The 51,706-nt window shown below is 49.2% G+C and overlaps 1 protein-coding gene across 2 annotated transcripts; it reads left to right on the plus strand.

Annotated features, from left to right (window-relative positions):
* Window positions 1–5,703: 5,703 nt before the first annotated feature.
* PLA2G3 (phospholipase A2 group III) lies at window positions 5,704–33,412 on the plus strand. 2 transcript variants are annotated; one of them, XM_078620866.1, is made up of 6 exons: window positions 5,704–7,954; window positions 10,341–10,473; window positions 21,321–21,455; window positions 23,713–24,002; window positions 29,204–29,386; window positions 30,998–33,412. In XM_078620866.1, the coding sequence occupies exons 1-6, from the start codon at window positions 6,427–6,429 to the stop codon at window positions 31,849–31,851; spliced, it is 3,123 nt and encodes a 1,040-aa protein (XP_078476992.1). In that variant the 5' UTR covers window positions 5,704–6,426; the 3' UTR covers window positions 31,852–33,412. The 2 variants fall into 2 exon arrangements, with proteins under 2 accessions (XP_078476992.1, XP_078476993.1); XM_078620867.1 differs by lacking the exon at window positions 30,998–33,412 and having other exon boundaries at window positions 29,204–30,983.
* The last annotated feature ends 18,294 nt before the right edge of the window (window positions 33,413–51,706 follow it).

The following is a 51,706-nucleotide window of genomic DNA, read 5'->3' on the forward strand; positions in this document are numbered from 1 at the left end:
GAAAGCCACGACCACCACTCCTTGCCTTTGGTTGATGGGAAGGCGAGCCCAAAATAGCCTAGGGCTTACAGCTTTCCACACCTCACCGCCACGCTCCCATGCCCCCTTCATTCTTTTGTTCAGAAGAAGAGCCACTCCCTGTTATTTGGCAGTCTCCTGCCCCAAGAAGAGGACTGTCCACCCCTCATGGTGGCAGGAGCCAGAGCCGGTCCACCGGACCTTCTGAATATCACAGAGATCCAGGCAGCACCAATCTAGCTCCTGACAGAGCAGTGGCAGCCTCTCCTCCGCAGTGAGCCTTCGACCATTGCATGTGGCCACACGTAGTGGTTTTTTGTTGTTTCTGGAGGAGCCCCGAGGGTAAGGATTCAGTCTCCTGGCTCCACCAAATGGGGTTTGGCGATGAGACATCATAAACGCCTGTCCCCCCGGGGCCTCCGGCAAGAGCTTATTAATTTTTGTTGTGGTTTTGTGGTAATTAATTGAAGATGCAGAGGTTACCAGCCCCTCGCACCCGTCCAGAGCCCCCATTTGGCTGCTGTTGTGGGTACAAACGCCATGAGGGGAAAGGCCAATCTAAATTGGCCCTCCCCCAACTGCACTGCCTACCACAGCGTTGCCGCTCGGTACCACGAGGAGGTAGGGGGTTGTTTTTGCCCACTCACACCCACCCACTCACACTCAACCACCCACCTACTATCACTCACCCACCTACTCACCCACCCACCCACTCACCCACACTCGTGCACTCTCATTCACCCAGCCACCCGCCCACTCACACTCGCTTATCCACCCACTCACACCCACCCACCCACCCACTCACATTCAACCACTCTCACTCACCCACCTGCTCACTCACACTCACCCACCCACTCACACTCACCCACCCACCCACCCACTCACACCCACCTATTCCCACTCAACCATCCACCCACTCACACTCACCCAGCCACCCACTCACCCACACTCACCCACCCACTCACACTCACCCACCTACACTCACTTACCCACTCACACTCACCCACCCACTCACACTCATCCACCCACCCACTCACACTCATCCACCCACTCAAACTCACCCACCCACCCACCCACTCACACTCACCCACCCACTCACACTCATCCACCCACTCAAACTCACCCACCCACCCACTCACACTCACCCACCCACTCACACTCACCCACCCACTCACACTCGCCCACTCTCACTCACCCACCCACTCAAACTCACCCACCCACTCACACTCACCCACCCACTCACACTCACCCACCCACCCACTCACACTCGCCCACTCTCACTCACCCACCCACTCAAACTCACCCACCAACTCACCCACTCGCCCACTCTCACTCACCCACCCACGCACACTCACCCACCCACGCACACTCACCCACCCACCCACTCACACCCACCTATTCACACTCAACCACCCACCCACGCACACTCACCCACCCACCCACTCACACCCACCTATTCACACTCAACCACCCACCCACTCACACTCACTCACCCAGCCACCCACTCACCCACACTCACCCACCCACCCACTCACACTCACCCACCCACCTACACTCACTTGCCCACTCACACTCACCCACCCACTCACACTCACCCACCCACTCACACTCACCCATCCACTCACACTCATCCACCCACCCACTCACACTCATCCACCCACTCAAACTCACCCACCCACCCACCCACTCACACTCACCCACCCACTCACACTCACCCACCCACTCAAACTCACCCACCCACTCACACTAACCCACCCACTCACCCACCCACCCACTCAAACTCACCCACCAACTCACCCACTCGCCCACTCTCACTAACCCACCCACGCACACTCACCCACCCACTCACACTCGCCCACTCTAACTCACACACCCACTCACCCACCCACTCAAACTCACCCACCCACGCAAACTCACCCACCCACCCACTCACACTCGCCCACTCTCACTCACCCACCCACTCACCCACCCACTCTCACTCAGCCACCCATTCAAACTCACCCACCCACTCACACTAACCCACCCACTCACCCACCCACTCACACTCAACCACCCACCCACCCACTCACACTCACCCTCACCCACCCACCCACACCCACCCATTCACACTCAACCACCCACCCACACTCACCCAGCCACCCACTCAACCACACTCACCCACCCACTAACACTCACCCACCCACCCACACTCACCCACCCACTCACACTCACCCATCCACTCACACTCACCCACCCACTCTCACTCACCTACTCACTCTCACTCAGCCACTCATACTCACCCACCCACTCACACTCAACCACCCACCCACTCACACTCACCCACCCACTCACCCACTCGCCCACTCTCACTCACACACCCACTCACCCACACCCACCCACTCACCCACACCCACCCATTCACACTCAACCACCCACCCAATCACACTCACCCAGCCACCCACTCAGCCACCCACACTCACCCACCCACTCACACTCACCCACCCACCCACCCACACTCACTCACAGGTCACGTTCATGGCGCAATCACCCCTTCTTCTCTATTCACGTTCTATTCGAAAGAGCTATTGCCCAAAAGGTCACCTGTCACATGTTTCATCTGAGGGCTACACAGCGTGTGCACTGATGAGCGGGGACACCACACAGCAATGGGATCACCTCGCAGTGAGCGTTAGGCTTTGGAAAGCCCACCCACTTATACACCAACTCTCTCTGTCTCTGTGACCGGGCTGCCTGGCTGTCTGGTTACTTAGTTCAGCGTCAGAATCTTTATTTATCCTGGAGGAATCCGATGAGCTATGAAGCACTTTTTCACAGACGTCCGGTAAGGGGCACGAGGTTAGAACGTTACAACAACACAATACACAAACACGTTGGAGTGCAAAGGTAAGAAAAACACTTCAGCAAAATATAAAAATGTAAGTATAACCTATTTTTTTTATCTTACCAGGACAAGACCACTGAGCTATTCGCTCGTTCAGAAGCGACCTGGCAATCACAAATGATAGCAATAATAATAATAGTTTCACTTTATATAGCAGTTTCATCATGTCAATAGCACCCTGCAACGCTCGACGTTAATTATATATACAAGGGCCACAAGCCATATACGCAGTTGGCTACGAAAACACACGTAGAATCTGTATTGATACTAGAGGAATCAGATGAGCTATGAAACTCTTTTTCACAGATGGACATACCGACAACTACGACTACCAAGCAAAAACTACAAAAAAATAATAAACAAATTAAGAAATGGGCCCCATAACAAAAATGCAGCACAAACAGCAACAACAAGAAAAAGTTATCACGACAAAATTGGCTCGACGAAGCGACCACCGTGACAGGAATGTAACCACGCTGCCATCATCATCATCATCCTCCGCAGCCCTTCACATCGCTGATGGAGCGCAAGGTCGCGGCCTTGAGAGGCAGGGAGGGAGGGATCCACAAACAGCAGCGGCGGGACATGGCGGTGATGCTCCCGGCCGCGGCGCCACGGTCACAGCAGGGGCACCTCGACCTACCGGAGAGGCACTTACATCAGCTGTGCGCATTTCTTGCATTCAGCTCTGGCCACCTCCCCCCCTCCTCCACCCTCCCTCGTCACCCCTCCCTCCTCCTCCCTTCTCCCCCTGCCCCCTCCCTCATCTACCCATCCCTCCTCCCCACGCCCTCCTGGCAGGTCTGGTGTAGTGGGATAAAGTGTGGGAATTCCAACACTCTACAGAACGGGGAGAGAACATACAGACTCCACACACTCACTCACACACTCACACTGACACACTGTCTCACCCACTCTCACTCACACACTCACCCACGCACTCACGCAGGGAGACAACACACAGACTCCACACACACACTCTCACTCACTCACACTCTCACATTCACTCACACTCTCACTCACACTGACACACACACTCTCACTCACTCTCACTCACTCACACTCTCATATTCACTCACACACTCACTCCCACTCCCACTCACTCACACTGACACTCACACTCTCACTCACTCACACTCTCACATTCACTCATACTCTCACTCACTCACACTGATACACACACTCACTCGCACTCGCTCACACTCTCATATTCACTCACACTCTCACGCTCACTCACACACACTGAAACACACACTGAGAAACTCTCACTCACTCACACTCTCACATTCACTCACACTCTCACACTCACTCCACACACTGAAACATATACTGACACACTCTCACTCACACTCACTCACACTCCACTCACATTGGCACACTCTCACACACTCAATGACTCACTGACACACTCACTGACACTCTCACGTGCCCGGCATCACCACACTTTCTCAGCCACCCGCACGGTTGCTCCTCAGAGGTGGAATACAATATAGCACCCACCTCCACGGACATAAAGCGAGAGACCCAGGGCTCAAACCCAGGGTATCTACCGTGTCGGGTCAGTGTCTCTGACACGGCCATTATGAACCCCCTTAGTAATACTCAGAGAGACCCAGACCCAGGGCTCGAACCCAGGATATCCACCGTGTCGAGTCAGTGTCTCTGATACGGCCATTATGAACCCCCTGAGTAATACTCAGAGAGACCCAGACCCAGGGCTCGAACCCAGGGTCTCCACCGTGTCGGGTCAGTGTCTCTGACACTACCATTATGAACCCCCTGGGTAATACTCAGAGAGACCCAGACCCAGGGCTCGAACCCAGGGTCTCCACCGTGTCGGGTCAGTGTCTCTGACACTACCATTATGAACCCCCTGAGTAATACTCAGAGAGACCCAGACCCAGAGATCGAATTCAGGATATCCACCGTGTCGGGTCAGTGTCTCTGACACGGCTATTATGAACCCACCGGGTTATACTCAGAGAGACCCAGAGCCAGGGCTCGAACCCAGGATATATCCACAGTGTCAGATCAATGTCTCTGACACGGCCATTATGAACGCCCTGAGTAATACTCAGAGAGACCCAGACCCAGGTCTCGAACCCAGGCTATCCACCGTGTCGGGTCAGTGTCTTTGACACGGCCATTATGAACCCCTCTGGGTCACCCGTGCACCTCCACTCTGATTGCGTCTCGCTCATTCATTATCAGGGGGATGGAGGAAGCGGGGGGAGGGGGGGGTTTGCGGGGAGGGGGCTGGTGGGGGGCTTGGTGAATGTTTCGTAACAAATGGGAGGACTTAATTATGAATTTGCTATCACTTTAAAGGGGCTGCGTGGCCATACAAAAACACAAGAGACAAAGATGCCGCGTAGAGCCTTCAACAGGCTGCTGGGGCAAGTTCTGTTAGCGAGCTCACACAAGACCGGCACTGTGGCATACGAAAGAGTGGGTGACCAGCACCATGCCCGGCAATAGTGATGTTTACACATTGCACCAAGTATTCATTTGAGGCTGAGTCGACCTAGGGGAGGCCCAGGACCGGTTCAGATAATCGTCACTGGTGGTGGCCGTGAGCGGGAATCGAAGTCGGGTCGCCGGGCTCGTAGCACAGTGCACTAACCACTACCCTACCGCGCACGCACACACACACACAAAGACGGGCACGCGTACACACACAGGCAGACACAAAAGTGACGCACACAGACGCACACACACATAAACACCCAGCCTCGCTCGCCCATAAATAGGAGCGCAGATCGCTTTGGCGCATTCGTAGTCTCCATCACCAGCGACGTGGCCGGTCCCCTTGGCTCCAGCCTCATCTCACACCCACAGAGGGAGTGGATACATCATATTGACCAGCTAGTGAGACGGACTCCTCACAACGCGTGGGGCTACAGGGACTCACAACACGTGGGTCACACGGACTCGTGTAGAGGCATCGACTGCCCAGGCACACAGGTGGAGGGTTAGGGCTCTACACGCACAGGTAGGATCACTCAGTCAGTGAAACACTCTCTCCCGGTCTAACACTCTCTCCCAGGCTCACACTCTCTCCCAGGCTCAGTCTTACACCCTCACACACACATTATCTTTGACACTCGTTCACACCTATTCATACACACTCTCTCGTTCACACGCACTCTCTTACCCACTCACCCGCAATCACACAGTCTCTCTCACATGCACTCTGTCAAACACTCACCCACACACACACTCGTTCACACACTCTCAAAGCATCACACGCTCTCTCACACACACACTCAAAAACACACGCTCCCTCACACTCACTTTCTCACACACTCACACTCTCTCACGCATCCTCGCACACACACTGACACCCTCCCACACATAATATATACAAAATATATTGATAACCAAGGGAACTATTATCGATATACATTGAGAACTGCATATATACACACAGAATAGGCACACGAATAAATATTCTACTGGGCATACATAGTGAGAGTATAGACGGGCACAGAGAGTGACGCACAAAGCTACTGCACAGGAGAGTGGCCATGTGGCTAACACTCGCATTCACCACGCTCTCCTTGTGCCTCTGTATCGGGAGCGAACCCTCACACAAACCCGTGTCCAACCATGACCCTGGCGTAGTCCTGGGCGGTGGCGGCAATGTGGGCGGAAACACATCCGACCGAGTATCATGTGACCGGGCGCCACGTGGCCAGAGGGAGGAAGTAGAATCTGATGGGAAAAGTTTAAATGGCGGCGAGCACATGAGAGAGAGGAGGCGGGGGGATCAACTCGTAGTGGTTGGGGAGTCGTCTCGCTACCGGTCAAGTGCGGTCGAGGTTGGCGCAGGGGCGTCGGAGCTGGTTAAGAGAGTGTCAGAAGTCGAGCGGAAAATATCGCAGCTAGGAAATGTGGTCTCAGACTTAACGTTGGGAGCGTTTGCGCTGGGCACAGAATTTCCGGGCATCGAAAGCGAAACGTACAGGTTTTGTGCAAAAGTGTTTCGTTTTGGCATGGAATCGGGCATTGGAAAGGAAAACTCAGCTTTTTTTAAGAACTTGTTAGTGCTTGGATTAGAGTCATTGGATCTTGGAATGGACAGTTCCGACGGTGAGAGAAAGGCAGTCAAATTGGTCATGAATTCAGGCTTTTCAACAGAGCAGCTGAATCATCGCATGGAAGCATTCAAGTTTGCATCAAAACCATCTAATTTAGGGATAGAGAAGTCTGCCTTTGACTCAAAAGAATTCCACTTTGGCACCGAATCAAATTTCGGACCAGAGTCCAATTTTCAGAAGCAGGCATTCGAGTCTGGAACAGAGCCGTCAGATTATAGAGCCAGATCAATTGATTTCGGAACAGAGTCGTTGGATCTCGGAGCCGAAGTCTTTGAGCTGGGTGCAGATGCATTGGACTTTGGAGCTTGGGCCCTGCGTCTAGGGGCTGGGGCACTCGTCCACGCAGCGTTGAGCGTCGTGTCCGAGAGCGAGGCCTTTGGCAGCCTGAGAACAGCGTGCAGCGCGGCGCTGTCGAGCCACAACGCCAGGGGCTCTGGATACGCGCAGCAGATGTCCCACAGTGGCTCAGGTGAGAGCACCAGTGAGAAGATGCCACGGGCAGTCCTCACCGGAAGGTCGTCGAAACGAAAATCACCCGACAGCTCCATCACCAATCGGTTGTGGACTTTTGTCAGGCGGCAAGTCACTGACTTACCTTGGGAGAGAACGAATGAGTCAGACCAGACTCGTGTCGCGAGATTGCTGCTGAGCAAATGGATTCCGCTGCCGCTGAGGAAATCAGCCCTCGAAGAGAGCTCCATAGAAGCAACCTCGGGGAAAGACCACGGGGTGAGCAAGGAAGGACCAGAGGGTGCATCGTCACAAGGGGCAGCATCGACTGGAGGATACGTGGCGATTGGGGAAGGTGAGGATGGAGAGGTGGAAACGGAGGAGAAAGTTGGGGCATCGACGGCGATCGTCGCTGGGGCAAAGCGTCGGGTGAGGAGGGGCTTCACATACCCCGGCACGCTGTGGTGCGGGGCCGGGAACAGCGCAGACAACTTCGATCACCTTGGTGAGTTGGAGGTGGCACGGCCGTTGCTTACTTCACAATGGACATGGGAGATCCCGTGAAGCGATTCGCCAAAAAAACACAGGAGGCCACGTGCGCCATAAACCACGGGGCCAACATTTAGCACAATTGGAAAATTACTCGCGAAATTAATTCAATGGGTATAAAAATAGAGTGATATCGCCCCCTCCCCCCACGCTGGAATACTAAATACAATAGCCACCTGTGAAACATAGCACCTTGGTAATAGCCATGACGCTGTCAAAATGATGCAAACAAAGCAAATGTGCAAAATCATTTGTAAGTATTATGGGAGACTGGTCTTCAGATCGACCACACTCAGAAAAATTGTAGCAGATTTTAAAGATTGTCCACCTTCCAATCAGATTGAGCACCCTTTGTCAACTCCCCCCCTTGTGTAGCTCCTCGCCAATTGAAGTTGAGAACGCTATTTGAACTCATACAACCTTTAGACCAGGTAAGCATGTGTTTACTTAATTAATAAGAGAGTTCGCCCTCTCGGTGTCCCTTACAAAAGGAATCGTTGCCACTCTTCAGAAGCACGTAGTTTTCACCGCTACTTTTCAAAAGCATTTATGAACTTAGGGTCCATTATTAAGGCCACATTCCAACTGAGATAAAATATATATAGTTACCTGTTTTCAATTTGTTAAATAAATAGGATGCCTTTCACGGCATAATTTACTATTGGGCATGAATTTACACTGAACAATAAGAGAGTATTAATCTGACTCTGAGACTAAATAATTCACACTAAACTCTATGGTAGCCTTAGTCTGGCTTTGTGAGCCTCAGTGATTAGCACTGAACACTATGAGAGCCCTAGCCTTGCTCTGTGAGCCTTAGTGATTAACAAGTAATGGTGAGAATGGCATTGCGAAAATGCACGTAGATTTCCTAATATGGATTAACAACACTCCCACTTCATGTTATATATCTTACCCTAGATAAGCAACATACAAGGCAGTTGCCTAGATTCATAATATATAAGCGCCATTCCTTTAGATTTCCTACTATAATTTAGCAACATTCCCGCCACAGTCCAATCATAAAGGCTCAGTATTTGTGATGTGTGCATGTCTTTTTTAATTGTGGGGAGCGGCAGTGTAGCGGTTTGCGTTACGGACCCGGTGACCAGAGTTCAATTCCCGCTTACAGCCAACACCAGTGACGATTATCTAACCCGGACCTGGGCCTCCCTTAGGTCGACTCAGCCTCAAATTAGTACCTGGAGTGGTGTGAAAACATCACCATTGGGAAGGCAAAATAGGCCGGGCGTGGTGCTGGCCACTCGCCCCCACGTGTCGGTCTTCATCGGTGCTGCGCGCGAACAGCACTTGCGCCAACAGTCTGTTGAAGGCTTTAGGGGGATCTTTGTATTTTAATCGATGATGGCTGATGGAAGAGACTGCGGCTGTAATCATGTGGACTTTAAAGATCTCGTGACACAGTTGAGAAAATACTTCGTTGGCCACGTGTGGAGATGAAGTCACAATCAGGGTCGGGCATTCAGTAACAGCCGTATAATGCAATGTGAATACGAGACGGTGATGGTCCTTAAGAATAAACGGCACGAAGCAGTCCTTAAAGAGCCACCGCAGGGAGCCTCCCACTGGCTCTCTCTGCTCGGCTGGGGACCTCGAGGCCACGAGATTGGCCGAGAGGTTTCGAATTGGCACGTGCGAGATGATGGAAGGGGTAACGGGGGTTATGGGGGGGGGGGTGGGATTGGAGTGGGGGGCGGAGGGGAGGCAAGAGACCCCTAAATGGGATTCACACTCACGACCAATAAACTAAACTAATAAACGATTACATTAATTTAATTTTTCCACGCTATGAAACTCTTTTTCAGAAGCGACCTGGCCACAAACGATCGCTCAACTAAGTGGTTTATCATGTGGAAATGTATAGCATTAGCCAAATACTCTGAAGTGCATGTTGATTCGAAATTTGGAGGAAAAATCCAAGCGACCACGGGGAGAACGCAGAACCCAAATATACGGCAGAGTCGGGGCCGAACCCATGACCTCCTGCATGCCAGGCGAGAGAGATAACGTCTCAACACCGCGGCGCCCGTTAACCAGCGAGGAACACTGGAACCGGTCCTGGGGGCCTAGACTTAGGTCGACTCAGCCTTAAATGAGTATACCTGGTGGGGTGCATAGTAGACATTGGCACTGGAGAGGAGACAAAGGCGGCCAGGCTGGCGTGGTGGTTGTGGTGGTTTTGCTCCACCACCCAGGGGTGTGCCACTACGCCGAGCCCTTCACAGGCGTTACTGCTGCTGCTTGCGAACTAACAGCACTTGACTCGAGAGTCCCTTTGAAGGCTACATGGGGGACCTCTGTTTTCTCCGGTGCACCCACAGGCGAGTTCGAGGAGACGGATCGCTGCTGCCGCGACCATGACCACTGCGAGCACGTGATCGACGCGTTCCGATACAAATACGGACACCGCAACCTCCGCTGGTACACCATCTCGCACTGCGCGTGCGACCACAGGTGAGTCGCAGTGGCTCGGAGATGTGAACTACCTTGCCTGATATACATGAGGTTGTGGGTTCGATCCCGACCCTGACGCCTGCTGTATATTTGGAGTTTGCATGTCTTTCTCTCTCTCCCCGTGGTCGCGTGTATTTTCCTCCGGGCCCTCCGGTTTTCCCTGCATATATCGAAATAACGCGTTGATAGCATTTGGCTGCTATAAATTTCCACATGCTGGTATACCACTTTGTTGGGCTACCGTTTGTGATGGCCAGGCTGCTTCTGGAAAATAGATGTATTGCTTAGTGGGGACTTACTGGGTAAATTAATATTATTTAGTTGAGAGTCCGGAGGTGTTCGGCCGTGTGAGATACATCGGTGGCACGTCGTGCCACGTCGTGTCGTGTAGTAGTGGAGTGTATAGTAGTCTGTCTGTATGTTAAACTTCTTCCTCACCGTACATAGCCAACACTACATGGGGAGGCGTTCCCTAAAGCGTTAATTATTACGTATTAGCAATAAAATATATGATTCATTACAATATCAGTATTATTTACTGTTCTCACTAGTGCATCAACCTGATGTATGTATGTTGAACTTTTTTGGCACCGTACTAAATCGACCGTGCTAATCGGCGGAGGAGCAGGGGAAGGACAACAAGCTAAACGCATAATGCGATTCTATAGGAATGTGTTTGTCAATCTAGATTATGTAAAGGTGCAGAGCTCCAGCGGCTTCCTAATATCAGAAGGAGGAGCGTTCCAGACGGCCGCAAAAGCGCATCTTAAAGCATGCAATGTGGAGACCGCCTTTGTTCGATTGTTAGCCAAAAGCCGCTGCTGTGAGGAATTTATGGGAGAGGATGTACAAGGGGGGGGGGGAGTTTAGGGGGGAGGAAGTACATGGGGGGGGGGTACAAGGGGCGAGGAGTACAAGTTGGGAGGGGGTTCAGGAGACTTTATCCGCGTGTGTTCCGAACTCCGCGTCCCGTACGAGGCTCCTTCCTCCTCCGCCCCACTGATTGCATCGCTATCGGAACAGCAACTCTGCACGGACTCGGGTCGCCGGGTTCGTAGTTCAGCGCATTAACCATTACGCTATCGCACCCCACCAGCTCTACATACACTCACTCATACACTCACTCACTAGTTCACTCACCCACACTTATCAGCTCCACGCACTCACTCACACTCTCACCAGCTCACTTACCCACACACTCACTCATACTCACCAACTCACACACAAAAAAAACAAAGATCCCCCATATAGCCTTAACAGACTGTAGGGGCAAGTGCTGTTAGCGAGCACCTATGAACGGTACACGAGGGGGTGGGTGGCCAGCGCCACGCCCGACCGCCTTTGTCTCCCTAGTGGCGATGCTGAGTCGACCTAGGGGAGGCCCAGGACCGGTTCAGATAATCGTCACTGGTGTTTGCCGTGAGCGGGAATCAAACCGAGGTGGCCGGGTTCGTAGTGCAGCGCGCTAACCGCTACACTACCGCTCCCAAACTAACCCACTCATACACTCACACACACCCATTCACTCACATCACCCACTCACATACTCACCCACTCACACATCCACACTCACTTAGACTCACCAGCTCACTTACACACACCCACACACTTACTTACTCACTCACGCACACCAGCTCACTCACACACTCACTCACACTAACCCACTCATACACTCACCCACTCACACACTCACCCACTCACACACTCACACACTCACCCACACTCGCCTGCACTCTCATCCACACACTCATACAAGACAAAGATCCCCCCCCCAGACTTTGGGGGAAGAAGCTGTTAGCGAGCACCAAGGAAGGCCGGCACGGCTTGTAGATAGCCAGCACCACAACCGGCCGCCTTCGTCTCCCCAGTAGCGATATTTATACACCGCACCAGTTACTCATTTGAGGTTGAGTTGACCTAGGGGAGGCCCAGGACTAGTTCAGATAATTCGTCATTGGTTTTGGCCGTGGCGGGAATCGAACTCGGTTACCCGGGTTAGTAGCACAACGCGCTAACCGCTACACACCCACCCCCCACTTACACACACTCACCCACTCAACCAATCACTCACACACTGGCTTACACGAACCCACTGACGCACCCTCACCCACTCACGCACCCTCACCCACTCACTCATCTACTCACCCAATTACTCATCCACCCAAACACTCATCCACCCACTCACACACTCACTATAACCCACTCATGTACACACTTACCCACCACATACTCACCCACTCATCCACTCACTCACTCACTCACACTCACTCACACATACCCACTCATACACTCACACACTCACCCAAACACTCTTTCACACTCACACACTCACTCACTCACACACTCACGCATACCCACTCATACACTCACACACTCCCCCACCCACACTTATTCACACTCACCCACCCACAAATTCACCCACCCTCGACGTCATCACTGAAACCATCAGGTTCAAAAATCAGAGGCGGGGTAGGGGGACATCTTCATTCATAAGAAATTCAGAACATCTTGTGAATGTGATTAAAGATATTCAACTTAACCCTAGTGATATGCTGGTGAGCTTTGATGTAATTTATCTATTTACTAAGGTTCCAGTTAACGAGTCACTTAAATTACTCTATACGCTAGTAAATAAGACAGGTTTACCAAAAGATATTCCAAAACTAGTTGACCATTGTCTAAACAACACATGTATTTTTTTATGGAGAGGTGATTTCTGTACATGTGTAATGCGGGCGTAAATGGGCGGGTCGGATGTGACGATCCGAGAGGGAGGAGTCAGGGTCACGTGGGGGGAGATGTTATAGCGGGGAGACAGGAAGACATCTGGGTCAGTCGGGGGAGTGAAGAGTGGAGACCACGTTGGGTGGTCGCCGTGCCTCAGCCTGGTGGCTGAGGGGCTCATGACGGCGCCAGCCAGCGGGGTGGAAGAGAGAGTGTGGGAGATAGAGTTAGAGTGAGGCCACGCAGGGCGGAGGTCGAGGAGTGGCGAGATCGCCACACACACGGAGAGTAAGACTTGGCACCGTCGGCCAGCGGTGACCAAGCGCGGGGGAACGACGGGCAGCGGTGGAGCTGCAGTGAGGGTAGCGGTGGAGCTGCAGTGAGGGCAGCCAGAGGACTGCACAGGGGATCTGCAGCGGAGCTGCAGAGGTGTGGAGGCTACGTGAGTGAGGGCAGCTATGGAGCTGCCAAGGGGAGAGCTCTGAGCTAGGGCCGTGTGGGAAAAGTGTAAGAACCCGAATAAAGGACAACGGAGACAGACCCAGGATCGAGTCCTTTATTACACTGGTGTCAGAAGTGAAACGGCATGTCAAACAAGCTCAGAAGAAAGAATATTCCTGCGCCATCATCTGCTACATCATCCGACGACCTTCCTCAGACGGTGGACCTGCCTGCGATGGAAGAGGAGATCCGTGCTGGAACGAGTACGGGTCCGGGTGAGCAAGATGTCGCCGCGTCGGTGGACCTGTCTGCGCCGGAGGACGCCAACTTACGATGGAGACAGATGGCGGCGCAGATGGAGACCTTGAAAATCGTGCTGGCGCAACTGTGTGAGCTCACCACGCCGAGGACGGCGTCGGGGAGGCCCGGTGGTGATCCGCAGGCCTCCGCCTTTCCTGCGCTGCCAGCACCATCTGCCACACAGCACGAAGACGCCATCTTGGGTGTGGCAGGGGAGAAACGGCGGGAAGCCGCCGTCTTGTCTTCACCGCGGCGGGAAGATGCCGCCATCTTCAACATCGCGGCGGAGAGGCAGCCTTGCGCTGCCATCTGGAGGTGCCGCGGGGTGAGCAGCCTGCTGTGAGCTGCTGTTTTACGAGGAGGAGCTGCGAGGAGAGGACGCTGACGCTGCAGCTACTGGGGCGGGAGCTCTCCCGTCCTGGCTCGGGTGCGAGACAACGGAGCAGTGAGGCGTCTCAAGTTACCACCCTGCCGTCCTCTGCTTGCTGCAGCCCCGGGCGAGTCGTAACGATACGCACCCGGCCTTAACACACACCTCACCCATCTTTCGTGTGCCGGGGGGCGATTTTTGTCATGTCTCAAGCGTGCGGAGCGCGGTTCGGGCTGTGTGTGTGTTCTGGATGAACGCGCTATTTGCTTGTTGCTCGGTGTCAATTAGTGTGTATGTGTGTGTGTTGGGGATGGAAGGAGAGTCTGCTGTGCTTGCTGAGTGTCAAATAGTGTGTGTGCGCTGCGGCGTGGAGTTGTTATCTTGATGGCGAAGTTAATTATTAACTCGGGAGCGTCGGGTATCCTGCGCTGTACCATCTCGTGGGTTACCGTGTGCGACGGGCTTAATTGAAATTTTTTTTTTGGTGTATTGTGCTGCGAGGTGCTATGTGCGATGTGGTTGTTTGCAAGAGAGAGAATATTTGTGTTGTTGCTGCAAAGTTACGACAGGAGTGATGGTGTGTTGGTTGCCTGCAGATCTGCTTGCTATTGTGCTTAAATGTACGCGTGTGATCGCGATATGCTGACTGCATGTGCTGTTACACCGTTCTGTACGGTTATGGGGTGCGATGCATTGGTTCACTATTGGGGTTGGGATTGTTATTAATTGTGCGTACCTGTTGGAAAGTGGTAACAAATTCGAGGGGGACCCAAAAATGTGGTTGTATGGGTGTTTGTGCACACGAGATTGCGTGTATATTATAGGTAATTGAGTGATGGGACCGTAAATTGGCGCCAAGTGGCGTCGCTCATTCGGTTGATTGCATGCAGCCAGGAGTTGCTTTGCGGGTTGGTGTGTGTAACCAATGTGTTGTGGTAAAATATTGGTTAAAAATTCCCCGATATGACTGCTGTGCGCAGCAAGCTGGGGCTGTGCGTCTATCGTTGGTGGGGTTGTTACAACGTGACGGGGGATGCGTCTTGTGACCCCCAGCAAAGGGCAGCTGGGGTGCACACACGGAGAAAACTGGCCACGTGTTCGCACGTTGGGCCGCCATTTTGCGCGCACGCGGGGTATGGCGACAATGCGCTTTGCGCAAAGGGCCGCCATTTTGAGTGCGGGGGAAAACCTCGGTGGGGCAAATATTCCATCTGTTATGCCTGCCATTGTTGATTGGGTGATGCACGAGTTGTGGTCACATCGGCCTATGGCTGATGGCTGACCTGACAGCCCGGAGGCGAAACCTCCGTAGTATGTCTCAAACTAATGGGCCGTGTGCTCATATGGCTCGGGGAGTCATGGTTCAGTTGTGCGGTGGCAGACTGAACCTGGTGTGCCGGGGGCTCACGGGATCTGGGTTAGGGTGTTATTGTCTCTATAAGAGAACATTACCCCGTGGGGGGGGTCGTTGGTGTCTGGCCTTGCCGAGGGATTGATCTTCCCTTGGCTATACAGCGTCAGACTATAAGATGCTGGTGTGTGTCCATCGCTGATGGGATAGTAAGGGAGGAGCATGGCCGAGTTGCTGCTCATCCCCGAAATAGCACTAGCCGAGAGTATGATCAGTGGATGTTGCTGTGGTTTAACGACCACGGTGAGGGTTAGGGCGAGTTAAACGTTACCGCTGCGGAGCGTGGCTCGCTCCACGCGAGGGTGTGCGACTGGGGGTTTTGTTGAGAGTGACCATGGGTACATGCTGTGTACGTGTGATGTCTGTGCTGGTCCTCAATGGAGGACTGCTGGTGGGCAAGAGCAGGATTTTTTTGTTGTTGTTGTTGTCACGTATAAATAATATTGTTGTTAAAATGTAAATACTGGGGCATCCATCGCGGTTATTTTGGGTAATTATTGGGGTTTTCTTAAGCGGGCGGGATTTACATCATCTCCACTACCCTGGGGCCGGGTGGCTGTCGTGTACGACATGCGGATGTGCGTTGTTGTGCTGTGCCTCAGGGGATTGGATTCTCCTTCTCGTCACAGATCTTCGGCGCCTGCCACACTGGGTGTTACCTGGTGTGCTAACTGGATGAGCGCCCGTTCGTCATTCTGCTCTACCACTTGCTCTTTGATGTTGGACTTGAGCCGAGCGGATGGAACAACAACATGGACACGCTCTAAGACACCACATTTCTGGGTTGTGCGCGTGTGCCATTCTTGTGTGTCGGTTGCCGTTGTTGTGCTTTGTGCTATTATTATTCTTGTTGTTCTGTTCCGGTTCTTGATCCCTCCCCTTTCGTTACTTGTGTTGTTGTTATAATCTCCGTTGTGTCTGGGGGACTCCTGTTTGTGATGCCTTCGCCCGCATTATTTTGTTCTGTTTCAGCCGAGGACGGCTGGAATTTTCTCTACGGGGGAGGGTGGTGTAATGCGGGCGTAAATGGGCGGGTCGGATGTGACGATCCGAGAGGGAGGAGTCAGGGTCACGTGGGGGGAGATGTTATAGCGGGGAGACAGGAAGACATCTGGGTCAGTCGGGGGAGTGAAGAGTGGAGACCACGTTGGGTGGTCGCCGTGCCTCAGCCTGGTGGCTGAGGGGCTCATGACGGCGCCAGCCAGCGGGGTGGAAGAGAGAGTGTGGGAGATAGAGTTAGAGTGAGGCCACGCAGGGCGGAGGTCGAGGAGTGGCGAGATCGCCACACACACGGAGAGTAAGACTTGGCACCGTCGGCCAGCGGTGACCAAGCGCGGGGGATCGACGGGCAGCGGTGGAGCTGCAGTGAGGGCAGCGGTGGAGCTGCAGTGAGGGCAGCCAGAGGACTGCACAGGGGATCTGCAGCAGAGCTGCAGAGGTGTGGAGGCTACGTGAGCGAGGGCAGCTATGGAGCTGCCAAGGGGAGAGCTCTGAGCGAGGGCCGTGTGGGAAAAGTGTAAGAACCCGAATAAAGGACAACGGAGACAGACCCAGGATCGAGTCCTTTATTACACATGGAAAACTTTGAAGCAAGAGCACTTGCTTCAAGTACATTAAAACCATATTTTTGGTTTAAATATGTAGATGACACTTTGGTTGTCTGGCCACATGAGAAAGATACACTTAATGCATTTTTAAATAATTTTAATTCATAAAACCCGGCCATCCAGTTCATCATGGAAATGGAGGTGAATAACATACTCCCCTTTCTGGTTCTTTTGCTCGGACGCAGCCTAAATTGTAAAATAACACAGATTATCATCATCACCCCACACAGAAATGCTCTATCATCAAGATGCTTATACATTGGCCTAAAACAGTGTCAGATGGTGGAGAGAGATTAAATATCTTAAAGAAGCGCTACGATTGAATGGCTACATTAATGTTCAAATTAACAGAGCATTGAATGCCAAACCAAGATCGAACAGAAATACTGCTGAAAGCGATCAAGTTATTAAAACAATTAAAATACCATATATCGTGGGAGTAACTGACAAATTAGCTCGACTTTTGGAAAAGCAAAAAAATCTAATTCAAATTTGGCACGGTCCACAAAATTAAAAAATTAGTATCTTGTACTAAATATTAATTGCCTAAGTTATCAACAAAAGGTGTGTATAGGATTAATTGCCTATGTGGCAGATGCTCTATTGGACAGACATTAGCGTCAAACTAAAAGAACACCAAATAAATATTAAAAACTTTCAAACACAACTGTCGGCAGTTGCAGAACATGCTTGCCAAAAATGACACTCAATTGATTTTGATAAAGTTGAAGTGTTGTGTAAAACGTATTATTACTAGTCAAGACTAATTCGAGAATCCTTTGAAATTTAGAGAAATACAAATAATTTAACCGCTCTGACAACTACTGGCTTAGTGCGACCTGGAAGGGTATTATTAAGTAATTGTAAGATGAGGAGATCAAGAAGAAGGCAGAATAAGAGGTGGGGCGATGTGGTGCGGTTGGACATGGTGGCCCGAGGAGCGGAGGGAGAGATGGCGTGGGACGTGGCAGTGTGGAGAAGGTTGGCAAAGATGGCGGACCCCACATGACTGGGACAAACGCGTGGAAGAAGAAGATATTACAATTACTTATAAAGGAAACGCACACTAATTAAATGATTACTAATCTATTACATAATTACAATAGCCCCCCCTCCCCAGCCTCTGATTGCTGCCCCTGATGGTTTCAGTGATGACGTCATCCTGCTCTATCTAAGACTGGAAGCAGGTGGATGGCTTCACTATTCTGGCAAATCGCCCGATGATGCTGAATGTAATTAACAGCGAAAGTCGTATTCAAATTATAAATGTTGTGGATTTACTCTCCAACACACCGGTGGGCTGAAGTAGTAACTAACTGGAATGTTGTTTACGTTACAAACCTTACTGGCTGTGTCGGTTGGTGGAGGGTTATGACACATTTATACTTGACCAAAAAACCTTTATTATGAATAATATTGGTCGCGAAAGCCTACGTGTTAAACTCGCTCGCACATACACATTCACCCACCTACCTACATACTCACTCATTCACTCACTCACGCTCACACATACCCACTCATACACTCACGCACTCATCCACGCACACACTCACCCAAACACTCATTCACACTCACACACTCTCCCACCCACAAACTTATTCGCACTCACACACTCGCCCACCCACTCACCCACCAACCCACCCGCACACTCGCTCACACACTCTGCTCACTCACCCACTCGCACACACTCACAGACAACAATAACATCTCAACACGGTCGGTACGAGCAACACCGCGTGGCCTTGTAGACAAAACAATGGCACCGCCATGGGGTGAGCTCTTTCTTGTTTTCAACAACAAACCTTCGCAAAATGCACTGCGCCAGCAACACTTTTAATACAAAGTCGTGTGCTTCGAAGTCATACTTTTGATTATTAAAGGAGGTTGCCCGTTACACAACAGCTACCATTACTGGTTACCAGCCAAATTCCGAGTGGATTTTAAGATAATGCTATTAACCTATAAGGCTTTAAAAGGGCCCACCCCACATTACTTGCAGGAACTAATACATTTATATATTCTATCAAGGTCCTTAAGATCTCCTGATCTCCAACTGCGCAGCACTCTCAGGTCTCTAGAGTTGCGCTCTTTTGGTGATGGGGCTTTCGTTAGCGTGGCACCCAAGCTATGGAACGCCTTGCTACTTAAATCAGCAATCGGAGACTGTTGATATATTTAAGTCCGCTTTGAAAACCCATCTCTTTAAAGTGGCCTTCCCTCTTTTGATTGGTCGTTTTCCCTGGTTCTGTTTTTGTTCCTGCTAGTCATGCGTTGCGCATTGGTAATTATTCTCATTATTAGTGTAACTTAATCATGTCATATTACAACAAAAAATAGGCATCAGAAATTATTATATTTTTATCATTTTAAATCTCAGCAGGTCCCTTGGTTTGTGTTATACAAGTACGGTATTATCCACTCCGTCTCTCTTGTCTGGCCTTTGATTACACTGTTTAACATTTTTTTTGTCCCTGGGTAGTAAGTGTGATTTCCTAAATGCTTATGCCTCAAAAATACAGAAAATGGCTATTATTCCCCAAACTTTGCTTTTGTGAAATTTACCTATTTTCCAGAACATTCCAGATAGATTCAGTGCTGGGTAAACTTGGAATAACTTCTAGAACATTCTAGAACTTTCCAGTAATATAAATAGTAGTATGAATACAGGGGCCTTAAGCCCACCAGTTCAGTTTAGTTCCAACTGCTTAAGTGGATACACATCTACATTTTCTGAGATGGCATGAAGAGGCTGCGAGCATCCGGCAGACGCATTTTGCTATGTCTGTAGCCTATTTATCAAGAAAAGAGCGAAAACGTACTCTGTGGAAGCATCTGCTAAGATGTGTGAGGCCTACAAGGCATATTTCGGTATTCCTGTCAGGGATCAAGACAAACCCTGGGCACCTCATTTCACCTGCGAGCAATGCAAAAAAACTCTGGAAGGTAAGATGGACAATTGTTGCTCGGTATTTTTTTTACTCTTAGTGCAATCAGGTACAGAGTGGAGCCTTTACCCCATGTGAGCGGGGCTTGTTATTGAGTGGGTGTGGCTGTGTAAAACAATGCGAGGCTGAAAGAGGGAGGGGCCTCCAGCTGGCCACGTGTCCGAGTTGAGCCTCCTAGATATATGGTAACTTCCAGAGACGCGTAGAGAAAAGTCATATTCAGAATATTTATTTTTACTGGAGAAATTCGATAATAAAATACAATTCTCACGACGTTTCGGCCACAACGCAAACAGCCGTCCTCAGGTGAAGAACGGGTCTGTCGGAAAGACAGCTCTTTTTCACAGAGGGGTGCAAGGTATAGGAAAGGTAATACAAAAACGAGATAAAATACATTTACTTTACCAATGTAGAGCCCAATAAGATAGGAGCTTCTTTTTCAAAAGCGACCTCGCCACAAATGATAGCTCAACGCAGTTGTTTTCCACGTGGAAATGTATAGCAGCCAAATACTTACTCTTTGGTTCTTACGGTAAAGTCACGTAGTTAGACATAAAAGAAAAGAAAACAAATCACGACGTTTCGATAGCAACACAAGCGGTCGTCATCAGGCATGAAAGCTTCAAATCAAGATTTAGCCAAATAATATAAAACGCATGATGTTAATTCTAAATGTGGAGGGAAAACACGGAGGACCTGGAAACATTTTAAACTAAAAACTATTTTTAAAAAATTTAAGGTTACCAGGTAAAGCCCCCTGAGCTATGTAACTCTTTTCCAGAAGCGACCTGACCACAAATGATAACTCAATGAAGTGGCTTATTTTCACGTGCAAATGTATTGCAGCAGCTAAATACTCTAAACGCACGTAGATTCTAAATGTGGAAGGAATAACCGGATAAAAATCCACACAACCACGAGGAGAGAGACGTAAGGACTTCAAATATACAGTAGGCATCATGGTCGGGATCGAACCCACGAGCTACCTGCACACCAGGCGAGGTAGTTAACATTTTGCAACTGTCCCCCCCTTCCCTCTCATTCTGTAGCTTCAAGCAGTGCCTGCGGAGGTCCAACGACACGGCGTCGCTCGTCATGGGCCAGGCATACTTCAACGTCATCAGCGTGCCCTGCTTCACTCTCGAGGAGCACGAGGAGTGTGCCGAGAGGTCCTGGCTGGGATGGTAAAGGCTGTGCGATGCGACACTGCCACCACCGCTCCTCCAACCCGCATTGTCTCCACCCATGTCAGAATCAATCCATTATACGCACTGCTTCACACAGTGCGTATAATGGATTAATCCGATGAGCTATGAAGCTCTTGTCCACAAATGTTTAGTAGCGACGGGTCTTCGGGCAGTGGTGGGTCTACGGGCAGTGTTGAGTCTATGGGAATGTTGAGTGTATAGGCAGTGTTGAGTCTATGGGCAGTGTTGAGTCTATGGGCAGTGTTGAGTCTATGGGCAGTGTTGAGTCTAAGGGCAGTGCTGAGTCTATGGACAGTGTTGAGTGTATGGGCAGTGTTGAGTCTATGGGCAGTGTTGAGTCTATGGTGTAGTGAATCTATGGGCCTTGCTGTTCAGTGTACAGGGGAAGTTGATTCCAGTGGAGGGATGCAAGGAGGGAGAAGAACCGATCACGGGATTGGGTACAGATAGGAGGGACAGAGAGGGAAGATTGAGACCAAAGAGGACGAGAGGATGGGACAAGGAAGGAGATGAGATGTGAGATGAGGTGGGTAAGGCCATGGAGAGATTTTAGTTTATTTTGTTGTATCAACGTAAATAATTGTGTCACGTTGCATGAATAATACCAACTGCTAAATAATTACATATACAACGTAATTCGCTCTCTGTCGGTCACCACCTATCTTACGAGATACATCCAGAGGGGCACATCACCGCATTTTACGAGATGAAACACAACTATTGATCATTCATCTCATTCACATTCCTAACTGAGATATGATGTCTACAGGGATAGTTATTAAAATGATAGTAATCATGTACGGCCCTTTTCCAATCCACAGTAGGATGAAAGCCTCCCCTCTCCATGCCGTGTGAATTGACGAATGGGGAGATTAGGAGAGGGGGGGGGGATTAAGGGACCAATTATGATCTCACTTGCGGCTCATTATTGTGACAGACCCAACGCAGAAGATCCCTGGGTGTTATCTTCCACGAAGGTGTTCATGGTCCACCCTAAACTGGACACTGCACAGACCATGACAACAGATGCGGATACCTGATGCACAAACTATGGAATGTTAAAACTCTCCAGTGTGCGACTGTCGTCATCCAGAACAGACCATACAACATGTTTTCTTTGGGTCTTTCGGTAAAGTCACGTAGATAGGTTCAAAGAAAATAACAAAAAACTACGACGTTTCGATCACAACACAAGCGATCATCACTAGGAGGAAAAAAAGAGGAAAGCTGCTGAGGCAGACTGTTTTAAAGGTGTAAAATCGGTGTAGCTCAAGGGTCATAAACGACGTTGGCGGGGCTAGTGATGTTAATGTGAGAAATTAGCATGTTAATGTAAGATCGGAGGGCGACATCCACGGCAAAGGTGCGGAGGTGGCCATGTTAATGTTAATCTCTCTGACGCAGTTGTTATCTGGCTTGACCACCTGAATGTGAAATTATAGCTGTTGATCTGCATCCACACGAAATTAGAAGGCTTTTGCTTGCCATGGTTGGGAATCGAAATCTCGTTTTCGAGTGTGAACCAGCGCTCACCCTCTGGATGGTAACTCGACAGTCTCGAAATGCAACTACATCTCGAGACTGACAACAGCCCGGACTCTGATAGGTTCGCTAGACAATATACTTAGAGACCCGTCTCTGAGCTGGTCTAGAGACAATGATAGACAGACTGGTCTCAGTCATCCACTCACTCACCCACTCACTGACTTACCCACCCACTGATCTACTCACACACTCACTCATCCACTCACTCACTAATTTATCCACGCAGGAAGCCAATCTCTGAATCACTCACTGACTATTTCACTCACTCACCCACCCACTCACTCATCCACGAACTCTCCCACTCACTCAGTCATCCACTCACTCACCCACTCATCCACTCTCTGACCAAATCATTCACTCACTCACCCACTAACTTTCTCACTCAGTCATTCATCCACCCACTAACCCAATTGCTAACTCACTTACTCACTCACTACCCCACTCACTCACTCACTCACCCACTCATTTATCCACCCAGGAAGCCAATCTCTTACTCACTCACAACTTCACTCACTCAGCCACCCACACACTCACCCATCCACTCACCCATCCACTCATCAACTCACAGACGCCAGGTGCTGGCAGCGTGGTGACATTGGGCAGTCGATAGGCGATATGAGACTCGCAAATCGATCGCCAGCATCAATCCATACAAGCAAAGGGACTGACGGCATGCATTCGACTGCAGGTGCCAAAGGCACGAGACGGTCTACAGAGCTATCATTCGGGATCAGGAGCCCTACCAGTACGGCGCCGTGGATCTCATCGACCTGCCCGTGACCTCACCGACACTGGCGGCACGGGGGAATAAGGGCACGGAGGTGCCGGGCACGCAGGAGAGAGGGGAGACGGCAGAGGAGGGAGCGGCGGACGGGGCACGGAGCCCGGGGATCTCCTCCCCTGGGGCCGAGGGGATGGCTGGGGTCGCCGTGGCTGAGAAGCCGACGGTCAAAGCCGCGACAGAGCGGCAGAGTCAAGGTGAGCTCTGATCACCTCGATTCTGTCAGTCCACGAGTTTTACTAAGGAGTGTTAGCTGCTGATGTTGTTTAAGCATTTTAATTTGCGTGTGTTGTGACTCAAATGACAGCCCAATGAAGTGGATTATCACGTGGAAATATATAGCAGCAGCCAAATACTTTAAACGCGTGATGTTCATTATAAATGCGATTGGAAAAACTGTAGGACCCAGATAATTTTCACGCGACCACAGGGAAAGAGACGCGCAAACTCCAAATATACAGCAGGCATCAGGGTTGGGATCGAACCCATGACCTCCTGTATACCAGGCTAGTTAGTAAACATCTCATCACCGTAGTTTAGGCGCTGCCCTACAGCCACAAGAGACGCGGATATTTACCGCTTGCTGTACTGCCTCATGCAGCCATACCTGTGGTGGTGGACATTTATATTATAAAGCTACCAACTGTGCCAGTTTTAGTTTCAAAATGTTTTTCACGATATCCTGACCATTTGTGAAAATCCGGATTTTAATCCCCCGGTTTAAAATTTTCGGGCCGAATCCTGGGTTCACGATGCCTGAGTGGTGGGCGTGGGCTAGCTGAGTAGTGGGCGGTGACTACCTGAGTAGTGGGTGGGGCTACCCGAGTAGTGGGTGGGGCTTCCCGAGTAGTGGGCGGTCCCACCTGAGTAGTGGGCGGGGCTAACTGAGTTGTGTGGAAGGCTATTTCAGAATATAATATAATACTGTTTTTTTGGGGGGTTTGATAATTTGTCACGTAAACAGAATTTTCCAATTCGTTACTAGTACAGCACACCGGCGTGTTAGAGAGCCAAGCCACAAGATTTACAATCTGAGTATGACGTTCGTCAGGATTACAACTAGCTTCATCAGGCGACAGCCAGATTTATTGGCAGCGGGCAGACTTCCTGACCACCTCCGATTAACGCTTTTGGCTATGTACGGTGCGAACACTATACACTACACTATACACTACAGACATTACACGATACACTACATGGCTATACACGACACAGTACACTATGCGACTGTATACTACACTACCATACACTACACCACTATACTAAATTGAAAACTCGTTTTTTTATAACTGCTTTTTGTGTGTTAGTTTGTTGTTCTTCCCCCGCAACCTCTGATTAGCATGGTTGGCTATGCACAGTGCGAAAGAAGTTCAACATACACATCTAGTGGGTACAAATGGAAGGAGGCTTCTCTGGAGGCAACACGTTTTTTTATTCAATAACGATACAGCTTAACACAAAGGGGTTACAGCCCCTTTCACCCGATATCCTAAGGAGGTATGTCCTCACTAGCGTGCCCTACACACTGGGAGAGCTGTCCGCTAAGGGTCCTCTGGCTAGCGGGACCTAGGGAGGCTAACCTGACCCAGCCAAGGTCCTCGGGTCCTATCCACAGGGCTGCTCCGACCCGACCCAGCCAAGGTTCTCGGGTCTGGCCCCCGGCTCCAGGTCTTCCAGGTGGCTTCTTGAGTCTTCGAGTGGATGACAACTATCGGGCCCGTTCAGGGACCCAGCTTTTATACACATTCCCAGCTCATTCCGCCCCTAGTCACACCTTCCTTCTGGAATCTTCCCGAGGGACCTGGCGTGTGACGTCATCCCCCAGCCCCCTTTTTGGGGTCTGGGGTCCGCACCCCTGGTCACCATGATCCCCAGGGATTACCTTGGCCCAACGGCCCGACTTCATCGACCTCGCCGGCTCAGCCTCTATTCTGCCCCCTGTTGACACGGGGCCGGTACTACCGGCTATGAGTAGTGGCGATCGCGCTCAACAATGTCACTACACACACATTGCACCGTCAGAACCTGAGTATAAAACATACAAATATGCCAGTTACAAGCGGATTTAACCAAAGAAAGCCCTATAAGCAGCCTTTGTGGACTTCCAGAAGCCTGGAAATTGTTTGCAATTACATCCACCTGTTCACGCTATGAACAGCAAACCATATATGATACAATAGGGGGTCCAGAGAGTGACGCCTGACTTTTAATCGAGCTCCCGGCCATGGGTTACTCAGCAGAGCCGTGAAATAGGAATGTCTATTTTGTGTTTGTTATCGGGTTGTAACTAAGGGTGAATTCGACTTTAAAAAAATCTAAATACCAGAGATCCGCGTGAGCGGTACCTGTCACCTCCAAGCCAGCTACACAGCTGGATGCGTCGCTAGGAGACTTTCCTTGTTGGTTTTTCTCGCTCGGCGCCACGGTGGCTCGGATATGTTAACTACCTCGCCTGGTATACAATCGATGTAGATCACCGACCCCCCCCCTGCCCCGTACTGTGACCGAAGCTGTGTACTCGGCTAATGTTGAGTCCTCACATCTGACCACAGTTGACATCTACCCTTTCTGGGTGTTAAGATGTGCAAACACCAATTAGGTACCTTTTGCAAGGCATATATTATCCGAGCATGTTTGCATGTTTTCCACAAATACGTGCGGCTAATTCAGACTTGATTCCTTGCAAAATGTATCTATTTGGTGTTTGGATATCTTAACATGATATCTCAATACCATCTTACTGCCTGCAATCCACCTCACAACCATCTCTCTCTACAACCACGATAGTGTTATCTACCTCGCCTGGTATACAGAGGTTCGTGGGTTCGATCCATACCCTGACGGTGCCTGCTGTATATTTGGAGTTTGCGTATCTCTCGCCCCGTGGTCGCGTGGATTGTTCTCAGGATCCTCTGATTTCTCCTTCCACATTTATAATTAACATGCGTTTAGATTATTTGTCTGCTATAAATGTCCATACGATAAGCGTCTTCGTCGAGCTATAATTTGTGATAGCCAGGTCTCTTCTGAAAAAGAGCTACATCACTGAGTGGGCTTTACATGTAAAAAAATATATATATTTTAGAGTTTTTATAGTAAAAAAAAGTCATCACAATTTCCACTTGAACGCCACTCTTCGCGAGTGTAGTGTCGTGTAGAATCACTCAGTCGGACACGCTGTTCCAAGTCACCTGCTTACACTTTATTACTCTACTCCTGCACCAGTTGTAGGCACTCTTATCTCTGTCTATATGGTCACTTTGTTAACCAACTTCCCCTATCAACATTACACCTCGCTGACCTGCCTGCAGCAGCTCTTTCTCTCAGCGGCTCTGCACTCACAACTCCGCACACAGACCGCAGCTCACACAGGGCTTGCACACAGCTGCTCTCACACAGAGCTTTCACACATTAGCGCTCACACAGAGGCTTCGCTCACACAGAGCTTGTAGACAGCTGCTCTCCCTCTGCACCGCTGCCCTCGCCTACATTCCCTCAGACCCACTCACTCGTCCGATCCGTGCGGGGGGATCAACCATCACCTGCCCGGCGACTCGTGAGGGTTGAGGTCCATCCCTGGCTTGAGCGGCAGCGGTGACATGTCTTCACCTTGGTCGCAGGAACCCAAACTCTCGCTCCGTCGCTTCGCTCTCACGCACCCCCTTTTATCCTCCTCCCAATTATCCAGCTCCTCCACATTTCCGGGCCGACCCGTCTGCAACAGATTCTCATTTTAATGAGGTGGAGGTTTGCTCGTGCAACCTTAGGTTGCACACGCGCACCTGCCTGCCCTCAGTTGCCCTCGGCCAACAGTGCGCACCGCGTATTTTACCACACTACACGAGTATAAACTGCAGCAAACAGCAACATCTGCCCATTTCTTGATATTTCGAACGTCAAAGCCAGCGGCAATTGAGCTACTATCTTGATTTGAAGCTTTCGTGACTGCAGGAATCCATACTCTTTGTTTTTTTCGATAACGTCACGTAGGTATAAAATTTAATAAATTACATTTCGGGCGCAACACAAGCATCCCACCTGATGACGGACGCTTGTGTTGCGCCCGCAACGTCGTGCTTCATTTTATTTTATACCTACGTGACTTTACCGAAAAAACCAAAGAGTTATTGAGCTTCTCTTTGAGGTTAATCTAAATAATATGAAAAAAGATTATTTATCTGATTAATTTGGCGACTTCCTGCTGAGTGGGTTTTTTTTCCACACGGTTACTCAGCGCAGGCATGGACATCAAATGGCAAGCAACAAACAGCACCATCGCATATTCTAGAAATCGGAGTGGCGTAACACGTGAGTTGAAATATTGAGTTTGTTCACAACAGATTGGGGAGGGAATTCCCAAATGAAAAAGTTCAAGAGAAGAAGCAGCTAGAGGAGTGTTGTGATCTGCAGCGTGGTGAGTTGGTGAGTGGGTGGATGAGTGTGTGATTAGGTGAGTGGGTGGGTGAGTCGGTGAGTAGGTGCGTGGGTGGGTGAGTGAGTTGTTGGGTGAGTAGGTGAGTGTGTGGGTGAGTGAGTTGTGGGTGAGTTGTTAGGTGAGTGGGTATGTGAGTGTGTGAGTTGGTAAGTGGGTGGGTGTGTGTCTGAGCGGGTGTCGGGGTTAGCGCACTGCGCTATGAATCCGGCGGCCCGAGTTTGATTCCCGCTCACGGCCAAAACCAGTGACGATTATCTGAACCGGTTCTGGACCTCCCCTAGGTCGACTCAGCCTCAAAATGAGTACCTAGTGCATGTGTAAACATCGCCACTAGGGAGACAAAGGCGGTCGGGAGTGGTGCTGGCCACCCATCCTCTCGTGTGCCATGCCGGCCTTCATAGGTGCTCGCTACCAGCACTTGCCCCAGCAGTCTGTTAGGGCTTTACTGGAGACCGTTGTCTTGTGTGTCTGAGTATGTGAGTGTGTTACTGGATGGGTGAGGGCGTGAATGAGTGCTCGTAACAGCACTTTTGCCCAAAGTCTGTTAACGTTATACGGTAGACAGTTGTCTTTGCAGGTGAGTATCTGAGTGAGCAATGAGTGATTGTGTGTGTGTTTTGTGTGAGTAAGTGCTTTGTTGTAACCTGCAGTGTTGGTGGTGAGTGAACAAAATATTAAACGAGTTAGTATTTTGGACAAAGAGTCCCCATCACGGGAGGAGGAATCGATGAGTGACATTCAAGAGATCAGTAACCGCGTTATTACCAATACGAAGAGTAACAGGGAGGGCTACTGTCTGCTAGCGAGCGAGCGACCGGGGTTAGTGCGATTCGGGGTTCATCAATCACTCTGACCGCTTTCAAATGTGGGCTGGGCTGTTGAGATACGGAGGTACTTACTGCCTGCCAAAGGTCAACCACGCGGAAATGTGACCGCTTGAATGTTGATCTCTAACTGCGACAGACAAGGACACCTCGACGAAGCAAGGAAAGCCAAGGACGGCTGCAGGCAAGGGGGGCAGAGGCCGTGAAAAGAATCGGGGCAAGAAGAGGCGAGGACGCAAGAGGAAGGGAAACCCCAACTCGGCGCCGAGTGGGAAGGCAGCTTTGCCAACGATGCAGCAACCTGCGATCTTGGACCTCCGAGGTCTGTATACCCATATAGGGAGCGGCTGAAGAGAGGACACAATCGCGTTTCTGTCTCACCCGACGTGGAGATTTAGGGCTGTTTATTAAAAAAAGTGGAGCGAAGCAACGACTACGTTGTGTTGCTGCGTTGAGGCAGTGATGCACGATCAATAATAAGATAAAACAAAACCAATGCAATTCCTGCTCATGCGCTAGTATGATCCTGTCCGTCTAAACACACGCTTCACATTTGTGGAAAGGTTTGAAGGAGAAGGTACGTTCAGGCTTGATGTAAATGTAGACGTAAAGGGCGCCACAGCGGTTAGATGTTTACTACCTTTCCCGGTATACAGGAGGTCGTTGATTCGATCCTGACCCTGACGCCTGTATATTTGGAGTTTGCATGTATCTCTCCCTGTGGTTGTGTAGATTTTTTTCCTGGTCTTCCGGGTTTTCCCTCCACATTTAGAAGCATGCATATTAGCGTATATGGCTGATGTAAATTTCCACATGATAAGCCACTTCGTTAAGCTATCATTTGTGGCCAGGTCGCATCTGAAAAAGACCTACGTGGGCTGTAGCTGGTAAAATAAAAATATATAGTTGAGTTTAGAGTTTAACTTGGTTTGTGAATGCCTCAATCGGCTGTTTGTTTTTAACGTCCTGACTGCCCGTTTGTGTTAAAGGCTTCTGATTGGTGTAGGGAGGCCTAAAAAATATTGGTTATGATCAGAGAATTAAATTGATTGGAGGAGAAATTCCAACGTTAAAGGCTGGGAAACGATGATTGACTGCCGGGGTAATGGTTGCCAACCGTTAGATAAGAAGGACGAGGATTGGCCGAGGGAAATTGGGCGAGCGAATCTCCGAGAAAGGGGGCTGGAGGAAATCTAAAAAGGAGATGGCTCAAGGGGAAGGGATGGTTGGAGAGAAGACGAAGTTCAGGCCTAAAGAAAAGTGTTTGTGTCTACAATAAAGGCTCTTAGTAAAGCAAGAATGCGTGTCGGTCGTTGTTACATATTTATAATTAAAAGTGCAATTAATTTTGCTTTACTTTGCTTCATTCACAAATTTGTACCATGCGAATTGTTAAATTGGTTAAACAACGTCGTGCACTTACGAGTGTGTGTGTGAATATGAGAATACATGCCTGCCTTGTAGGGGAGAAAGTGGAGGGCTGCCTCCACTGTGTGAATGTATTTTCTCTCCATAATAGTTTTCTTTTAGGTTAGAGCGTGTAAATATAAATGTGTCATTAAACCTGCCACCATCACCTGACAGTTACTTAGGAAAGTTCTCACGTAAACAAAACATGCCAAATTCTTTACTAGTTCAGCACTCACCGATGTGTAAACCCACAACATTTACAGTCGGCATCATCAGGCGACAGCCAGAGTTGTCTCGCATTTTAAATGTGTTTACTCTGCAATACACAACCGGTATACTGTACTAGTAACGAATTGGCATGTTTTGTTTACGTGAGAAACCTTACTAATTGGCTGTCACGTGTTGGCGGGTTTAATGACACATTTATGTTTACACAATCTAACCCAAAAACCTCTTATAGATATTGGCCGCGAAAGCCTCCTACGTTTTAAACCGTTTCTTCTCTCCCTTCTCGTTCATACAGAAAGCAGACCTATGGATACGTCTACAAATGCACCGAGAGTGGACACTGGCTCAGCCCCGGGCTCTCGCCCCATTGCAAACCCTCAGACTTTTCTGGCTAGAAGGCGTCAACATTTTGCTGATTTGCTCAAACATCTGGGCACCCATCCACGGGCCGCAGGAACATTGCCAGCTGTAATCCCCCCGAAGAGAGCAATTCGGGGAAATGGTAAAATGAGCCTTGGCTATTCCCTGCCCCCTTCAACCTTAAACAGCCTCCCAACGACCACCTCCAACCCCAACAACAACCAAACGTCTGTCGTGGTCTCCCAATTGCACTTGCCAGCTGGCCGTCAGCAGGTCGCCAAGTGCCCGTATGGGCTCTCGCTAATGGCGCGACTGTTATCCCGCGGAAAACCAAGGAGGCCACCAGCACGCCCACACAATAAAATGGCGGTGGCATCGCTGGATTTTGGTTTGCAAACGGTGGTGTCGATCACATCAGCAGCGATGACGACGACGATGGTGCCAGGGCAACAGATCCCATTCTTCACAAAAGCAGCAGCAGTGGCGGTGGCAGATGGGCGATCGTTTTACCATGCTGGCAAGAACGCGTTGAAGGCCACTGCCTTTGCAGGCACTGGTTTGAGAGCAATGATTGCACCAACGTCGTCTGCTCTCCAGCCTCTGGGTAGAATAACGGTGCAACCGCTCGTGAACGGTGACAATGTCGCCACTGGTGGCACAGTTATTCTCAAGGCAAAGCGCAAAAAGGGCAGAAAGAGAAAGAAAAGTGCGACATTGCTCGCGACACAGTCGCTCGATAATTCACCAGCAGAGAAGCCCTCTCGTTTTTCTAGGCTTTGGCTTACTTAGCGACTGGCGGTTAACTACCAGTCATAGTTAGAATAGAATGCAGGGTCTGCTGTGGACTTATACGAATATTAGAGGTCTATCTTTTGTCTGTTTGCTTATAGATTCTTTGCACATAACCATAGGCTGGAGCAATTAGAAAGAAATGGGTGAATATGACAGGCAGAGGCAAGGGGCATGTAACCCCAAATAGGCCCTGAATCAGTTGGCTAATCGTATCCAAGTAGCCACATCTTTATTCATAGGAAAATCACAACAAACTTTGTCGTTTGGTCATATTTTTTCTCATGGAAATTGATATACTGTGCTTTAAGCACATTCCGAATGTGTGGCTCGAATGACAGATCTGGGTAAAAATGACCTAATTTCCCAACTCTTCTGAAATCACAAGGAAAGCTATACCAGAAGAATTCACGTTGGGTTCATAGTCAACTTAGAGAAATCTGTTTGGCTCCAGGCTCCCAACAACACCACCTCAGTTTGATCCCAACTTAACGTTGATAAATGTCATGTTGTACATTTTCACGTCAGCAAGATAAGCCGTCAGTGTACTTTATGGCTCAGGTGTTGCCTGGTTTAAACGATAAGTACAGCGGAGTATGGTCAGCATAGCAATGAAAATGTTCCTTACTGGATGTGAACAACATCGCCCAAGAGTAGCAGCATCTACAATGTAACTTAACAGAACTCTATGCACCATTGTATGGCAACAATCTTTTTGTCCTTACTCTATTTTAACAGATTGCATATTTGTACACTTTTAGGGATATAATTTCTGTCCTCCAGTCTTGAGCCTGAAATAAGTGGTGTGAAGATGTCATCAATATGCAGCTACAAAGCAGCAGGAAGTGGTAGGGAGTAATACCTGGAGTTGAACGGATTACCATAAATATTCATGTTGTTAGATTATCATAAATTATGTTCGCTAAATATCCGACAAAATAATTGTTAAAGGTGTGTGGATCACTCATTGGTCATGTCGGGTGGAGCGAGGTGTACGACACACATCTTACTCACGCGATCTGATTCTTATTGGTCGCAAAAACCGATACGTTAGAATGGTCAACAACATTGAAAACGACCCTTGGCTCTTGACAATGAATGGCCAATAGTTTTGAAGGCTACTCCCGTAACAAAAAGCTAAGCCCATACCAGAAGGAATCAGCACATCATTCACTACTCTAGTGAACAACAAAAACATGGGCAGCCAATACGCCTTCTTCCCATTATTTGTCCCCAATGTATTTTTTTTCCACATCGCACCAGCCACATCTGAGCATTGGGTACAATACAAGCACATCTCTGTAACGATGTGCTCCCGGAAGCGTACCGTGGTGTTTGAAAATCTTATGAGAGAGGACGACAGAGCTTGGATAATTGTTGGCAACTGCTTACCACGTGGCAGCCTCCCTGCTTCTCTGTAGTTCCTTATTCTTGAATCGTTTTCTGTCTCCGAGAGTAAATATATAATTTGCGGCGCGGTATGAGTTGAAGTTGTTGCTATTATCAACGCAAAGGCAAATAATCAGATGTTTAACATGTGTAATAAAGGTCGTTGAGACAACTTCTGAATTTCAGTATTCTTTATTAAGTTCTGTCACAGCTCTCCCTATACTCGTTCCTCTTGCTCTATGGCTCCTTCACACTGTTGGCAGACAGCGTGAGAGGGAGAGAGAGGGAGAAGGAGAGCCTGCTTCGGCCCGCCACATGGCAGGCTCCGGACCACGGCACCAGCGTGGCTTCGCCTTCATTCCTCCCAGCTCTGACCACGTGCTGTCCATCTCCACCCCTTTTAATCCCTGGCCCACGTGGTGCCTCGCAGCCAATCCTCGGCCACCTCCCTGGAACCTTCCAGAGCCCATCCTCCAGCCCCCAGGGCCACGCCCCTAACTCGCCTCCCCATTGGTTGCAGCTGAAGCCAGCAGAGCCAATCATCCTCTTCCAGGTGTAATTTTCACATTACATCAGGGCCGCGCCCCTGGCTCGACTCCCCATTGGTTGTGGGCTGAGGCCGGCAGAGTCAATCATTATCATCCAGGTGTAACCAATTAATCATCCAGGTGTAACCCATTTATCATCCAGGTGTAACCTCACATTACACATGTATGCTTAAAAGTCGCAAATAAAATGTCAGACCTAACTTTGGTTGTGAAGATTTTTCGTGAACTTTGCCGGTGAGCAGACACCATAACCATTGGCGCCGTTCAATGCTTGTGCACCCCGTGACAATTTAAGTTGGTGGAGGGTTTTTAACAACACTGATTGAAATCTATTGGGGACCTTTTTTGCCAGTATCCAAAATGATGAAAAACAAGAATCGGTTTTAATCGTTCTGACGATAATAACGCTATAAGTGTTTTGATGCGTGCATTGTCTTAATACTGTTCTCCCTTTGGCGTTCTCTGGTCTAACACTGGTGCAGAGACAAGTTCATAAAGAAGGCCGTCTCTGGTGTAGGCCAATCAGTATCAAAGGCAATGCATGTAACATTATTATCAGAGCATGTTTGTTTTCATGTTCATACAAGTACTGTGTGTGGTTAATGCAGACTTGATGCCTTGCAAAAGGTTATCGCTTTGGTCTTGAAACATCTTAGCACAACTTTTTATTGTCAGAAAGAGTAAAGCATATTCTTATTTTTCATCAACAGATTGTGTGAGCTCATTAACGTGGCCTAACCCAGGAACCAAACACGAATCGTAAAGTTACTTCTCATAGCGGTGTTAGCCGGGGAATTTGCTCGTGCGAGAATAATGGTGCATTTGATTTGTAGTATCTGTTTTCTTAGTCTTTGATACCGGGGGAGTTCTATAAGATCTGGTGGTTTCAAAGTAAAATGTTCGACTTTCTTTGATGCTTTTGAAGTGGAGAAGCACGTGCAGGGCGCAGCAGCAGGCCACGTCTTTTATTGGATAACCAAGCACGAGGCTTACTTCGATTATCGACGATTGCAACTCACTCTCGACGAGGAATCTGGCAAAAAGCATTAGCAAGCTGCAGCACGTACAAAATTAATTGGCCTGGTATCGTGACCGGGTACTGCAAGATCCGACCATGTCCGTCTGGTGCTCTACACACCGTACGTAGCCAACCGTGCTAATCGGAGGTGTGTGGGGAGAACAAACTAAACACAAACATATTTCTAAAGGAATGTGTTAGTCAATCTAGATGATTTAAAAGTGTATAGCTCAAGTGGCTTCCTAAGCTCGGAAGGAACAGCGTTCCAGACGGTTGCAGAAGCGCATCTGAAAGCGCGCGATGCGGTGACCATATTTGTTCGATGGTGAGCCAAAAGCGGTTGCTGCGAGGATGAGCGGAGTTAGCTTGACGATTCATGGTCCTTGAGATCAGCAAAGTATTGGGATTCATTTGTGGCAAGCACTTTGTGTGATGAGTGCGACCCGACGCTCATCTGTATCAACCCGCCGTGGAGTGAAAACTACGCGGTTCTCCGATGATTCGAGACAAGCAACATTGGACTAGCTTTGACATTCAGCATCTCATCAGCAGCAGAAGCAGGTTTTGTTTGAACCAATGCTTGTCAATTTCCAGAATTGTACAAGTAACGACCCTCTAAAAGATCCTTGTTAAATTCAGAATTATATGTTAGATAACATTTAAAATGTAACGATATTAAAGAACTAATACAGTAAAAGTAAACTTTTTTTATTTGACCAGGTAATGCCCCACTGAGCTATAGAGCTCTTTTTCAGAAGTGAGCTGGCCACAAACGAAGTTGCTTATCATAATGTAGAAATATATTGCAGCCAAATACTCTAAACGCACGTTTCTAAATGTGGAGGGGAAAATAAGAGGACCCGGCGAAAAATCCACACGACCAAGGAGAGAGAGATATGCAAACTCCAAATACACAAGCATCAGGATCGGGAACAAACCTTATGTATACCAGGCAAGGTAGTTAACATCTCGCCACCGTGGCGCCCATATAGGCAAGTAAAGATAACATCTAATATGGGCAAATAAAGGTGAATTTCACTATAATATTTTAAATGTACATCAAATAGTATCTGTGCATGCAAGAACTGTTACCAGTCGCGAAACGAGCGTGGAAGCAGGGGGTGCCTTGCCCCCCACTCCCCGGTTGCCAAAGCTACGAGTTGAGCACCTTTGATTACCACCATACTACGGATCTGTATTTGCTGCGTTTGCAACGACGAAGCGCCCCGACAGCGTTAAATTCTCAAGACCGTGAGCGGAATGATGAATGATGCAATTAGGGCAAGAGGAGCCGCGATATATAATAGCCTGGGTGCGACTGTGTGAACCAAATCAAATATTGGGGCCCCATCTGACCGATTTCCGCACTCCCTGAGCTGATAGTGTCGTTACGGCACTCACTGTTATGATTATTATCCAGCAGTAGATGGAACAAGGCTGCACACTTGGTATTGTTGTTGGTCATCACCGTGCGTGTTGATGGCTTGGGACTCTGTGAATCTGTAGCCGCTACCAACTCCCAGTGCAGAGGGGAGAGACGTTGCAGCTGGTTGACTGCGAGGTTTAGGAACTCCGTGTTGGCAGGGACCCCGTCTGGCACGGATTGCAGACGTTTATCCACACAGTCAACCACGAACCCAGGGCCCCAGCCGTAGTACTCGCCATGGTAGCAGCTGCAGATGCCACCAAGACCACACGAGGGGAGCCCGGCATGGGCTCCAACCCAGAGGCACGAGGTAGAGACACGAGAAGCACCATCGCCACCATCGCCATCTGGAGGCGATGGCTATGCCCCACGTAGTCTGTAATTCAGTGCTGTTGGAGTGATCGAGAGTTGGTGTATCAGAATACAAATGTCATGATACTCCCTTCTGTTTCTTTCGTATGGAGTTCGGACAAGGTGACAGGGCTGCCATTGCATCGTTTATGTTAGAAGCCATTCCACGGCATGTGGGGTAACTGAGTAGAGTCCGCTTGTTCCACCAGAATGCAGCGTGTTGTATTGGGGTAGCTAAGTGGAGTCAACTTGTTCCACCAGAGCACAGCGTATTGTATTGCGGGTAACGGAGTAGAGTCTGCTTGTTCCACACGAATACAGCGTGTTGTTTGGGGTAGCTGAGTAGAGTCCACTCGCTCCACCACAGCACTCGTGTCGAGTCGGGCAGTTGTCAATTATGTTCCTGACAGTGTGGACCTTACCACAATCGCAGTTCGGTGGAGTTATGAAACGTTCCGCTCATGGAGTAAATTTCCACGCCGACTTCTTCCTGCACGTGGGGTGTGGGGGCACGTGGGGAAAACACGTGCCCATGCTGGACGTGTATGAAAAAGAGCTACACAGCTCATCGGATTCCTCCAGTCAGATATTAAAACCGTGAATAAATTAAAGCATGATATAGCCGAGTAAAAAAAAGGTGAAATACACTCGACACATTTAAATGTACATCAAATAGTATCTGTGCTTGTGTAATGTCACCTAACTGTTGCTATATATAAACAGTCAGATACGCTGGCAATCGTGTATATTCTGTCCACCCAATGGTGCTGAAAAAGTTCACATTCTGCACCACGAGTCGGGAGTCTCATCCCCCCTGCAGTTGCCCGTTGTGGTGTCACCTCGTATTATCATTTGGCTCCCCCCCTCCACACCGAAAGCATCGCGTAGAGGCCTCGGGCAGCAGAGGGAAGTACCAACCCTGCAGGTGCTACCGAGTGGTCGCTGGGTTGGGAAGAAGAAGAGAGGTCGCCTTTTGTCGGCTCCCATTTTAAACTCTCCCCAGGTTCCAAATTCCCTGCTCCTAGTTGCCTTTTGATATGCCCGCTGGCGGGCCACCATGGCACGCTACCCTGGCACGACGGCATGCTACCCTGGCAGGACGTCATGCTACCCTGGCAGGACGGCATGCTACTCTGGCACGACGGGATGCTACCGTGGCATGACTGCATGCTACCCTGGCACGACTGCATGCTACCCTGACACGACGGCATGCTTCCCTGGCACGACTGCATGCTTCACTGGCACGACTGCATGCTACCCTGGCACGACTGCATGCTTCCCTGGAACGACTGCATGCTACCCTGGCACGACGGCATGCTACCCTGGCACGACGGCATGCTTCGCTGGCACGACTGCATGCTACCGTGGCACGACTGCATGCTACCCTGGCACGACGGCATGCTACCGTGGCATGCTTCAGTGGTTTGATAATAGGCCCTTGGTCCATACCAACACGCACGGAGGTGGCGCAATGCTAGGGGTGCAGGCGGTCCCCGGTATACGTCAGGGTTAGGGACCGGAAAGTTACGACTCGTAGTGAAATGACGTCTATCATAAAGGGGAATTTTCCCACATGAGAATAACTAGCAAACAAAATACGTGTGGTACGTGTACACCACCCATACTATACAGCACATGATGTACACATCAATAACTAATTCTGGGTTAAAAAAAAACCTTGAAACAGTATTCACACATCAAACGCTTAATTGAAAACAATTTGTACTTTTAAAGTGTACCTTTGTTTAAAATAGAAAAGTTGTCGTGACATTTTTAAGCAATGCATCAAACTGATAAGCATTTTTAAGTGAAAAAAGCACATAATCTTAAACAGCACTTTTAAAAGACTTCACCTTAACCTTTAATTTGTATGATCTTTCCGAGGAGTGTATGAGTTGCGGCGAAATTTCGCTATGATGTTCCACGCCAACTATGAGCACCTTTAGCTACGCACGCGAGAGAACATGATGGGACTGAAAAAATGCCGGCGCATGCGCGAACTCTGAGTTGTTCAGTACTTCTAAACCCCCTCAAACCCTCAAGAGCGGAGTCGAAAATAATTATCGTCACTGGTGTTGGCCGTGAGCGGGAATCAAAGTCCGGGTTGCCAGTCTCGTAGCGCTAACCTGCTCCGCACCCCACAAAGGACGAACTAAGTCGCAAACGAAGCAACGACAAATATTGTTTGGGTACATTTTACGTTGTGCGTTCTTCAAAAAGTCAGCGACGTGAGTGCGGAACGACGTATATATATATGTAGGACTCGTACTCCGGTTGTCTTTCTCGTTCCGTTTATTCGCACTTTAGAGTTCACACCTTCTCCTCATCACCGCTCCGTGTCTCCCCATTCGCTCCGTTACACTATCCGCCATCAACGACACTATGTCTCTCCGTTCGCTCTCCTGCTTTCCCAAGGTCCGTTACTCCGCTGCTACCCTACTCTGTATTCCTCCGATGCACGGCTACCACTGGTACCGCACTCTGCGTTCTTTCTCTCCACTGCTACCGTACTCTGCCCTATCTCTATCCACAGTTACCGTACTCTATCCACAGTTACCGTACTCTATCCTATCTCTATCCAATCTCTATCCACTGCTACCATTATGGTATCTTCTCTACTCCCTGCTGCTCCGTCTCTCTCCCTGGCACCAACCGCTCCAGCTCCCATCCCCATCAAGACTCCCGTCTCTCCGTTACGCTATCCTTTTATCCCCACACCAATCAGTCCCAATCAATTATCTCACCCCCCGCTTCGCCACTCGCCCCCAGGCGCCCAGCCTCACGTGACCTTGTTATTCCCGCCAGAGCGGCGCCGGTCATTAACTACTCACCCTCCTAACCAATCACCGGCCTGCGTCCTCGGTTACCCCTAACACCTATCGCCCATCTTAACGATGTCTCCCTCACGCCCGACAACAACAACCCCGTCCTCAGATACCCCCCACTGTACACTGCTCGCTTGCATAGCAACAGAACAACAGAACGCGTGGCGCGTCATATTTCAAGTCCTACATCACCCCCCCCCCCCTGTTGAAAAAGTTAGCCGTCCCGGCTAAACACAACCCAACAATGCACATGATCCCCCCAAAGTCCATGTCTCCCAAATTTTATGAAAAAGTTAATCTTCTTGAGCGGGATCCTGCGGCCGGTCCATCGCCCTGGCTCGATTGAACAGGGAACAGGGCATCTCTGTCCGCGAGTGCGGGGCAGCGTCCTGCCCGAAACGTGCGCCCATCTTCGTTACACCGGCCATTCCTCGATGAGACCCCAACGTGGCCTCGTGTGTCCCGGGGTGTCGCCGGACTCAAAAATGGCGATCCTGCAGGCACACGGGGAGTAGACTGCTGAGGTTCGTTCTCCCGTCGCCACACAGTACGCTCGTCGGACACATCCAATACAGGCCGTTCCGGGATGGGAGATGACGCATCATAAGGCACGACATTTTTCTTTAACCCCGATGGCTGAATTTGCCACCATCGGCGACCCCACCGAATCCTCATACTCTGGTCCATACAAATTTCCACAACTCGACGGGACCCTACCAAGGTTCCGATAAAATTTCTGCGACGTGCCCACTGGCACCATCAGACAATATAACCCGGCCCTGTCTCTCACTTGCCATGGTTCCCGCGGAGGCTATATACCATACAGGCGCCCGTTAACCGCCTGCCTCCCTTCGTGTCACCCAGTTAACCCACCGGTGCTCGCAACGGCACCCGATATGGTCGCGCCGGCGCCTCTCGCCGCGCGCACCCTTTACATGCTTTGCGTACAATAAACATCGTTATGCAATCCCGGCCAGTAAAATCGTTACCCAAGTCAATTCGGTTACCTTTGGCCCCAAGTGCATCAACACTCACGCGCATCGCAAATAAGTTTTACCCTCAAGCACAATGATACCACAATACAACATTTCAGCAACACGATATCCTAAACAAACATGGTCTAACAACTGCATGAAGCATATAATCGCCAACAATTCTCTGCGCGGTACACAACATTTTTGCTCTGCCGGCAGACAGCACACGGCTGCCGTATGCATTGACTCTTTCCACTCCATCGATTATCCCCGCAATAACAACCATCCCTTCCAAATTTAGATATCCGAGCGGCGGTGCGTCTGCTAACGCGTCTCGAAGCGTTTCAACGAACGCTGTTCCTCATCATCCCATAGGAACTTTTCACCCTTAGCGGTAGCGTATGCAGTGGCCCTGCAATCGTAACAAAAAAATCAACCAATCGACGGTAGTATGACGCAATTTCCATGAAGCTACGCACTTCTGATACTGTTTTCGGCATTGGCCACGTGCGTACCCAACTCGTTTTCCACCCGGTCAGTGGCACGCTCGCCGCGCTGACAACATGAACCAATACTTGACAGGTGTTCAATAAAATGGCATATTTGGGTTTAAATTTCAAATTAGTGTCCCGTATCCAGCCAACAGTTCACAACCGTTGCAATTTTGCCTCAAAATTCTTGCAAACACAATGACGTCGTCAGGTAAATCAACATGACTCCCACTGGAACCCTGTGATGTTTCAACAGGGACGCGCGACCGACACCATATTTCCCTGAGCTAAAGACGTTATGAAAATTTCAAAAGCAGCTTAAGGAGACGCGTCCCCTGCTCGGATGTCAAATCATCAATACATTACAAATCCCAGAACCACTCCGGTTCCTCGTAACACTGCGGTAGCGTACTTCCTACGTCCGCTGCTAAGCACGCATACATCACAAATCCCAGAACCATTCTGGTTCCTCGTCACACTGCAGCAGCGCATTTCCCTTCGCTCGCTGCCAAGCACGCAACCCACTCTGAATTCTGAGCAGCCAATGTATGATCTAACGTATTCCCTTTTTAACGTATTCCCTTTTTCCGTATTTCTTGTAACGTATTCCCAACGCATTCCCTTTTTAAATAACAACCGACTCGTGAACTTTTTAACTTTAAATCGTTTAACTTTTATCCATTTAACTGTTATTCCTTTTAACCTATACCCTTTTTATTGACAATTTTTATAAATGCCCGCAATTTCCCGCACCATCGTAAAAACTCCGGCCAAGGAGGGCGTCCGTGCCACGGCGTTTAATGGTGTCAACAATTTACTCTTTTCTCCCAGTTATCCGAAAACAGGCACTTTCAAGCGCAAAGGCACGAGCTTCAGCGTCGCAGGCGGAACACGCACTGTTCGACTTACCACACTTAAGTGAATTAATAACCACACCCGTTGCTCACACAACATCGCAAACATCATCGTCCTTATCGGCACAATCATCGTCACATCATCGCCCTCATCGGCGCAACCATCGTCATCACCGTCATCGTCGGCACAATCATCGTCATTATTGTTAACATCAGCATCATCGGCACAATCAACGTCAACATCGTCACAATCGTCGCCCCAATCATCGTAGCACATGTAGATGGAGTTTACAAAAATTTAAGGCATTTTCCCGATGGCAATTCCAACCGTTCCTTTTCACTCGAAATATTAATTGGCATCTGTTGCAAAAATCTGTGCCCAACAACATGGCACGGCCAGAACAGATGAACAAAAATGTATCCCGTTACACACACCATCCCAACTTAAATTGTTACAAGCACGCGAGCCAATTTTTTCAACTGCCCCCATTTGTCACAATACACGTAGCATCCTCTGGTTCAAAATGTTTGGTGAGGTTGGCAACTAACAAGAATTTCCAAGAAAAGAGGGTCGCTGAAGCTCCCGTAACGACAATTACTCCAATCTGTACCCCTTGAACAACGCCACCACATCCGACGAACTCAGCGCGGTACAAAAACGCGATGAACTAACGTTCCCCATACAGCATTACTGTGCGAAATTCACAGTGTGTGGTGTCGTGGATGGGTGATGAGAAGGATACGGCTGTATTTTAAATGTGTCACGACTCGCCTGATAGTCCTGGGATGGGAAAAATCCGTGGTTGTAGGCCCCTGATGACCGCGGGAAGACGCCTCTCCGTCTCCAGCAGTCCCGTGCGAAGCGTCCTCGATGCCCGTACTCGTAGCTCGTCCGCGGGGTGGCGAGGCAGGCTCGTGAGTGGCCACTGCCGCCACTGCTGCCAGCGACCCCGGTCTCTCTGACTCCGATGTACTCCGGCCACGCCGGCGCACACCACCAGAGGCTGTGCCATCACCACAGCTGGTTTGTCGCGAAGCCTCCACCGTTCCACGTGCAGCCGGCGCCGTGAGCTCGGAGTCGGCAACCCCGGCGCCTCATTGGCGTCCGGCTCCGCTCCTGGCGTAGCGGGAGACACAGCTGCGCCGCCGGCCACCGCTGGTGTCGCAGGCTCGTGCGGCGGCTGGTCCGATCCCGTCGGCGCCTCTCGTATCGTTTTCGAACTCCTTCGCGAGCGCCATCATGTTGGCCGCTCACTCAGCCATCGCAGTCCTCCATACGTGAGGCGAGCTTGGTTCGTCATCGTCGTTCGGGTCGCCCTCGTCACACGGCGGCACCCCATCAGTCGCGTCCCCCGGGGAAGTGGGAGACTCCACTCCATATGAAGGTATCACGTACGCATCGCTGCTGTCGGCGGACGAGGCTGCTGGCAAGTTCATCTTCTTCGTAACTTTCTTTGACATGTCGGCGTAGTTCTTTAATCACTTCTGACGCCAGTTGTAGGACTCGTACTCCGGTTGTCTTTCTCGTTCTGTTTATTCGCACTTTAAAGTTCACACCTTCTCCTCATCACCGCTCCGTGTCTCCCCGTTCGCTCCATTACACTATCCGCCATCAATGACACTCTATGTCTCTCCGTTCGCTCTCCTGCTTTCCCAAGGTCCGTTACTCCGCTGCTACCCTACTCTGTATTCCTCCGATGCACTGCTACCACTGGTACCGCACTCTGCGTTCTCTCTCTCCACTGCTACCGTACTCTGCCCTATCTCTATCCACTGTTACCGTACTCTATCCTATCTCTATCCACTGCTACCCTTATCGTATCTTCTCTACTCACTGCTGCTCCGTCTCTCTCCCTGGCACCAACCGCTCCAGCTCCCATCCCTATCAAGACTCCCGTCTCTCCGTTACGCTATCCTTTTATCCCCACACCAATCAGTCCCAATCAATTATCTCACCCCCGCTTCGCCACTCGCCCCCAGGCCCCCAGCCTCACGTGACCTTGTTATTCCTGCCAGAGCGGCACCGGTCATTAACTACTCACCCTCCTAACCAATCACCGGCCTGCGTCCTCGGTTACCCCTAACACCTGTCGCCCATCTTAACGACGTCTCCCTCATGCCCGACAACAACAACCCCGTCCTCAGATACCCCCCACTGTACACTGCTCGCTTGCATAGCAACAGAACAACAGAACGCGTGGCGCGTCATATTTCAAATCCTACATATATTGGGCCCTCTGTACCCGCGAGAAATTACATGGGTTGAGCGTACCCTCTGCACATCAGGCGGCGGGCCAATGTTTCCCTCCCTTTGAAGTCGATTTGGGTGAGGTTACCCGCTCTGGTGCCTGGGAAAAAACCGGATAGGTCTGATGTCGGGGTAATTGATCAGCGTGTGTGTGTGGTGTGCTGGCGGTTGTTAGGGCGTGCTTGGTGGATGGGCTTTCTTCCCCAGGTGGCTGCCCTGCCAGGGCATTACACACCTCTCACATTCTAAACTAAAATAAAACAAAACATTTGTTTATTTAATAGATAAGGCCCCACTGAGCATGTTTTCAAACGAGACCTGGCCACAAATTATAGTTCAACGAAGTGGCTAAGCACGTGGAAGTTTAAATCAGCCAGATACTGTACTCTAAACGCACGTTGATTCTAAATGTGGAGGGGAAAACCGGAGGAACCGGAGAATAATCCACATGAAAATTCCAAATATACAGCAGGCGTAAGGGTCGGGATCAAACCCACGACCTCCTGTATATCAGGCGAGGTAGTTAACATCTCACCACCGTGACCCGCTTTCGCCCCGCTTACCACTCACACCACACGCCCATTACACACACAAACCACAACCACCATACAGGCAGCCATCGAGAGAGAGAGAGGGCAGGAGACTCACCAGTAGTGATACACATAGAACAGGAGTGAATTAAATAACAAATGGTCAATGGATTTTGCAGTATAATACGCCATTATCATAGCCATATTTTTTGTCCATGCTAGAATTTATTTGTTTATGTTTATAAAGTGGCGCGTTAGATTATAGTGATGTTAGCGAAATAAACTAAGGTATGACTCCCCACGGAAACACATCAGTTAGTACACCACTCTACAGCCCTTGTGGACAAATGTTTTTCTTCAGATTTTGTTTGAGCAAGCTAATGTTTGCTCCTATTTCCATTGAATTATTCCTCAAGCCGAGTAATGCTGTTAAACAGATGCACGCGCATGGCATTACAGTTCAGTGCACTCTAGGAAAACCGTTCAGTGTAGAATACAACACAAACAAGTACGAACCTCATGCTCCATCGTGAGAGATGTTGGGTGTAATTTAACGGATCTCTCCTTTGCTTTCAATTTGTGCCGCGTTTCTGGGCATGACACGCCACGTTTTGTCTCCACGCACTGGGAGCTTCTCCAGGAACTGAATTCAGTATGTGAAAGATAATGGTCGCTTGAAGATTTCTCCGCAGCATTTGGAACTACACGCAGCACAACCCACGAATGTATTGAGAGGGCTGTGTACAACACAACCACGAAAACTAGACACATTACCAGAAAGATTTCTAGTATAAAAATGGGAATAGGTTTTACCCTTTTTGGCAATAAAACAAGAGGTGTTAAGGTGTTCAAACACCAAATGGATACCGTTTGCAAGGATTCAAGTCTGTATTAACCACACGTAAATGTGGTGAACATGCAAACAAAACATGCTCTGATAATATATGAATTGTCTTTGAAACTTATTGGCCGATACCAGAGGCAGCCTTCTTCATGGCCTAGTCTTAACGACCAGTGTCAGATCAGAGAACTACAAAAGGCAAACAGTTCGAAGACAATGCACGTATCAGAGCAGTTAGAGGTTGGGGTGAGCAGCTATATCATGGGATACATTTTTTTTCACTATCATGGTATGAAAAATAAGAGTTTGTTTTACCCTTTAGGCAATAAAACAGGAGCTGTTAAGATGTTCTAACAACAAATAGATGCATTTTGCAAGAAATTAAGTATGCGTTAACCACACACAGTACTTGGGGTGAACATGCAACCAAAAATATTCCTGAAACATTCTTTCGCGTGGCTCATAAGCATGTGGACAAATAAGTTACCGGTTACAAATTAACGGGGGAGAGGTTTTTTGTGTTGATTCAAAGATTGTTCATGTTGTTACCCTCTCACGACAGTGCATTGCACAATGAGTTTAGTAAATGCCCGAGAACCGTGTCAATGTACTCCTGCATGAGGATACAGAGACGGACGTAGTCGGTGCATTGAAGTTCGGTAGTGAAATTAATTTTCCTGCACTGCCCTCTGCTGCCCACAAGGTGGAGGTCACTGATGAATCAGAATGTATATGCAGTTGCACGGTTTGATTCACGTCACATCACTTCATTGTAACTATACATCTTTATAAAAGGCATATGCAGGCACCGTGTGAGTGCTACGTAACATCATTTACTCACTTAGATCGTGAGGTATTTTGAGGGACTTATAAACCCATCGTGTAGCTTGAACGACAGAAGGAAACCAGCATCTTTCTTTGTTCCAGGTGAATGAGAATCGAGGACACCCGGCAGACGGCCAATCACAGAGCCGTCGAATGTCCCAGGGTCATTGGGGAAGCAGAATCGAGAGTAAATGGAAAACAATGTATTTTCCTCCGGGTCCTCCGGTTTTCCCTCCACAGTTAGAATCAACATCACGCGTTTATAGTATTTGGCTGCTATAAATCGCCACTTCGTTAAGCTGTCATTTGTGATAGCCAGGTCGCTTCTGAAAAACAGCTACAGAGCTCAGTGGGCCTTGCCTGGTAGCAATAAAATAGTTTCGCTTATATTCTTCAGGTCTTTCAGTAAAGTCACGTAGATAGGGGCCGTCCATAAATGACGTCACGCACCTAGGAGGGGGGGAGGTCAGACATTTATGACGATGTGTGACGAGGGGGGGGGGAGTTTGAGAAATGTGACGTCACATCAAAATTCGCAACTTTAAATAAATATAAACACGTTCTACTTAATTAAATATAATTTTTTAACATCAGAGTGCAGTGCCACATTTATTACGCACTACAATGACAATAGTTTAAAGCGATTTGAAGCATGTTTTATTATTTTTTGGGGGGGCAGAGCTTTGTGACGTCATATTTGAGGGGGGTCTGACTATTTTTGACGCCGTGTGACGAGGGGGGGGGGGGGGTAAAAAATCTTCCAAAATCGCGTGACATCATTTATGGACGGCCCCATAGATTAAAAAAAGAATAAATTAAAAACAAAAACCACGACGTTTTGATCGCAACACAACCGACCGTCATCAGATGGAAAAAAAGGAGGGGGGGATGCACTAAAGGCAAGCTGTTTTTAAAAGGTACGGAAACCTCACAGCCAGTTATGAATTAAACTGGTTGATGACGTCCTTCCAATTATTGCTGAGTTTCGTTTATATTTTAGTTTAAATATGCTAAACCCTGCATGTACGTTCATATGCCCTCTGTCATGATCGTGGTTTCGGGTTTAATAAAAAAAATATTTAATAAAAAAGCATGTCAAAAATGACGGGTGCATGCGCAGCAAGGCATGCCCAGAAGTGGGAAAAAACGCCACGATAACACAATGCACGAGTGCCCCCTGTCGTCTGTATTAATACCCAGCGCGTAATCCCTTTATGGCATGTGGCGGATTAGTGGCAGCCCAAGCGGCAGGGAATTGTCAATCACTCACCCGCTCACTGGTTCTCAGCCAGGGGTACGCGGACCACTGGGGGTACACGTGGCATTGTCCCAGGGAATATGTGAGGTGTATTATAAATGTGTGCAATTACTGTATATCATACGGGAGAGTCAATGGTGAATCAATCACGTATGAATCTGTCAATATTAAATAACTACGATAACATTTCAATCCATATAGTAACTCATTGATTGTAAACAATGTGGTTTACAAGAGTAACCAGCCAGCGAAAAACATTACTTCACGTATGATTATATATTAATTATCTTGCAATTACTATCGAGTTAGGATACCTAAAAAAATGGACAATTCGTTAACATTATGATGTTCATTATCCATATATTTATTTCTCAGAACCATGTTGGATCAGGCAAGGGCGGTACTCGGTTGAAACTAAATTCATCAGAGGGGGGGGGTGTACAGAAGTAGCCTAACAAGATTGAGAACAACCGCTGCCCCAGGCTACTTCCAATTACGAGCAGACACTTTTGCAAATATAAAATTCATCCAATCTTGAAATTTAAACATTATGCAAATTATAACCTTTAAACTGTGCAATAAGCATTTTTCTATTTTAGCCCCCCCCCCACCCCGTATTGCTATGTAATTAGTCGGACCCGCCCCCAAGGGCGCTGTGGTAACATACAAGCAGACTCCTGATGGCATCACTGATAGTGCATTTATTGGCCAATCAAAAAAAAGGGCGTGTCACACGACGTCATAAAACCAATGGGATTACAGTAGAACCCCTCTTAACGATGGTAATTGGTTCCACAAAACCAGTCGTTAAGTGATTTGGTCGTTAAGCAAGTAGACGCTTCCAAACTTGATTTGAAGCTTTCATGACTGCAATAATTACTCATTGGTTCTTTCGGTAAAGTCAAAAGAAAGAAAATAAATTAAATAGAATACGATGTTTTGATTGCAACACAAGCAGTCGTCATCGGGTAGAACTACATTTGAGAGAGAGACAAAACACAGACACGGAGACACAGAGACAGACACACAAACAGAGAGAGACAATACAGAGACACACAGAGAGAGACACACAACATAGACACACATAGACCTAATGCCTCTGTGTCGTGGCCTTAAATCGAGAGAGTGGGGGTGGGGCAGAGAGAGAGGTGGGTGTGCTGGAGCAGAGAAATTAGCATGTCAATGAGAGAGCTGTGTGAAAATCCACCCCGCGGCGGCAGGGGGAGAAAAGACCCAGCAAGCGTGCTAAATTGCCATGCTAATTTCTCTGCTCCAACAGACCCACCTCTCTCTCTGCTCCCCCCCCCTATCTCTCTATTTAAGGCCACAACACAGACATTGGGTCTCTGTGTGTCTATATTGTGTCTCTCTCTGCTTGTGTCTGTCTCTGCTTGTGTGTCTGTCTGTGTGTCTCCGTGTCTGTGCTTTGTTTCTCTCTGGGACCACCCGACACAGCCAACGAGTAAGGATTGTCACGTAAAGAAAACATGCCAATTCATCACTCGTACAACACACCAGTGTGTTTGAGAGCCAAACCACAACATTTACAATCCGAGTTCGACGTTTCGCCAGTAATTACAACTAGCTTCATCAGTCGACAGCCAGATTTGTGGAGAAGTCTTACTGTTTCGTTCATTATGTAGAGGCGTAGATGTGGTGACCACACTTCTGCGCTCTTGCACAATGTGGGGGAGGGGGGTTACTGAGGCAACGTACATTATGCATGTACATTATGCCAGCCCTTTGAACTTGCCATTCATGTATATCGTGTTTATTAAAATAGCCCTACCAATGGTAATCCCTATTGAAGTATGCTGACCCTCGTAGGCATGTATTTAAATAATGTATTATTTGATTATTCTCTTCCAAATTCTTGCTGCTGATAGGGGCCGATCGACTGTTGTGATGCCCCGCGAGGACTACGATAATAAAATCAAATATTTACTCGATGAAGGTACCTCCCTTAAAATTAAACGAGAACCAACCAGCACCTTGGAACGTAAAACAATGGCAATCATTGCTAAGACATGAATTCCCAAAGAAGAGTAATACCTGATCAAACCAAGGGCATCAAAACCACCAAGACTTTATGGGCTACCAAAAATTCACAAACCTGATGTCCTATTACGACCTATAGTTAGTACAGTAGGCTCTGCCACGTACAAATTAGCACGAAACAAATACAGCCCTACGTCGGTAGGACCTCTTCATTCATCAAAAACTCAGAACATCGCGTAAATATAATTAAATATATTAAGCCTAACCCTAATGATATTCTCGTAAGTTTTGATGTGACCTCTGTGTTCACGAGGGTTCCGGTCAAAAAGTTAATTGAATTACTCGACACTCTGGTAACGAACAAAGGTTTACCCAAATATATCCCAAGTCTAGCTGAACACTGTCTAAAGAACACTTAATTATTGTGGCAAGGTGACTTCTATAAACAAAAGAAGGAGCAGCAATGGGCTCTCCATTGTCTCCTGTGATAGGGAATTTGTACATGGAAGATTTTGAAACAAAAGTGTGGCAGTCGGAGTGATGGTTTTGGGGGTGAGGTGTTTCTTTGATTGGGGACTTGCGGGAGGGAGGGGGGGTTTGTGTGAGAGTGGTTGCAGGTGTGTGGGATTGGATTAGCTTGTGGGCACGGGGGTTTGGACTCGTGGGCACGCCGTGCTAATTAAATTGGGGGGGGGGGGGGCCCAAAGGTGTGATTGAACAAAAGGCCCCGCCGCGGGGAACCAAGGGAAAGGGTGGGGGATTTCATTCTGCTCATTGGCTTGTTTGAGGCAGCTCCTGTGCTGGAGATGGGGACTGTGGCAGGCGGGATTTATTCCACTACTGATCATGTTTGGTGGTTGTATGACGATGTTGGTTGTGTTGTTGCGAGGGTCATTTGCCTTGGTATAGTGGTTTGTGATGAGTGAACTCCTCCGCGGAAGTAGTAAGCCTGTTGCCCTTTGACAATGTAAGATGTGTAGAGATTGAATTCTAAGTAAACCCTATACATTTGGAATATAACGGCAGTGGTTTTGGTGATATTCTGCACACAGTCATTTGGGACGTCGTGTGAAATAGGGGCCATACCATAATTTAAATAACAGTGATGCTAGCTAGGGTTGCGGGTATAAACTGAAACCCATTAAAGAATGTCCCAAAAGGACTCGCTGTTACAAAAAGCAATCCCTTCAAGCACACTGAAACCATCTGCTTGGTTTAGATATGTGGGTGATGTGAAGGCCGATTCCCCCCTCCTCCTCTCCCCCTTGAACCTCCTTTCCTTCGCGCCGGGCTGCGGCCGATCCCTGTGGGACATGGCTCGTGGCTGGCTCTTCACCACCTCGGGTTAACCCACACGCTCCTCACGTAACCCACCACCCACGCTGCGGGGGCTGCGGGCGCGCATAACCGGACCTGCTGCCCACCACGTGCACGCGCAGCCACCCGCATCTGTTGCCCACCACGTGCACGCACTAAAACAGCGCAGCTTCTGCGCAGGTAATGGGTTACAGCGCAACCCCCCTGCTCAAATTACTAGGAAATGTTCGTGCATCGCACCATGGAGCGTTAACGTCACTATGCGGAGACTGCGTGAAGCGCGCCATGTAACCACGCGGACAAGCACCACGTGCAACGGCGAATTAATGATGATAGGATTCGCGTGTTAATCCCCAGTGCAAACACAGTCGATGGCCTTATACGTGCGTAAATTTCCAGCGCCACGGCGAACTATCGATGACAATACATGCGCGTTAATCCACTGTTCACACATGCACGCGAACGTCCTCGATCGTTCATGATTGAATTCGCGCCGATCACCACACAGGCACGTACCCACACCACGTCCACACTCTTTTTACACCCACAGAAATCACGCGGCGTCGTTGTTCTATGCTAAAGTTTATTATTGGGGCGACTGTAAGAAAACTCTGCGTGGCCCAGAGCCAAAACTATACAGTGAGCAGCGTCCCACCTAGCTGTACCCAACCCTCCTCACCTATCTCTTAACAAAGCGATCTGGGAGCCCTCGCACTATCCCTCACCCCTCTTGCGTACTCGCGATTTCTCACGGACGTGCTGGGAGTGGGAGGGTCGAGGGTCCAGGAGGTCCCTGCCTGGGTCGTGTCCTAGCTGCGCTCGTCAGCGTCACTTTGGACGCTCGAGTGGCTGGAAGGCTGACCGCGTCGCTCGCTAACTTGCCTCCTTTTATCCCTTCCCACCTGAAAAATTCCTGGCCAAGTTCTCTTGCCCTCCTAGCCAATCATGCTCGACCTTTCCAC

The sequence above is a fragment of the Lampetra planeri genome, chromosome 76 (assembly GCF_965212315.1).
Source record: "Lampetra planeri chromosome 76, kcLamPlan1.2.h2, whole genome shotgun sequence".
NCBI classification, from domain to species: Eukaryota; Metazoa; Chordata; class Hyperoartia; order Petromyzontiformes; family Petromyzontidae; genus Lampetra; species Lampetra planeri.

Excerpts from the sequence above, each read along its gene's own strand:
- PLA2G3 (XM_078620866.1), top strand. The coding sequence starts at position 6,427 with ATGTGGCTAACACTCGCATTCACCACGCTCTCCTTGTGCCTCTGTATC. Across the intron at positions 7,955-10,340 it reads AGACAACTTCGATCACCTTG|GCGAGTTCGAGGAGACGGAT; the intron begins GTGAGTTGGAGG and ends GTGCACCCACAG. Across the intron at positions 10,474-21,320 it reads CACTGCGCGTGCGACCACAG|CTTCAAGCAGTGCCTGCGGA; the intron begins GTGAGTCGCAGT and ends CTCATTCTGTAG.